General features: G+C 38.7%; 1 protein-coding gene across 1 annotated transcript; it reads left to right on the top strand.

Annotated features, from left to right (window-relative positions):
• Positions 1–28,219: 28,219 nt before the first annotated feature.
• On the top strand, positions 28,220–55,474 carry LOC133081468 (teneurin-3-like). The gene is made up of 2 exons (XM_061177595.1): positions 28,220–28,451; positions 55,134–55,474. Exons 1-2 carry the CDS (start codon positions 28,220–28,222, stop codon positions 55,472–55,474), a joined length of 573 nt encoding a protein of 190 aa, XP_061033578.1.
• Positions 55,475–72,089: the final 16,615 nt, after the last annotated feature.

Raw genomic sequence — 72,089 nt, 5'->3', positions numbered from 1 at the left:
TCCTGTTTCTGAACGCATTCAAAGGTCCCATATTCTTTTTTTTTGATTAATTAACTTATTTATTTATTTATGGCCACATTGGGTCTTTGTTGCTGTCCGCGGGCTTTCTCTAGTTGCGGCGAGCGGGGGCTACTCTTGGCTGCGGTGGGCGGGCTTCTCACTGCGGTGGCTTCTCTTGTTGCGGAGCACGGGCTCTAGGCGCATTGGGCTTCGGTAGTTGCAGCACGTGGGCTCAGTAGTTGTGGCTCGCGGGCTCTAGAGCGCAGGCTCAGTGGTTGTGGCGCACGGGCTTAGTTGCTCCGCGGCATGTGGGATCTTCCCGGACCAGGGCTCGAACCCGTGTCCCCCTCTTTGGCAGGCAGATTCTTAGCCACTGCACCACCAGGGAAGCCCCAAGTTCCCATATTCTTAACATATTGAGGTAGGGTATAGGCAGGGGCTACAGTTTGATATTGTTGACAAAGAATTGGCATTTTCCATTCTATCTTGAGTGATGGATTAAGAGAATTCTTTTATGTGAGTGCCGACTGATTTTGCATGCATTCCTGTAATTTTTTTTTTATAGAGTTTTTGTTTTTTTTTTTAATTTTATTTATTTATTTATGGCTGTGTTGGGTCTTCGCTTCTGTGCGAGGGCCCTCTCCAGCTGCGGCAAGTGGGGGCCAATCTTCATCGCGGCATGCAGGCCTCCCACTATCGCGGCCTCTCTTGTTGCGGAGCACAGGCTCCAGACGCGCAGGCTCAGCAATTGTGGCTCATGGGCCCAGCTGCTCCGCGGCATGTGGGATCTTCCCAGACCAGGGCCCGAACCCGTGTCCCCTGCATTGGCAGGCAGATTCTCAACCACTGCGCCACCAGGGAAGCCCCTGTAATATTTAAATCAACTGAATTTCTTGGAATGATAAGAAAAAGTGTTGTATATTATTGATGATATAAAAAATAGTGTTGCATTCACTCAGGAATGCATATGGAAACAGTGGGGATGTCCTTTCCTGGCTCTTATATTTTAAGATTATAACTCTTGCAGTAAAAACAGCACTACTAATACAGTAAGGCTTCAAAAAGCAGAGCTTACATGCAAAAGCAAAACAAATAATACAATGGGAAGCAGTAAAAATTGTGATTAAACCTTTCATCTGATTATTTTTCATTTCGTATGCTATTTGAGTTTTTATCTTTATGTTTTGCTTCACGGAAGGAATAAGTATGACATCTGGACAAGGCATTCACAAGGGAGGACAGAACTGTTTTCTGTGGATATTTTAGCTGTCAGGGCCCGAAAATTAAAGTGGGAGAACTGACCAGCTGGAAAAAACAAAATAGGGTTATACGTCTTAAGTGATTTGGGTTCATGCTTACATACGTTGTTTAAATTATTATGAAATTATCGCTAGCCTATTATATTTTATTTCACCCCCAAATATTTGTTTACTGTTAAATACATCATGGCTCTTTTAAATTTTTATTTTTGTATTGAAGTATAGTTGGTTTACAATGTTGTGTTAGTTTCTGGTATACAGCAAAGTGATTCAGTTATACATATACATATTCTTTTTCAGATTATTTTCTGTTATAGGTTATTACAGGATATTGAATACAGTTCCCTGTGCTGTACCATAGGTCCTACGTATTTTTCTGTTTTCTGTATAGTGATGTGTATCTGTTAACCCCAAACTCCTAATTTATCCCTCCCCCTCCCTTTCCCCTTTGGTAACCATAAGTCTGTTCTCTCTGTCTGTGAGTCTGTTTCAATTTTGTAGATGAGTTCACTTGTGTCATATTTTAGATTCTACGTATAAGTGGTAGCATATGATATTTGTCCTTCTCTGTCTGACTTACTTCACTCAGTATGATAATCTCTAAGTCCATCCACGTTGCTGCAAATGGCATTATTTCATTCTTTTTTATGGCTGAGTAGTATTCCACTGTATATTATAGCACATCCTCTTTATCCATTCCCCTGTCGATGGACATTTAGGTTGCCTCCATGCATGACAGCTCTTTTAGAGTGTGTGATCAAACTTGAGTTTTCCTGATAAATATGCAAATAAATCATTAAAGATTTTTTTTTCAGTTGTACTTAAAGCCTAGAGGTTATTTTGGTTTATCTGCAAGCTATACATCACGAAAGGAGGTTCTGAGCCAGAGTGTTTATAATCAGAGCAATCCTTGATCTATCAGAAGATTTACTGAATGCTGATTGTCTGTAACTAGTGGTGTTCTTCAGATGAGGAGACAGAGGGTTTCTAGATTACATAACATACAGTTCACATCTACACCTCCTGTTCTGGATCACTTTGATGTGCTCGGCACTGCTGTGCGCGCAAGGAGTCTACGTATGTAAATTGCTGCCTTGGATTATGATGTGTTACTCACTCTACTGAAAACAGTTCTTAAAAATATTATGGGATTAAGACAAAAGATCCCATTTTTTTAGAAACACATTGCTTATGCTAATTTGATCTTAATTTCCTGTGTGATATTTCTTTGTTTTGTTCTGATTTTGATAGAATAGCCTCCAGAGAAGTAAAAACGTCCTTTTCTTTGGAAGGGAAAGAAGATAAAGGTGAGAGAAAGAAACCAGGGATATAGATAAGGGAGGGAGGCTGGTTCACATATGATTCTCATTTTACACGATATTTTGTAGTTAATCTCTTTGGGTCTTCATTTCCTTGGCTGTGGAATGCCAGGAATAGTGTTTAACCTCATTATGAGGCATAAATAAGGTAGCGTATGGAGAGCACCTACCTTTGGGCATGGCACGTGGTGGCAGTCAATACGCCCTAGATTCCTTTTTATTCTCCTCTCTGCTGGTGAAGAACTCAAATTCAGAGAATCTACTTTGCGTTAAAACCGAAAACCACATCACGTTTATCAGAGATGAGCTATTAGATTGCTTGCACAGCTATTTGTCAAACTATGTAACATTACCATTGTTATAGATCAATAACAATAGAATATTGGCGGTTTCCTGTGGTTTGACCCAACGCTGAAATACAGAATTAACACAACTATTCAGGTCCTACAGATCATACGGATAAATTCTTTTTCTGAACCATCTTGATCTTTGACGTAAAGGTGCTACTTTTACATGAATGGATTGTTTTACTTCTGTACTTCCTTTCCACAATACAAGATAAAAATAGTAGTTCAACATCCTATGGTTTCTGATTCTTCTTCATTACCTCTTCCGTAAAAAGACCAAAAGTATCCCTTGGTCGTCAGTCTCCCAGCCCCACCAAGCTTCTTTGGTTTCAGGCTACATCTACATGAATTCCCAAGACCGTGTATGAACCATCTACCGATAATAGCTCCTTGTAGCGTTGAAGTTCTCTTATTTGTATCATGTACGTTCTTTTAGGCGGCAAATCCAGATAGGGTCAGGTTGCCTCATTAATTGTGATTTTCTGTGTGATGCCAGGGAGTATAGAAAACTGGCCTCAGGGCAGCCAGGCCTCAGAGGAAGCTGGAAGGTCATCTGTGCGTTTCCCGGATTCCAGTATGGCGCTAGGTACCCCGTCCCGGGCCCGGGACTCAGCGCCGGTTTAAGTGACTCGGTTTCTCCACCTGCACATCTGCGACTGCTGCCCCTTCCTCCTCCCGATGAAGGACTCTCTCTGGCCTTCCCTCTGCTCTGTGGCCCATGCCGCTCACACACGGGGCCCGTGTCATGGCTTCTACCCGGGCCCCTTGATCACTCAGCCGTCTTCAGGGGTGCATCTCATCTTGCGCATCTCAGATTAAACATCACCTCCCTCGGAGGGCATGACCCCCTCCACCACACATAGGAACCTGATGTTTTCATAGCACCTATTATCATCCGTAATTATTTATTTGCTTGTTTATTTGTTTGTCTGTGTCCCCCATAGACAAGGGCAAGGTATCTGTGCTCTACCATTCTAGCCCTCGTACCTAGCGCAGTGCCTGGCACATAATAGGTCCTTGAAAAATAATTGTTGAATGAGTAAATGTATGAACCAGCAAGAAACTCTTCTGAAGGGCCTGTGACACCACGGCAGACTCCCCAAGGCTTCTCAGGGAGAGGACTGTCCAGTACATTCTCTCTTCTAATGCAGACATTTGAACCACTGTTAGTTTGGATACCTCACCGAAAGGGAGGCACATTTTGCCAAAGCACATGTCTTTCTGTTGAGGCACTTCTGTCCATTAAGCTAGGATGTGTGTTTTCACACGTTAGCTTTTGTTCTGCTATTAGAAGGAAGTGGGTAGTACACAGAAACGAAACTTTCAGTAAAACAGTAAATAAAAGCGGACCTCAGATAGAGAGATTTAAAGGTTGTTCGGGAAAGTGTTGTCTTGGAATTAAATCGTAAGAGAGAAAAGCATACGTGGGAGCCAAAGAATTGAAAGGAAGAAATATCAAAGTGAAGAGTGGAAAAAATGAAGCCCCAGTGACTGAAGCACATCAAAGAAACAGATGATGGAGTGGCCGGCCGCAGGGTAGAGTTTTGGCGTTTGAGAAGTGAAGCTGGGAGCTAAGAGTGGTGGGAAAACACTGGCTGGGGATTATTCAGGACTGAAAGAGTAACAAGGCATTAAAAATCCCGGATTACGTAATAATCTGTGGCAGATTTTCAACTGAAGTAGTTTCTCCTAGTTATTAACAGCCACTTGGTTGAAAAGGGAAAAGATTCAAGCAAGGGCATTTGTACGTCTCTTCGTAAAACTAGGTTTGAAATTCAAAGCGTCTTCTTTATTGACCCCTGAAATGCTACCGGGCAGCTCTACCTCTTCCAACTTCATGGAATCACCGTGGAACAGAGCAGGGGAAGGGAGAGGAAGGCTGTGTCACTCTGATTGGAGAAGAGCTCAGGTGTGTAATTATTTTAGCGTGTGAGATAAGGAAACAATAAAAAAAATTTTTCAGGGAAAATGGATGATGACACATAATGCTGCTTCTCTTTGCTCGCGTTACGCAGGAAGGTTGACATTTTACTGTGTCTCAAGGTCGTGGACATTGAGAACGACCCCTCTGTCTTTTAGAAATCTCTGAATTATAGATCTTCGAGTTAGCAGGAACCTCAGGATAATTTCAACCAACCCTTTACTTCCAGAAAGGCAAGATGTTATTATCCCCTGTTTTAGAGAAGCGACAAGTAAATTAAGTTACGTGCTGTGGTCACGTGACTGAGAAATACTGATGAGTGAGGGTGCAAAGGGAGTGGGGTGGCAGGGCGGGCTGTGGAAAGGCTGACTCCAGTGCGCTGTTGGGGCCTGCCTTCCATCAGACCACAGGCAGGGTGATTCTCTCTCATGTCGTTATGGACCCAGGGGAAGACTTGCTGTATTTAAGTGGGCCGTTGTTTACCAAAACAGTTTCTTTCCTTTCTGAAAGAAGGGAGGAAGGAAGGAAAGAAAAAGGGAGGGAAGGAGGGAGAGAGAAGGATGGAGGGAAGGAGGGAGGGAGGGAGGAAGGAAGAGAGGAAGGAGAAACCTCTACTGAAAGAAAGTGTCAGTTGATTCTAGGTCCATATGGTTGAAAAAGGGAGAGAAATTACCTTGACTTGATCTTTTCTGTATTTTGAATTATGGTATCTGATGACCCACATTTGAACAAATAAAGACATTAAAATGTTGGGTCCTTATTACCAGGTCACAGATCTGACAGTAGAATTGCACTCTTTGAGAATTTTAATACTGACACTGATGTGGACACACAATGATGGCTGATGTCTACCTGTGGTCTCAGAGATGGGAGGTGAGGACCAGCGCTCCTCCGTAAGTTGAAATAGATTCTCTCCCGTCTTGCATTTGCTCTATGTATATAGGTAAATAATATTATTAACTTCATAGCTCTTTAATCAGGTGAGGGGCCATGTGTGCACATACCAAAAGGGAATTCTTATATTTCACTTTATATCATCTTTACATAGAATTCTCTAGCTGATTTGTTGTATTTGCCATGCTTGATTTCTGGAGCTTCCATTCTGGAAAGCTGAGGCTTCTCTGTGATCCACAGCCTCTTCCTAGATGTCTACAAAACATTGAAATTTTTAAAAAGGATAGAAATGTGATGACAGGCTCTCCATTTCTAAAGCAATTCAATTGAATGATGGATCCCAAAATAATTGACTTCAGTTTGTGCTGAAATGACCTTTGATCTCTCTTAGCCTGGCATTTCCAGCCTAGCTTTGTTTTACAGAAAAAAGAAGTATTCCTTTTATTTATTAGTTCTCTGTTGCTTTTGAATTATAAAGCTATCCCTTATAAAGAAAAACAGACATTTGAAAGAAAAGTGAAGAGGACAGCATCTTGTGCATATTAAACCACAATAGTGAGGATGATTAATAAGCCACATACATGTTTCCTGTTACCATTTCCCATATTTCCTTTGATTCTTAACTTTGGCAGGAACTCTTCAATCAGGTAGAGTCTGTCATGTGCAACTAAGGCATACACCATTCCATCACCTCTCTATGGGTGCCCCAAATTTCTCTCTTCCTTTACTTAAAATTGCAACCAAACTTGGGATTTGTCTGGGCTTTGTCTATATGAAATAGTTTGTATTTTTAAAATAATATCTATTAAAAGAGGATATTTTGAATCGATTTTTCCTGATATCTTTAGCTTTCCTTTCCCCCGATTCAGCATCAGGTACCATTTTGACACGTAGCATGACTGAGGAGAGGCTGAAGTTAATTGAGGTTAGCAAGAAAAATATTACTGTCAATTTGAGATTTTTTTCTTTAATTATTTTTAACTCATGAATAATCAACTAAATGGAAAAGAAACGTACATTTAAGAGCATCTTGAAAATTCCCACTTTTGGAAGCATCAGAGGAGAGGTGTCCCTTGTGACACTCTCTACAATAGGACATGCCACTGGCTTTTGGCAGATGACATAGTTGTTTTTTTATTTTTTTTAAAGGATGCTTCTTTTGAAGTGACGGAATGAATACACTGGGAAGAGGAAGTTGAGCATATACAGCCATAAAATGCAATTTGTGTTTTCAGTGACAACATGGCTACACTGGAGCATCGGGAGTGAGAGTAGCAAACAGCTATAAAGACAGGGTGGTGTTGGGTCTATACTGAGAAAGGTAAACAGCCAGTAGGTAGAGCTCTGCATCACTGTGTAAGCTTCAAGTCACCGTGCTTCTGTAGAGCACAATACTGGACCTTTTGGGCTTGCAATAGACAGGGAAAGAGGGGGCCTAACAAAACTCACTTGAATGACACATTTTCTTTTAAAGGCCAGGAAGTTGTTTTATCAACCCTGCGATCCAAGTATCTAAGGCTGTCTGGACTATTGAATTTCTTTTACTGGAAAAAAATGTATTATTTTGCCCAAAATTTAGCAAAGAAGAAAATCCATTTAAAAGATTATTCCACAGCCTGTTGCCCTTGGACTTTTCCCATGTTCATGCCTCACCCCCATCCTTTCTTGGCGTGTGTGATTTGAATACTCTCTCCTTTGTAAAATGAGAGGCAGCATTTTAGTTTCATGTTGATGCCTGTAGAAGGTGGACGTCATGTTAAAAACACTTCTGTGATCTGGACATGAAAGTGGACGTTCCCGGTGCCCCATTCTTTGTGGGTTCGGGTCACTCCGTCACGTGTTTATTCAACAAACGTTTATGGAGCAGCTGTCACTATTCGGGAGGCCGCTCTGCTTTGCTGAGAGTTCACAATGGAACTGTTTTTAAAAGTAAGATACATAGGATGGGATGCTTGGTCATCCGTGACCACTAGTTTTCCTTTTATCTGTGCACTATTCTCCCTTTAACAAGGCTGAATGCCTTTTCCTTAAAAAGTTAAATGGGAAAGTCATTAATCATGTTTGGTCCAAAGCAATGGTAAAAGAAGATCTAAAACTTGAAGCCAAGAAACTGGTGTTGAAAACGATATATAAAGAGTGTGTGAGGAACTTCCCTGGTGGCACAGTGGTTACTAATCCACCAGCCAATGCAGGGGACACGGGTTCGAGCCCTGGTCCGGGAAGATCCCACATGCCGCGGAGCAACTAAGCCCGTGCACCACAACTACTGAGCCTGCGCTCTAGAGCCCAAGTGCCACAACTACTGAGCCCACATGCTGCAACTACTGAACCCATGCACCACAACTACTGAGCCTGTGCTCTGGAGCCCGCGAGCCACAACTACTGAGCCTGTGCACCACAACTACTGAGCCTGTGCTCTAGAGCCCGAGTTCCGCAACTACTGAGCCCACATGCTGCAACTACTGAGCCCATGTGCCACAACTACTGAGCCTGCGCTCTGGAGCCTGCGAGCCGCAACTGCTGAGCCCACGTGCTGCAGCTACTTAGCCCACACGCCACAACTACCAAAGCCCACACACCTAGAGCCTGTGCTCCGCAACAAGAGAAGCCACCCCGATGAGAAGCCCGCGCACCGCAATGAAGAGAAGCCCCACTCGCCACAACTAGCGAAAGCCCGCGCACAGCAATGAAGATCCAACGCAGCCAAAAAAGAAATAAATTAATTTAAAAAAAAAAAAAAGAGTGTGTGATAAATGTGCACTTTATCTAATTCTAAAATGGAAGGATAGACATGGCTTTCTTAGGATTCAGATGGAGAGGTGTTCATCTGACGAGTCATTTTTCCTTGAGAGTGCTGCGTTTGGAAGCATTCTTTCTAATTTCTGTGTGAGAAGACAGGCTTCGGTCATTAAGACCTGAGCTTCCAGGGATGAGGACCTGAAATATCCACGTATGGAGAGTCATCACTTTGACTAATGGAGGATTCTGAACACTTGTCACCCTAAGCACCTCTTCACAGTGTGTCATTTTTCCAGCTCAGTTGATTTTTGATATATCTGCCTTTATCAGTCATTGAGGTGGAAATTTCATCACTCTTACATGCTTTTTGAGTTTTTCTTAGTGTTTGTTTGTAATAGGTTTTATGGGTGATTAGTTATGTGAATTGCGGCATTCTCGTTGATGGGAACCTATCTTAATTTCACCTGTGAAACCTGCTTCTCTCATCAACTCTGCCATAAACACAGGTAGGGTTTGTTTTTCATTTAAACATACCTTGTGGAAATTAGTGTATGTACTTTTCATCGTTACTTAGTGTGAAAATTAATAGCTGAATTATTATTGGCACTAATGTTTGAGCACTGGCCTTTCCGATTCTGTGATTTCACACGTCGGTTACTATGCTGGGACACACCAGTGACTAATCGGTCAGTCTTTGCTCTACCAGGCACTATCAGATGTCGGGATTTTACCAAAGCCCCACTGAACAATATTATGACATGAGAGTAATATTTCTGTTTCTGCTGCAGATGATCATTTCTGCCTTAAAAGCTTTCACAGTGAAACACGAGAATTGGTGTTATCAATTCTTAAACAGAATAAGAATAAGTCACATTATTTTATTTTATTTTACCTAATGTGACTGCATGTATCTGCCCTAATGGTCAACACCAGTCGTGGTTCAGTGCACCAGTTTTATGTCACACAGATCTGGGTTGGAGCCCTAGCTCTGCTACTTAGCAACTGTGTGACCTTGAGTGAGTTACTTAATTTCTCTGAGTCTAGGTTTCCTTCTTGGTAAAAGAAGGTTTAATAAAAGTTTCCACCTCATATGTGTGTTATAGAAATTAAATGAGATAAATAAATGTTAGCTGTGTATGTAAAACTTCTTTCAGTCACTATTAGGCAACTTTTTTAGGCACGCCAGGGCTGTATATTTTAAATTTTATATTGTCATTTCTAATGGTTTAATTTTTAGTTTGGAGGTCTTTCCTTTTGTTTTAATATTGCATGATTATAATGAGAATATTCTACAGAAACATTATTTTTCTAGATATAAATTTTAGGATGGTAAGACTCATGAAGACATTTGAATGTTATAGCATGATTTTGTTATAATAGCTTCCTTGCTAGATGATCACGTTCCTATTATTCAAGAGGAAGATTTTAAATAGAGTATGAAGACTCTATAGGGGATAGTGAAAAAATTACACAAAAGCAAATGAACTAAATCTAGTCGTGGCAAGCGAGAGATGCCCTGAAGACAATATTCTATTATCTTTTCTCTTTTGAGATAATTCATTTTTCTGTTACAGCCAGCTCCATTGTCTCATTTGGGTTTTTTGGGACACCACGTTCACATAAATCAGGAAGCTATTGATTACTGAAGACTTACTATGTGTGAAACACAAAAGTGGATAACATCAGAGAGGGTCTTTTGGATGGGGTGATTCTGAATTTTCTTTTTTTTTTTTAAGTTGTGCATTGCATAAAGACATTTGCCCTGAGAAAATGGCACTGTCTTCTTTCTTTTTTTTAATTTTTATTTTATATTGGAGTATAGTTGATTTACAATGCCGTGTTAGTTTCTGGTGTATAGGTTATTACAGAGTATTGAGTAGAGTTCCCTGTGCTATACAGTAGGTCCTTGTTGATTATCTATTTTATGTATAGTAGTGTGTATATGTTAATCCCAACCTCCCAATTTATCCCCCTCACCACCTTTCCCCTTTGGTAACTGTAAGTTTGTTTTCTAACTCTGTGTATCTGTTTCTGTTGTGTTAATAAGTTCATTGGTATCATATTTTAGATTCCACACATGTGTTATATGATATTTGTCTTTCTCTGTCTGACTTACTTCACTTAGTATGATAATCTCTAGGTCCATTGATGTTGCTGCAAAAGGCCTTATTTTGTTCTTTTTAGGGCTGAGTAATATTCCATTGTATATATGTACCATATCTTCTTTATCCATTCCTCTGTTGATGGACACTTAGGGATGACTGTGAATTTTGAGGTTGAGAAACATGTGGAGTAATAGAAAATGACGGTACAAACTTCACTGACAGCCCGTGCCCTTCCCCTTCTCAACGGTTGTAGCCAAAATAGTTCAGTCTGCAACAGGAATGACACAGCTCAAAACTGGTTTGCATGGACACAAACCAGAGAACTTGTTGATTGTACAGATCTTTTATCGTCCTGCAGTTTTCAACCACTCTCCCTTGGCTTATTCGTGTGCTGCTGATGAATAAGGGGTGCCGACAACTGGAGATCAACTTGTCAAGATATTTTTGGGGGGGGTGCACCGAGAAGACACAGGTGGACTGGATCTAGCTTCCAGAAAGCTGAGCTGCACTGGTTTGTGAGAATGGCACGCTTGACCAGCGCTGAGCGTCACATTGTCAGGCCAGCTCCAGAAATTATTACACTTTTCCTGAAATGTGAGCATTCTGCCCTGAAAGTATGGAAGAGGATGTGATCAGGGCAATAAACAGCTCTACGCAAAAAGCAACAGGTTATTAGCAAAGAACAAGTCCCGAAGGGCCAACGAGTGAAGAGTGCGATTAACCAGAATGCTTGATTCCTTGACTGAGGTTGTAAGGCACTGACTTACTGGGGAAATAATTGCATTATGATTGTGGATGACTTTCCAGTGTTGTTTTGAGTCTTTTATTCCTTTCAACGTGCCACCAAAACAGCTAATATTTCAAAGGATGCCATGAATAGTGTTGTGGAGAATTTGCTGAACTAGAAAATTAGGTGTGATCAGACTAAAATGTTCTTTCAATGAGCCATCGACAGGAATGTGGAAGAGTATTATTATTCAAAATCCATATTTTGATGGTGTTCTGCTTATAGACATTTTAGCCATAATTTATCCTCTTTTACTACAATTTCTTAACTAGGTAAGAAACGTTGCTATTTACTCCCCAAGTTCTGCAGATCCAACTGAAGGGGGTGTGATCCAGCCACTTGGGGGATCTAATGCAAAACCAATAACAACTTTGGACACATCTCTTGCCCTCTCTGTGAAGGATTCTGCATTGTCTTGCTCAGATCCATCCTGAGAAGAAGCATTAGACTCAGTCTAGTCAGGCAGTGGGGAATCTGGCCCACCTTCTTCCCTGCAGCAGCAAGAAGTTACACAGACCTGTACTTCACGTCCCCAAGAAGAGGAAACAGGGTCCCCTGGTGCGCTCCCTTGTACGACAGTAAGCCATACTTATATTTGAGATACATTTTCTCTTTTTAGTGGCTCATACTTGAGGAACCAGGTTTTCAGAGCCAACTTAACTATCAGAGCATATATGAACATGTTTATCAATTGTAATACATTTTCTAAGTATCCTGGTATCCTGAGTTAATCTTCTAGGTATTTGCCACTTGAATCTTTCTTGCACTGAGTTATCTGGATGCATTTCCTGTGGGGAGTTTATAACGAAATATTTAAATGGAAATTAAATTCTAATAATTTGGGCATTTTCTACATATTTCTATTTATTATCATTGGACCAATATTTCGATACTCATGGTTTTCTGAACCCCATGTGAGTGAAGTCCTTCTTACCTGAGAACTTTTGCCAATAGCACGATGGTAAATTGCCTCAATTATGTAGCTCTTCATCTGCCTCATGTTTCATGGTTTTTGAGTTGTACATACTGGAGAGGTTCTGTAGATAAAGTATGAGCCGAAAAAAGCATTATGTACATTAGTTGAAATTGGCATCATGTTGCCAAACTGTAATAAGCCTTAGGGGAGCTCAGTGTTGAAACCGCTCAATTGAATGCTGCGATTTCCCATAACAATTTAAAAGGCCTGCAGGCGTGCTAAAGTCCTAGCTGGATCTTTCAGTTAGCACTCTGTAACATGACCCCAAAGTCTCATTTACATCACAGCAATTAAAATATATTCCACATTACATGTTTACTACTGTAGACTGTAGAAAGAATCCAATGAAACGTGTCTATTTTCCAGAAATAATCATGGAAATCTTTATGTTCATGATTTCTTCTTTTCTAGGTGGTCTCACCATTTCATATGCTCAGAGGGGAATGGTGATTGTGAAGTGGGAAAAGGTCGGGGGCGGGGGAGGAGTGCAAATCTAGACTAATGATAACTAGTAGTCATCGCTACTTGTTTACCCACGTGAAATCCGGTTAGTAGGCTGAGTCGGGTTCATAGGTGACAGGTGTCCATTATGCAAAATAATTAATGTTATCAGTGCTAACTGGCCCCCCTACTGGTAGTTAGAAGTAGAGGGACCACAAATTAAATGAGTGTTAAAATAATACACCTCCTGGTTGCAGAAATGCTGCCCCTGCACTAGGACGGAAACGCCAGCGCCCAGCTGGGAAGGTGACAGGTTGACTCACCTGGGGAAGGTGTTTCCTTAAGTTAGAGCCCTTTCCTTAATTCTCCATCCAAATGAATTTTAAACTCCTCCCGGCATATGGATTAGAACTATAAATATTAACTGATATCATAACTATTTTGTAATGAGATGAATAGCAAGCTCAATTATTTTAAAGCAAAGCCACCGTAGCCAAGATTAGATCATATTTTCTCAACAGTGACTCTTGCATTTTAGTCATGCCTTTCTTTCAAGAAGCACAGACCAAATGGACTTACTCCAAATGGCTGTGGTGGTTTAATACTTATTGAGTAGCCACAATTTACTAGCTTACCTTGAAAGTGTGGTTTTTCACAGCTGTCTAGAATGCATCATCAAGGTATGAACTGCAGTGGCAAAAGCCCAGCTTCTCACCTTGGCAGGCAGTCAACGGGAAGCCAAGGACACGGGATTTCTCTCTCCGTGCGCTCTTGCTTGCACTGGCCTTTCATGGTCAGCAAGAGCCTTGAAAGACTCCTACTTCAGCAGACGTCTGAGAAAGCAACAATGCCATCTGCTGCGTAGGTCCACTTTCATCCCGTGTCTCGGCTTACAACTACCGCTAGTAACAGCAGGAAAAAAATATTTTTTTGCTTGGGCTGCTTCCTCCCGAGCCTTTATGCTAATCATTGAAGGGGTCCCCCGGAAGCAGACGCGGCCCCTCGGCGGGGCGCTGGGCTGGATGGCGGCCCACACCTCCACCCCTCAGCACGTGCCCCTGACAAGGCAGGCCTGGGTCAGGCCACATGTCCCCGACTCACACAATTTTTTATAAATATTATAAATTATGCACATATTTGTCTTTATGATAGAAAACATCCAGGAAATCTGGAACAGTTGACTAATTGGATATCCTTTTCCTATTTTTACTTGACTATTTGGCTGTGCCTATACAAAGTCATAATATTTGAGTATATTATATGTATGCACTTAAAGGCGTGTGATTAAACTTGAGATTTCGAAACAGTCTATTTCTACGTGAGCCTATACCAAGGCAAGCGTCTTTAAGTATCCTGATAGAGTTGTGTTAAAATTCACTAAAAAACATACAACAGACACCAAAGAAGAGAAAGAGTAAGGAGAACGGAATCCTCCTGACGAAGTGCACAGATTGCTTGCCAGACTGGTGATAAGGATGTCGGTCCTTTTCCCCACACCCACGGAGACTGAGTCTACCGCCAGCTAAGAGGGTTTCCATAGTTCTTTGGGCAAATCAAACACTAGGGCTGAACCAAAGGCATTTTGAAACCCTAAAGCGACTCTGGAATTGCTCTGTCCCCCTAAGCTTCACTGCTTCAGGGAAAAGTGGGGTTTGGGAATCTCTGTGTCCGCATCTCTGCAGGGAGATGCTGTGTTGAGCGAGACCCTCCCCTGCAGCGCTGAACCAGCATTTCTTGCTCTCCAGGGGTCTGTGAAGAAGATGCCATTTGGCTGGTTTGGTGCTTTTCAGACTGAGATGAAAACTATCTGGTGGGCAGTAGACAGAGGGTATGTTTATTATAGTAATTTTGCCTGTGGGTTAGAGAGGCATGAATAACTGCAGTTATCTCTATTCTCCAAATACATGTGGGTACTTATCAGGTCTCCACCCAGTTGTTACTAAAATAAACCTCACATAGTTCTTTCAATCTGGAGACTCTTAATCAGTTTCATTGCTTCTCCTGAAAGTCCTTCCTGTTGTTTGCTGACTTTGCTTTTTACTACCAAGATGTAAATATTTGGATGTCAGTAGAGATGCAATCATTTTGAAATTATCGGTGTGGGAACTTTTTTTTTTTCTCATTTTGATAACACAGTATTTCTGAATAAGCTCGCAAAAATTCAAACCCCAAGTTCCATTCAAACATTTTAGCAAAACGTTTTGCTACAGATGTATAATCTCTTGCTCTCCACCTTGTAGAACTGAGCTTTCATACATTTTTTCCCCATCTCAGCTTCCACAGATAAGCCTAATGATGCTGGAAGTTATTCTTGGACATGGAACAGTGCTTTTGAATTTAATTATAATAACTGGTCCTTATCAAGTAGACATTATGTTATATGCCAATCACTGGGCTAAATGCTTTTAAAACTGTATCTCATTTAATCTTCATAATACCTCCATAAGAAAGATATTGTCATATGCATTTTAAAGAATAAAAGGTAGGAAACCAAATCTCAGGGAGTTTAAATAACTTGTCCGAGGTCATAAGTCACATAAATTGTAAATAGTGGAGCTAGACTTTTGGCATCATCTGTCTGATCAAAAACCCACCCTGTATTCCACCCCAGTTGTATTAGTATAGATTTTTTTTTAATTTGAAAAGTCAGGGTAAGAGCTTGTTGGCTCTCTCTCTCTGAGGTCTCTTTTCTTCTATGTAGACTTCAGTGGCAGGAAGGCTCTCTCCACACGGTGGCAAAAATGTAAACAAGCTCCATGTCTTCATCTTCCCATATTAGCAGCTCTACATTGGCTGGTTTTGAGTAGGCACATTCCCAATAGTTTTGTCATGTGTCCTGGAGCTGACCTTTCTGGCCTGAGTTAGGTCACATGTCCATTCCTGAACTAGTCACTGGGATTCTGTGCAGGCAGTTCCTTGACTCCAGGACTGGGGTCTCTTCCACACGAACCCTTTAGAAACCGACGTGGGAGAGGAGCATTTATTCAGAGAAATACGGGGCATACAAAAAAACCCACACCTGACCACAATGGCCGTGATGTAGCGGAGCCTTTCTCCTCTAGTAAATAAACTACGTGGGATGGGAGACAAGCAAAGGGAATTGTGACATGGTTCTCCTCTGAAACACAGAACATCACAGTGAGGTATCAGTTATTTCCTCCTAAATTGTCTTTTCCTCAAAGAAGAAGCTTGAAAATATTCCCAATATATTTGATCTTTTTAACTGGGTCTTGAATTTTCCACCTTTCTTACTCCTCAGTTGAATAAATTAAATAATAATAACTTAATTATTGTGGTATTTTCAATATGACAGCCTTCTCTGACTTTGTTTGTACTGGATCTGTTGACATCCTGACACAGTTTGTCAAACTCTTTTCTGTCATTTCTCCCTCTCCCCAACCTTTTAGAAAACTTTTTTCCTTGGCTTTTGGTTTTTTTGTTTGTTTGTTTATGGCTTAAACCCCCTCTTTGTTCTAAGGTTTGGAAGGAGAGGCTAGTATTAAGAGGACAGACTTGCAATTAACCGAAATGTGTTCCAATTCCACTTGGCTACTTCCTGACTCTGTGTCCTTGGAGGAATCAATTCATCTCTCTGGGCTTTAGTTCTCTCACGTGAAAGTGGAATTTATAATTCTTACCTCCCAAGGTTGCTGTGAGGGTTAAGTGAGGTCATATATGTAAAGCACCTGGCGTATTTTAAGCACTCAATAAATAATCAAGATTGAAATTAATAATTCATCAAGGAGTTTTATGTCCACTCTTCAAGAGGGGAATATGCGCAGCACTTAGGGAAATAATCCTAGTTCTTCACTTAAGAAGCTCCTCCAATGGCATGCAGGTCCCCAGCTGTCACCAGGTCAGTAATACCCACAGGTCAGTTTTAAGATACAGAAGCTGTAGTTGTTTTTAAGCCATCCAAAAGGCTTGCTTATTTTTCTCGCATTATGGCTAAAGGTTTGAGTTTGGAGTCGAAGCTCCACAGGCCTTATAGTTTGGCAACGGTTCAGAGACGTAAATGGAAGGACACTGTGTGGGTGTGTGAGTCCCAGCCTGGCCACTCCCCGGGTGTCTGACTTGAATTTTTTTATGAATTTCTCATATTTCCTCACCTGTAAAGCTGGCAAATACCAGAAACTTGACGGGCTGTTGTTAGAAACCGCAGTGCAGTGTGCAGCCTCGCGTGTAAAACTGTTTAATAAGTGGAGGCTATCGTGATGATTGTGTGTTTGACTGTGGCTGGCGTGTCCACTGGGGTGAACACGTACGTTTGCAGGTGGCATGACAGTCCGCGACCCAGTTCAATCAGAACAATACACCGAGTGATACCAAAGTTGTCTATTTGGTTGCTTTTTACCTAGTGTGTATTTGAGGCCATTTGGATAACACAGTCTCATGACACGTAACTGTTTCTTTGATTTTCCCTCTGAACCCGACAGCATTACTGGCAAATTTTTCAAAGGCCTGGCTCATTTTGAAGCACTGGTGAATAAAGTGGTGGCCTCCAGATTCAGAGTTCCGGCTTAAACCATCATAAAAATACTTAAATATATGTGATGGATATTGGTTGATCCAGGCAGGCAGACAAATTGAGAGATATTATTTACACTTTACCCTAAAGGTCTGGAAGGTAAGAAAGCTTCATTTGGTTCAGCCGCGTTGGATTCTAGAGGACCTTTTCCAAAATTATTCAAAGTATGGAGATTATGACTTTCCTTGCAGTTTTTTAGTCCTTTGCGGCGGTAGCCCACGTAGCTGTATTAATATATTTTACTACGACATTACTATTGTCCATTGTTTTAATTAGGGAAAATAGAATCACTTTTAATTTCAAATTATGCAAGTGAATTGCTTTATTTGTTTTTACGTCATAGAATATATTCCCACTTTACATTACTGGGTGAATTAACCTCATTATCCACATTTTTTTCTTTTTTGATCATTTCCAGTTTCTGTTTCCTTCTACATATAAATAATTTTGAAAGGATTTTTAATGATTTGATCAGACTCAAGCCACTTTTCTTATAGCCTCAGGCACTGTTCTATATATTTTCCAATTAAAAATTTTCCAGTATTCATACTTATTCAGTAGCTATTTTAGTATATTTCTCCTATTTGTTTCATTTTCTAAGTTTTTGTATTTGCTATCTATGATAAAGCCTGAAGAATAATTTTCAGTTTTAAAACAATCAGCTTCCTATTTATCATTTTTAAAATAAAGACGTAAATATATCTTTACTCCCATAAACTGTTCTTAATATGTCAAGTAGAAATGGGTTACAAGATCATTTACATTAAATTATAAATTATATATGACATACATACATTCACACACACATGCATACAAAGGGCCTGAAAAGGTGAACACTAAAATGTTAAGTGAGCAATAATTTTAAGGATTTGTTTTGCTCTTATCTGTATTTTCTAGTTTCCACAAAGAGCAAAGATTACTGCCTAATAATATGTTTTAAATGAAAGAAAAGCGAGAATTGGGAGTGTGCGCTAAATAGTTTTGAGGGGTGGCCTCCTGTTCCCTCTGTCTCAGTAGACATCCCCCTTTTCCCGTCTGCTCCAGCCAGCAGCCTGGTGGTCACCCCCAACTCTTTCCTTTTCCTCACCCTCATTTCAGCCCATCGCAGGTCTTACTGATGCCAAGTCTATCTCTCCCATCCACCCACCGCCCTAAATGCCCACTGCCATTTCAGGTCCCCTAGTCCAAGCTCTCTTTCTCTTGCCTGGACTTCTGCAAAAATCTGCCAACAAGTTTTCCCGTTTCCTCCCCAGGCCTCCGTCTTCCCTGTTCTCTGCACTTCAGCCAGAGGGATCTTTCCGGAGTGGAAACCTGATTGATCATGTCAAGCGTGCCGTTTAAAGCTCTCCAGTGGTCACCCGTTAATGGTGGCGTAGGGGTGACACTGCTCTCCCTGTCCTGTGAAGCTCTGCCTCTGGGCTTCGGGTTCCCTCCGGACTCGTCTCGCGCCTCTCCTCTCTCTCACGCTGCTCCAGCCCCGCTGCGTTTGTCCGTCAAGCGCCTCCCTGTCTCCCTGTGTTGTTGGAACACATCCTTTCAGCCTGGTCTCTTCTGCTGTCAGCCTCTTTTCTGTGACACATGCTTGTGACCAGGTTAAATCCTATTTAACCAATGGCTCTCAGCCTAAATGTCATTTAAGATCAGTCTTTTTTTCGGCTCTCAGTCTCAATCAGACCCCACCTTCTATTCTCTCTCTTAGCAACTTGCCATTTTTTGCAGCATTTGTTACATTTTTAGTTGTATATGTATTTGTGTGACTCATTATTTAAACTCCAACTCCCCTTTCAGAATGAAAGCGAGTAGAGACTATGTCGTGTTCATCTCTCCATTCCCAGAACCTCTCACCATGCCTGACACGTACGATGGATGAACAGAGAAGTTAGAGCGCACGCTGCCTTGTGCGCAATTCCGTGTCAGTGCGTGTAGATCCGTCGCATTCTTTCGAATTGCTGCTCAGTGTTCCTCCAGCTGGTCTTATCTTTCTCTTTCATTCAGTCTATCTCTGCCTTTTAATTGTCGTGATCATTTATGTTTATGTTTAATGCAATTTTGATATGGTTAGGTTTCCCTTTTCCATCCATTTACTTTTAACTTATTTGTGTCTTTGTATTTAAGTATGTTTCTTGGAAGCGGCATATAATTGGGTCTTGTTTTTTATTTTTATTTTTTAATCCAATCTGAAAACCTCTGCATTTTGTGGAGTATTTAGACTATTTACATCTAATGTGATTATTGGCTTAGTTAAGTTCAAGTCTTTCATCTTGCTGTTTGCTTTCCATTTGCCCCGTATGTTCCTTGTTCCTCTTCTCCTTCTTTCTTTGGCTTAGTTGATGTTTTATGCTTCCATTTCGTATAATTCCATTATTTCTTTTAACTTACTGGCTGTAACTCTCAGTTTTATTTTAGTGGGTGCACTAGGGTTTAAAGTATACATCGTTAGTATAGCAGACTGCCTTGAGGCAGTACGATGCTACTTCACATATAGTATAAAACACTTGCGGGAGTAGACTTCCGTTTCTCCACTCCTTCCTTTGTGCTACTGTTGCAATAAATTTTACTTACACATATGTTATAAAATCCACAATACGTTGTTATGATATCATTTTGTTTAAACAGTCATCTGTTTTTAAAAGAGATTTAATAAGAAAATAGCTTGTGTATTTAACCAAACAGCTACCATTTCCAAGGGCTATTTATTCCTTTTGTAGATCTGGATTTCCATCTGATGTCATTTTTTTTCTGCCTAGAGGACTTCCATTGCATTTCTTGTAATGAGGGTCGACTGGTGATTAACTTTTGTATGTCTGAAAAAGGTAGTTATTCCACCTTCCTTTTTAAGAGATAGTTTCATTACTTATAGGATTCTATGGTGACAGATTTCTTTTTCTTTCAGTACTTCAAGGGTGTCTCTTTACTGTCTACTTGCTTTCATTATTTACAGCAAGAAACTCTGTGTTTAATGTGCCTTTTACCTGTGTCTGCTTTCAGACTTATTCCTTATTATTGATTTTGAGCAATTTTTTTAAAAATTAAGGTTTTTTTATTATTTATTTATTTATTTTTGACTGCACTGGGTCTTCGTTGATGCGCGCGGGTTTTCTCTAGTTGCAGCGAGCGGGGGCTACTCTTCATTGCAGTGCATGGGCTTCTCACTGCGGTGGCTTCTGTTGTTGTGGAGCACGGGCTCTAGGTGTGCGGGCTTCAGTAGTTGTGGTGTGCGGGCTCAGTAGTTGTGACTCACGGGCTCTAGAGCGCAGGCTCAGTAGTTGTGGCTCACGGGCTCTGGAGCGCAGGCTCAGTAGTTGTGGCGCACGGGCTTAGTTGCTTCATGGCATGTGGGATCTTCCCAGACCAGGGCTCGAACCCATGTCCCCTGCATTGGCAGGCGGATTCTTAACCACTGGACAACCAGGGAAGTCCCTGATTTTGAACAATTTTAATCACAATTAAAGGCCTTGGTATAATTTTCTTTATATTTCTTGTGCTTGGGGTTTGTTGAGTTTCTGGGATCTGTGGGTTTTTGTAGCATTTATCAAATTTGATTATTTTTCGGTTGTTATTTCATCAGCATTTTTTCTGTTCTCTCCTCTCTGTCTTCTCCTTCAGAGATTCCAGTTACATCTATATTGACCTTTTGAAGTAGTCCCACATCTCACTGTTGATGTATTCATTTATTTATTTTTTCTTTCTCTGTGCTTCATTTCATACAGTTTCTATTACTGTATCTTTAAGTTCATTAATCTTTTCTTCTGCGATGTCTAATCTGCCATCCATCTCATCCAGTGTATTTTCCATCTCAGACACGGTACTTCCATCTCTACAAGTTTGATTTGGTTCTTTTTTTTTTTTAATATCTTTCGTGTCTCCATTTAATTTTTCGAACGTATGGAATACAGTTATAATAACTGTTTTCATGTCCTTGTCTCTTCATTCTAACACCTGTGTCAGTTCTGGGTCAGTTTCAATTGCTTGATTTTTCTCCTCATTATTTTCCTGCTTCTTTGCATGCCAGGTACTCTTTGATCAGATGACAGACATTGTGAGTTTTACTGTGTTGAGTGCTGGTTATTTTTCTATTCCTATAATATTCTTAAGCTTTGTTATGGGACAGGTTAGCTACTTGGAAACACTTTGATCCTTTCTGGTCTTGCTTTTAAGATTTTTTATTGAGACCAGAGAGATGTTTAGTCTAGTGCTAATTATTCCCCACAAGTGAGGCAAGACCTTCATGAATACATTGCCTAATAAATTATGAGGTTTTTCTAGGCTGGCTGGAAAAACTATACACTATTCTTGGCCCTGTTTGAGCTTTGAAAACTGTTCCCTGTAATTCAGCGGTCCTTTACAGGGACAGTTTTACCCAAGCGAGACATTTGGTAATGTCTGAGGATATTTTATCATTATCATGACTAGGCGTGCTACTGGTATCCAGTAGGTTGAGACTAGGAATGCTGCTAAACATCCTACTGTAGGATGTCCCCCAACAAAAAGAAAATTTTCCATCTAATGTATCAGTAATGCCAAGGTTGAGAAACTCTGCTATAATCCTTTCCAGTCATTCCTTCTCTGGCCTCCAACAGCCCCCTCACACACATGTGCTGGTCACTACGCCGCTGAATTCTCGAGAAGGACCCTCTGCAGACCTGCAGAGTTCTTTCCCCATGCAGCTCTCTTTCCTCCAACACTTTGTCCTGCAGATTCTTACCACCTGTTCTACCAGACGTTCAGCTCTGTCTCTTTAGCTTAGGAACTTGGCTGAGCTCTTCCTGGTTTCCTCCTCCCTGTGCCACAGCCTGGAAATCCTTTCAAGGCAGTGAGCAAGGGTACTCAAGGGCTCACCTTGTTTGTTCCCCTCTCTCAAGGTTCACTATCCTTCATTTCTTCATGTCAGTATCTTGAAAACTTTGTTTCATGTATTTTGTCTATTTTATTGTTGTTGCTATTTTAGACAAGTGGGTAAATCCACATCCCATTACCCCATCTTGGCTGGAAACATAAGTTGACTTCTTACTTATTATTGCTATCGAATGTTCTCTTTATTTGCTGTCTTGTTTAAAGAAAGCAACCTTCCTTGCTTTTAATCTTCTCAATCACGAATTATTCACTATATTTATTTTTCTCTGTACCTGTATCTTCTCAACAAGCATCACTTTTGTTACTCATGGTACACTCTCCTTTCCCTTTGTTTCTTTACACAGTTTTGTTTGTGTTTTAATTTTGTGTCTCAAACATGATTCGCTTGCATTCTTCTATTTGAAACTGTAAGCTCAAATTTTAGTTATGCTTGAATTTAGCATTATTAAAAAAAATCACCATAACATGATTTTATTTTTGTTCTTAATTATTTCAGTTCTTTGATTTATAAATTTGTCTCAGGAAACAAAATTACCTCTGAAATGAACAATAGCAATTGATTTCATCTCGTGTTCAGTTGACAGTAATCTAACTATTCAATGAAGGAAACATTTTGAAGTGCTTGTGGTGTGCAAAGTTGTATTTACTGTTGGATTAACATAACTGGTAATAAATCATAAATACTAACTTATTAGGGAAAATATGAATTGTGAATAACAAAAGGCAAAATTTTCTTGGTATTGTGTACAAATAGCTTAATTTAGATCGTTAGTCTAAAATATGCTGTGGTAAATTGTGTTTCTCTGAAATCTGCTTACCCTTTTGGGTGAGCTTTTCCAAACCATTATAAAGTGAGGAGACAGTCTATGCAGAAGATATTCAAGATAACATTCAGGAATTTGTAATCCTTACAGAAAATAAATAACAATGGAAACATGAGTGAATTTGATGAAAACGTTACTTAATCCTTTGGGTTTGGATATTTGTTTTTATTTCCGTTGCTAGATCGACATATAAGCTCACAGAATTTTAGAAGTACAGATGATTTTAGGGATGTTTGTCATGGGCCTGAGAGATTGTAATCATTGGCAGCAAGGGTTTTAAAAATATACAAAGTCCAATTAAAATCAGATTACTTCCTAAAGGTACAATTTTCAAATGTTTCTTTGGCGTTAAGAACAGGTTATGAAACAATGTGATAATGTCGTTAAGTTCTGTGGCCAAGTTTCAAAGCATGTTGAAATAATATACAGTATCTGAAATAGAGGATATGATCCCTAGTGTCCCTAAGTCAGGACTGCCTGCGCATTCATTCAAACAATCAAACATTTTGCAAGATATTGAGAAAAAACAAATAGCCAAATAATGGAATTTACTTTAAGACCAGCTGTGTTTTCCAGAGCAGTGCTATGGGCAGTAACTGAGTGGTTTTTCAAGGAGCTAATGAAAATTAACCAAATCAGTCTGATATTGTCATATACTTGCTGTATCCAGTTCAACTAAAAGTTTTCGGTCCCCTTTCTCTCTACTAGTTTTCTTCCCTTTTCAAAGGCCCCGCCCCCTGATGCAGCAAGGGTCCCGTTCATTAACTGCTTTCTGCTGAATATGCTCCCGGCGACCCTCTTCCTCTGGTAGGACTATGCAATCACCATCAAAGTGCTTCAACAATTTAACACCACTTAAGCAGCTGCACTTTTTTAACCTTCTCGTCTTCAGCTTTGAGTGCAGGAGATAATGCAAAAAACTGCCTTTTTTTTTTTAATTAAAAAAAAAATTTTTTTACACTTTTTTTATTGAAGTACAGTTGATTTACAATGTTGTGCTAATTTCTGCTGTACAGCAAAGTGACTCAGTTTATACACATATATACATTCTTTTTTTATATTCTTTTCCATGATGGTTTATCCCAGGAGATGGATATAGTCCCCTGTGCTCTACAGTAGGAGCTTGTGGTTTACCCATTCTACATGTAGTGGTTTGCATCTACTAACCCCAAACTCCCAGTGTCTTAATTAATATCATAATTTTAATATCAAATAAAAAATTATCACTCTGGCCTCACACAACAAATTTTCCCAATATCCTTTATGGATGAGATTCTTAAAACTATGTAAATCACAAGATTAATAGTAAATGTAAACAGAAGAAATAATAGATATAGACAAAATGTTTGAATATTCTAATCAACATCATCATTTCCATGGGATATTAATCTAAGAAAACTGCCTTTTGAAGTCATATTGAACTCACTGACTTCCATCAGAAGCGTATCAGTAGTTGCAAACCTTACAGTGTAAATTAAATCCTTGAAGAGTTTGAACCATGTGCAAAACTGGAAAGACAAATGCAAAGGATTTTTTATTGTTTGGAAGCTCTAAGCTCAAAATGTCTTTTTCTTTGATGGTGTATTTGAATACTCTATCTTGATTTTTCATGGCACTTTAGAATTGCTTCACAAATAAAGAAAAGTCAGATATTTTGTGCTAGAGATGTTCTATAAAGCTCAAGAATACATAAAATTATCTTTTGATTACTAATTTATTAACATTTAATTGGAATTGATTTTTAAACATTGGTAACATTATTGCAAGGATGCATCTTTGCTACTGATGATGTATGTTCATATTATTACTTTAAAGAAGTTATTGACTTATCTGATTTGCAAGACTGAAAAACTGTATCATGGACTATATAGTAAAGAAAATACTTTTTACATTCAAAGATCCAAAGGGACAAAGAAAAAGACAGAATGGAAATATGTGTGGTCTAACTTAGACATGGGCAATTTTTTTTCTGTAAAGGGCCAGATAGCAAATCGTTTAGAATTTGTGGGGCCATCAGATATCTGTATTAGTTTCCTAGGGCTGCAGTAACAAAATATCACAAATTTGGTGGCTTGAATCAACAGAAATTTATCCTTTCAGTTCTGGAGGCAAGAAGCATGGAAGCGAGGTGCCGGCAGGGCCATGCTGCCTCTGAGGTCCTAGGGAAACATCTATTCCCTGCGTCTCTGCCGGCTTCTGGTGGCTGCTGGCAACACTTGGCACCCTTGGCTCGTAGCTGCATTCCTCCATCTCTGCCTTCATCGTCACATGGCCCATTTTCTTGTTTGTGTGTACGTCTCTGTATCCAAATCCCCCTCTTCTGTCTCATAAAGAGACCAGTCATTGGATTTGAAGCCCACCCCAACTTAGTATGACCTCATCCTAACTCGATTACAACTACAAAGACCATATTTCCAGATAAGGTCACCTTCACAGATACCAGGGGTTAAGACTTCAGCATATCTTTCTGGGAGCCACAGTTCAATTCACTACAGTCTCTGTTGCAACCGCTCAACTCTGTCTTTGCAACATGAGCACAGCCAAGAAGAATATGTAAACAAATACATGTGCTTCGTTCCAGTAAAACTGTATTTACAAAAGCAGGTCATGGGTCAGATTGGTTCAGGGGACTAGAGTTTACCAATGCCTGGCCTAACTAATTGAAACAAAACTGCAGCAGAGAAGAAAAAAAAACCAATTTTCCCTGGCATTAGTCAGTTCACTTTTTAAAAAATATTTATTTGGCTGCGCCGGGTCTTAGTTGAGGCACGCGGGATCTTCACTGTGGCGTGTGGGATCTAGTTCCCTGACCAGGGATCAAACCCGGGCCCCCTGCGCTGGGAGCACAGAGTCTTAACCACTGCGCCACCAGGGAAGTCCCAGTCGGTCCATTTTTAAAGTGTAAAAATGCCTACATATTTGTATATATAGCAACACTTATTTTTTGAAAGATGTCAACTTAGGGCAAGAAATGGAACCTTTATAATGATTTCAAATCCCAAAACTCTATTACTAAAAATGCTTGAATTACAATATTTTTCTGGTCAGTGAAAAGCTTTTTGAGGATCATTTAGTTATGAGAGTCTATATAAACCTTTCCTCCAAAGAGATCAAGACTATTTTGGAAACAAGATTTTCCTTTAACTCGGACATATTTATTCACTCCATTAGAAGGAATGCACCTGTTTCCCTCACTAAGCATATGTTCCCTGAGGGCAGGGACATTGTTTGATTCAGTGGTGTGTTCTCAGCATATTAGTCATTCAATAAATATTCATCTAAAGTGACTTCTGTTTGTTGGAATAACAAGAGTGAATTCGTGTGTTGTTGTTTTAATTCTGTTGTACTAAAACAGTCCCTGTCACCGTACCTTGAAATTATTTATTGTCTTAAACAGAAAGGAAAGCTACATTAAGGGAAATCCAATTTCTATTAAAAGCTATTGGAAGAACTTTTAAAGAGAAAAATGGAGTAATGAATCAGAGGGGGTCAGTGAAAAATGTTAGTTTTTAAAATAGGATTCATCAAAAAGAAGAAAAAGGTAGGGAAGTCAAGATACAGTTCAACAACCAAGCTAAAATATTAGCAACTACTTTTAACAGCGCAGCTCAGTTCAGTAGCAGAGACACGTGGAACCCCATGTGGGTACCCTCAATACGGGGTGGGGGGTAGGATTCAGTTTGGTTGAAGAGGCGGCAGGAGGAGCATCCAACTTTTCCAAGCATAGGTTCTGGGATTCTGGGGTCACTCCAGCTCAGAGTTTCCCCACGCTCCTTCTCGCTGGAAGGAAGGCAGAAGTTAGAAAGTGAAAGGTATTAGGAGTCGTAATTTTGCTCAGAAAGAATCAAGACTTGTTGACAGCGTAGATGTAACCTGAGTCGATGTGGGCGAATCAAGAGTCAGCGAAGAGACTCCGAGTTGGAAGCACATCAGAGAGAGCAGTGTGATGTGTATCATGACGGCCAAGGATGAAGAGAGGGGGAGAGAGACTCTTCCGGTGAAGGACCCTATGCAGGAGAAAATAGCTAAATACAAGTCCCAGCCTTAAGGACGTGGAACCCAAGAGAAGACCTGGGGCCACCAGGAATCATTTGTTTCAAGTTGATTATGGAATCACTCAAATAAAGAGTGAGTTTAGGAAGGGAGTGGGGCGGGGAAAACACTGAATGCTGAAGACAAGGCCTTCAGGGACCTTCAGATTAAAAGGAAAGACAGAAGGAGAAAGAATAAAGACAAGGAGGACCACGTAGAACGTGGATGAACCCTGGACCGTGTAAAATGTGGATACGGCCCTCCCCCTTCTGGGCCCTGTATCTTCAGCAGCAGAGCCTTTTCTCCCCACCCTAACCCCTGTCCTTTTAGCAAATTCAGGAAAAAGAGAGTTGCTAGGCAGAGAAACACAATTCGCCCTGCTCCTTCTAACGTATTCCTGCTACCGGCCCTTGCAAGAAACTATCCCATCAGTTTAGCTACTTGAATTGCCTTAAAAATCAAGATAGTGCTGATTAAATTCATTTTCTAGAAAGGACAATGCTTTTGAAGGAGAGGAGTAGGAGAGAAGGATCCGCTTTTTTCCACCTGTCAAGACATTTAGGTCATTAACACATGATAATTGTGCCCTCTGAAGGAAACGTCTTTGTGAAAAATAATCGAATGTTCAATGCACTTGACAAAGTTTTACTTCTGTGAAGCTCCCAATTTGCTCCTGCTGTTTAAAAAAAATAAAAATTAAAAGAAATAAAAGTAGTATACGTTTTTGTAAGAAAAAGAAAGGGAATTTTTTATGAATGGAGAAAATGCAGCAAGAGAAGACTTTTCCATTGTGGAAAATTTAGGAAACATCGAGACCAATTTTTAGCTCGCTTCTGTATCAAAATTTGTGGTTGAGCTTAATTTTTTTTGTATTAATGTGAAAAATCAGATCTAGTAGCTTAAACGCCTGTAACTCTCATTACCAGAACGTGTCCCTCACCTCCTGATAATACAGGACATTTTACACTGATTTCACGAATTGTCTTTTCTTGTGGAAAGCAGGTTTCCTCAATAAGCAATAATACCCTTACTTTCCACCATTCTCCAGATAGAGAAGGATGTAGTCAGTCTGTAGGTGAATGTGATGCTGACATCATGCAAACCTTTTATCTTCACAGACAGGCCACTGAGAATGGAACCCTGAGCATACTTCGTCACAGCCAGGACTGACGCGCACGCAGAAGGAATGAAGCATGGATGTGAAAGAACGTAGGCCTTACTGCTCCCTGACCAAGAACAGACGGGAGAAAGAACGGCGCTACACTAATTCCTCAGCAGACAATGAGGAGTGCCGGGTTCCCACCCAGAAGTCTTACAGTTCCAGTGAAACCCTGAAAGCCTTTGATCACGATTCCTCACGGCTGCTTTATGGAAACAGAGTGAAGGATTTGGTTCACAGAGAAGCAGATGAGTTCACCAGACAAGGTAGGTCATTGTTCTAGTAAAACGAAGCATGCTCAGCTCGTGCTAACGTGCACGTGTCACTTTTTTCCCTTCGAGGTGATATGATTATTTCTTAGATTGATGTCCTATCCTCTGATTTAGACTTTGAGGTATTAGATGATGCCATAGTATTCCAGATTAGAGGTAGAAAGCCACCTATGGACACATGGACCCAGAGGCAGGTATGGACCACGTAGAGAATCATCCCACACCCCGCATTTTATATGTGAGGTTGCGATTCTGCGTGTGGTCAAAGTGTTGGTGCATAAGCTTGAAACCCAGGTCTCCAGGGCTCCCTGCCAGGCTCAGGAAGGTGTGCACAGACACTGCTTTTGTAGTTAGAACTGGTGTGAGGAGTACAGAACTGTTGGTGAGGAACCTCGTCTTTCCCTCCTAAGAAAGTAAGAATTCTTCCTCTAGATCATCTCATGATCCATCTGGCTCAGCTGTTTGTGTCTGTTTATAGAAGAGCCTGAGTCACAAGGGTTCCATTTTCTCTCTCAAAGGCAATCTGGGACATTAAGTTTAGACCTTAAAACATCCTAATTTCCCATAATGTAATCCATTATGGTCTGGTCATGCACATGTGTTTGTTGAACATTTTTACACTGTGTTCTGCCTGCGTGTTCTACCAGTGGAATAGTGGCTTCTGTAACTTGACTTCACAGTCCTAACCCTACTGATTTCCATGCTTTAAAGCAGTAAATTCTTTAAAATTAGGCATACATAGGGACATTTTGTTTCTTCTAACACAGTCTTGAGATGTGGGCAACATTACCACTAATAAAAATAAAATCCTCTTACAATCCTCTAGTTAATTTACCTAGAACTTAGCATTCCTTAGCTAATTTTATCAAGAAACAAGGAAAAAATAAATTAAACTTCAAAAATAAAGAATATATTCATTCTTTTCCAGTCACCTTACAGACAGTGTGACTAGCAGTTTGATACTGAGCAGGAACAAATTTAAGAAAAAGTAACAATGCTATAAATGATTCCAAAGTTTGAAACTTTTCCATGGTTCTTTTCTTCTCTGCGTTGTGGAAAGAGCCATCCTCAATAGAGTGAAATAGCGTTCCCTCACCTAAAGCAGTTTACGTCAAGAAGACTCATTTGATTTGCCAGAGAGAGATTGTTTTCCCCACGAAAGCATGCCTTACTAATTACAGGTATCAAATTATATGAAAGAGGAAAAACTTGCTTAACATTTCAAATCCAGTTTTTAAGGGAAATACAGCACAGATATTTGAGACAGGTACTCTCGCTAAATTAAGGGACTTGAGTTCCTTGTCCCATGTGTGATCATTCTAAACCCGACTTCTTCTTTCATAATCTCTACACAGTGAACAGAGATTATCAGAGTACATTTTTCACCAGTTTCAAAAATAGCAGGTACTGTAGAGATGCAGGCAATCTGAACCCGGTGTGAAGTCTCACCTTTTGTAACAAAAATAACTTTTTCGTGCCCTATTGGCAAAGAAAAACCTACATTGTGGAATACTGTGAGAGGGGGAAAAGCAGCACATGTGGCGTGATGCCCTGAGGAAGCGCATCTCCGCCCCAAGCGAGCGTTTAGTTTAGACGGAGAGGATGATGTTTAACGGGTTAAAAATAGCGAGCTGAAATTTCCACCTCCCAGGCAGCGTATATCCAGTGCAGACTGTGGCTGATGACACGGCGAGACCATCTGTGGAAACCCAGGAGCCAGAGTCTTAGGGGACCAAACATCCCTGTCACCCAGCTCCTTGCCAGCCAAGGCCTAGAGAGTGATCGGGGCAGAGGGAAGAGACGGAGAGCAAGGCAGCCGACAGGGGCCTGTTGTTCGGGGCGGCCATGTGGAGGGGTGAGAAGAGGTTTCAGAGCGGAGGTGAAGGGAGAAGCAAAAGTGCAGCGTGCGGGGGGGCTACCATTCACTTGGCGTGTTCATAAATCAGACCGTATTGAGAACATAAATGGAATGCACTGCTATTGATGGCTGAAGTGTGCTGATTCCTCACCTCGTTCCAATCAGTGTGCCAGGAGTTACGTGCACCGTCACTGAACTCTCACAGCACCTCGGGATGGAGGGCCCAGGGGCATCGTCCTTTCACAGGTTGAGACGGTCAAGGCTTGGAGGCCTGAGATCCCATGGCCAGTGAGGGCCGTGCTGGGACTTGAACCCAGGCCCGTCTGCCCCCAGCGCTCAGGCTTCCAACCTCTGCGCAGTTGCCAAAGCAGAAAACAGGCAATTCAGTGTCAACCTTGCCCTTTGGTTTCTTGGAGTCAGTCTTAGCCAGTTTTGATGGTACCGATCGAGAGAGATGAGGAGACTGGACACATATTTAGGAAATAAAATGGGCGTGATTTTGTGATTGGGTGGATGAGGATGGGGAAGAGGGAAGCATTGCAAATGCTTTTTCTTTCCTCTGGTGTGATGTGGGGAATATTTGTAGCAGGAGCGGTAGATGAGGTGAGACAGGAATAAGGAAAAGTCTGCTATCAGATGATGTGTTTCCCAAGCAAGCAGAGTGAACAATCCTCCCAGTCTTTCATTTTCTCTGAACCTGACAAATGTCAGTTTTTCCTCCCTGACTATTATGCCGTGGTATTAATTATTTAATTGACAAAATGTGCTTCCTGCCACAGCTCCTGACATCATACACATAATAAAAATGAAAGATTAAAAATATTAATAGTAGCCAAAGACCGTTGAAACGCTTCCAGAATCATGCTAATTGAGCTTGTCCGTGGAGTTTCAAAATGCCTTGCCAGTCCAAATCCACTTCTTCTTTGAATGACACAGGAAAATGCAGCTTCAGCTGGAGGAAGGGATACGTAGAGACGCCTGTTAATGCAATTACATGGAGAATTCAAATCTAGAAATACAATGATTTTAGTCAACTATAAAAAAAAGAAGTGTAATAAATATTTTTATTTTTATCAACCAATTTTATGGCCTATTATCAAACTTAATTTTAATCATTTTTTTTGGCTTTACTGACTGGCAGGTGACTATTGTTAATTACGTGTTATATTTAGATACTGTAAAGCTAAGGATGATTTCCTTTTCACAATAATGTGTCATTTGACTGGTTCTCACACAGATCTCTTTCTCTCCTTTTAAATCTCTCCATGTGGTTTACTGGGTGGTGGGAATAGTTGTCCTTTTAGCAGCTGTGGAGCTCTCTGTAGGTGTGATGGAGTTAGGCTAATAGTGGCTTCTTTGGCATTCTTGGATACTATTTTCTTTGATTCATCTTTGAAGGGAATTTATCCTGTCAGATCTGAGACACATTTCTTATGAAACAGCTGCATAAGATCATCCCACAGTTTTTAGAGAAGTGATAAAATAAAAGATCTTTTCTTCTCAGCACTATGTACATTACCTGTAATGTCCTTGACCAAACGAGAAAGCTCATCAACTCCAATGGGGAATGTTGGCCATGAAGGTGAATTTTGAAATGAGGTGATATCTGGAAATGGGAACACTTTTTTTCCACAGAACCCTAACCCTGAAAAAAAAGGAAAAACACCTCTGAGACAGTCTCCACCCAAAGTGTTCACCCGTTAGTCAGTCATCGGTGTTGTGGTTGTGAATTTCAGAATTTTAAAATGAAAAGCCTACCATTTATTCTTCATTTATAGAATGTCAGGGGAGGAAGGTTATCTGTTTTTAAATTTGAAAAGCAGACAGCATTATGTCTGTGTTTGTACACACCTGAAATCAAAATAGATAATAAATTTACAAAGTAGGAAAGGGAAGGAGGAAGGCAGCTGGACAAAGACCCTCACTGATTTCTGAGCGGGGCTCCCTGACCGCTTGCTTCTGGTCCCAGGAACTCTCCTCTTTCCGCACCGCTGCTTTGGGATTTGCCTTCTCTTCCCGCTCGTCGCATCAGGAGTGCTCAGCAACCCCCAGCTCCCGCAGACATGACTTCCCACCTCATGATCTTGCTGGTCCAAGGCCAGTCCAAGTAGAGCTGGTGGGAAAGTAGATCCCACAAGCCCTGAAGCCTCCTGCTGCACCTCCTTGGTGGCCTGTGTCCTGAGTCCCAGACCATCTTTTATACAAGATTCCGGATGCTAGACCTTTCCCTTACCAAATGTAACCCTCTTTTGTGAAACAAAAGGACATTAGAGGCGCGGTCTGAGTTTTTCTGTAAACATGTATCCAGGATTCTTGTATAAGGGTGGCTCGAGTGATGCCTCATTTACCCATCTCCCAGCCAGTCTTTACCTCTCCTGAGCTGAGCAGTGATATGGGTGCAAATGAGGTCTAGACCCCTCTTAGGGTCCTGATGGACAAAGCCGGTGCAGGTGCTTTTTTTCTTGGGCCAGATGAAAGCTCGAAGCGGGGTGAAGCCCTAGCGTGAGGATCGGAGAGAATGCTGTGGTTTCACGGTGCCGGAGAGATGCTCACCGGCCTCTCCCACGCTCCTCCCTGGAGCGACCGTCGTGCTGCGGGGGCAGCTGTCTTCCTTGGTCCCTCAGGAGCTGAGGGAGCCTAAACGGACACCTTTTCTCCACTCCGATAGTGTGAGAGCGCCAGCCCTGGAACCCAGGGAGTAGAAAGGCTTGTCCCTAGCGACTAAGGGGACTTGTCACTGCTTCCAAGGCAGCCCCCAGGAAAGCAGCAACAAGCTTAATGGCGCCCAGCATGTAGGAAGTGAGGTAGGATACAAAACAGACAAATCAGGAAGCTCCGAATGCAAATGAGCCATGGTGAAGAGAAGGAAAACCCAAACCAAAATGAAAGATTATAATAAGAGCACTCTGAGACATCTAAGTACAAAAAAAAAAAAGCACAGCAGCAAAACCAGCGGTAACAGCCAAATGCTAAGGTGGGGAAAGCCACAATTTACAAACCAAAAAAATATAATAGATACGTTGAAGAAGAAAGGGTGGTCATTGTTGAAATCCAAATGACTGGTTTTGAAGACCAAGTAGAAGAAATGACTCAGAAGACAAAGTTCCAGGTAAAATTAAGAAAACACACACACACACACACACACACACCTTAGCACATCCTAGAGAAATTCTTTAACTTTGTGGATTAAAGATATTTTACAAGATTCTAGAGAAAGAAAAACAAGTTACTCTTCTTGTGACTTACAAAAGAAACAAATATAAAACTAATGAATTTCTCATCATCAACAGTGAAAACTAGAAGACAACAGAATAACGTCTACCACAAGGAAAAGACTACAACCCAGGGGTTCTATATGCAGAGAAGAGATCATCCATCTCTCAGAGTAAATGCAAGATATTTAGGGACGTGCAGAGATGCAGAGACTGTATCACCGATGTGCACCATCTGAAGTATTCAAGAAGTGATACCAACCGAATCAGAGCCACTACCTGTGAAACGAAAGGAAAACATGGTGAACCACCCACCGTGCAGTATATATGCGGTCGAATCCCAAGTGATGATAGAGCGAGTGGAAATGTGCAAGAACCACTACAAGGGAAACCCTAAGAAAAGACTAGAAGTAAAACTCCTTCCCTATCAGCAAAATCCAATAGTTGGGAGAAGCTGGTAGGGAAATTAAAAGTGTTCCAAAAATCTCATCCGAAGAAAGAGGGGAGAAACAGTTATAGAATAGAGCTTTAGTGGAGGGGAATAATTGCTATCTTGCATTCACGTAGTAATGAAAAATGTGTATTTGAATATGAATGTCAGGGAAGGGAAGGTAATCATTAGTGAAATGAAGAAAGCACAACAGACCTACCTAATTAGCAGGGGGGAAAAGGAATGAATAGCGATCTGATCAATTTAGCAAAAAACAGCTCCAAGGAAAAAGAGGAAACAGGTAAAATCATGAATAACCATAAAACAAGATGGAAGACGTGAACTCTACTGTGTGACATATTACATGAAATAGAAATGAACTGAATTTTGACACAAACAGAAACTAACCAGCTGATTTATAAACATTATTGGTGTTTATAAGAAACAGACTTAAAATGGTAAAAAGTGGTTGAGAATAAAGAGATGGATATAAAGAGATATCAGGTGAATACAAACAAAAAGAAAGTAGGATTGGCAGTATTAATATTAGGAAAGGTGGAATTTACAATTAAAAACACTAAACAGGGTAAAGAGGACCACTAAGTAAAATGGTAAGAGACAACAGGATGAATACTCTTAAAATGCATACATTAAACAGTATAGTAGCTAAATTTACAAAGCAAAAGCTTTTAGGGAAAAAATGTTGTTAAAACACATTTATTGTGGGATATTATGGTTCACCTCCTTCAGAGACAGATCTAAAAAGACCAACAAAAACGAACATACTATATATATTAAGAAATAAGTAAAATATCAGAAAAAAGAAACCAAAGGAAAATAGGAAGAAGTAGATCATCATGATAAACTTAAATTAAAAACAAACAAAAAGTTGATTCTTTAAAAAGTCTAAGAAACCAGAAAGCCCCTGATGGTCCCGATTAAAGAATAATGAGAACGAACATAAGGAGAGATCCTGAAGACATCATAACAATGAAAAGGAACTGCTCCAAACAACACATTTTTTTAAATCTAGGGAAATTTATTTTTTCATAGTAAAATATGATCAACCCCAAATTATTTCAAAACATGGAGAAAAGTCATCAGAATCAGTTACCGCAAAAGAGATTACAAAGGTGATTAAAAGGGGCACCATTAAAAAGTACCAGATAGGTTCCTAGGTAAATCTTGCATAACCTTCAAAGTACAGATAAGTCCATAGTTCAAAAAGCTATTCAACATCAAAAAAAAAAAAAAAGAAAAGAAAAGAAAAAGATGGAAAGCACTAAAATTCATATTGTGAGGTTGACATAACCTTAACAACAAAACTTGATTAACATAGTACAAAAAAGAAACTATCGAGACCAAAATTTCTTCTCAGTATGTATGTAATAAAAATTCTAGATAACTATTTGTATATAGGAATCTAGCAATGTATAAAAAGGATAACAGTCTGGACCAGATTAATAACCAAGTGGTTACTAATCCTTGGTGATGATGCAAGGATTTTTCAATGTTGGGAAATCTATTAACATAATTAGATTAATAAATCAACGTAGAAAAGCATGATCTTATCACTAGATGATGAAAAGGTGTGGGATGAAATTTTAAACCCATCCCTTATTAAAATAAAACTCACTAAGTAAACAAGAAGGAAAAAAACAAATATGTTAGTCATGTAAGATGATCAATCAAAAAATTAAACAGCATTCTCAAGGGTAAGATTCTAGGACCATTTCAGATAAAATCAGTAACACAAAAAAGGCTCACCTACCCTCACAATTACTATGCAAAATTGTTTAGACATTTTAGCAATTGTAGTAAGAGAAGAAAATGAAACAATTGATATATATTTTGGAAAATGTTAAAATTAGCACTTTTGCTAAATATGTGATTGATTTTGTACATACAAAAAACCATGTGAAATAAAAAACACTAGAAAAATTTTTTTAAAGTCTGAAGCAAATTGGTACTTGGGTAAATGCAAGATAAATATATGGACATCACTGGTAGTATATATAGCATAATAGTTAAGAGTATATCTTCTGGATGCAGATGATATGTGTTTGAGACCCACATCTGCCATTCATTAACCAAGCGGCAAGTTACCCAATTTTGGCCAAGTAACTTGCTTGAACAAATTACTTAATTTCTCTGTGCTTCAGTTTCCTTCTATGTACATTGTGCTTTAGCTTTCAACCTATAGTTTGTTGAGAATGAAATGAGTTAATATATATAAACTGCTTAGAATAATACCTGATGCATGTTATATACCATTAAGTACTTATTAAACAATAATTGGCTAAATTTGGCAGTCAGAAAAAAATATCCTACCACCATGGCAACAAACACTATAAAGTTCTCTGGAATAAATTTTAACAAGAGTGGTATAGGACCTAATATGAAGAGATCTGTAAATATTATTGTGAGACAGAAAACAGATCTGAATAAATGGAAAGACAGTCAATGTTTTCGGATGGGAAGACAGATATAAAAATATCAATTCTATGAAAATAAATGCATAGAAGTCAAGGCTTATGTTTAATTGGAGAAAGTGATCTGAAAATTAATGTGGAAGAATAAATGTCAAAAATATATTCAAAAGTGAGGATAAAATGGCCTTACCATGTATATTTTAAAATACTATAAAGCCATGTAATCACGTCTATAAGATATTGGCGTAAATAAAGACAAGTTGATCAGTGGAGTCGGCTAAAATTTCAGAAATAAATCCTAGCATACAGGGAAATTTAGCATAAAACAAAAAATGGTTTTTCTATTCATTGGGATTTGATAAATGGTGCTGGCACAACTGGTTATCCATCTGGAAGAATATAAAATTGGACCCATATCTTTCAGCATATTCAAAAATAAATTAAGATGGATTAAAGACAAATGTAAAAAATAAAGCAATAAGAATTCTAGAAGTTAATTTGAGACTGAATAAAGTAGCAATGACTTGATCCATGAGTAGCAGAAAGCTCCAAAAACAATGGTTTAAACACCTAACAGAATTATTTTCTTACAAAACAAGAAGTCCAGAGGCAGACCGTCCAGGGTTCAAAGATGCCATCAAGGCCCCAGGTACCTTCTATCTTTTTTGGCTCAGTCATCTGTACCATGTGGCCTTTGTCCCATGGATCCCCAGATGTTTGCTGCATTTTCATATTCCTGTTGAAATAGAACCAAAGCAAAAGTGAGAAGGGTTTCTCTCCATTGGACTGTTTCTTTTTACTCCCCAGAGACGTCTTCTTGCATCTCTTTTTTTCAGAACTGTTATACGTGGCTACGCTTAGCTGCATGTGAAGAGGGAGCATCTACTATTTTTGCTTTCCAGCTTTTGTAGCAGAGGAAGGCAAGGAAAAAGTGGTTGTGAATCTACACAGCCTGCCCCAGGGACTGTATGTACATCCCAAGAATAGAGGAGACCATTCTAATTGAAATAAAAAAACCAGAAGAGAAGCCTTACATGATTATTTTTTACTTAAAATCTTTTATATAAAATATAAATAATAATAAGCATACCATGAGCAAAATTATTTTGTTGGGAAATATGTTTATAATCCATGTGACAGATGAAAGATACACACACACACACACACACACACATATAAAATAAAGTAAGAGTGACTTTTACAAATTGAAAACAGAAAGACAACCCAATGGGAAATAGCTTCAATTCACAGAAGAGCAAATTCAAGTGGTCAGTGAACACATGAAAAGGTCATGAGTTTTCCTAGTAGTCTGAGAAAAGCAGTAGCTCATCCGAGCCCCTGCATCCCCCCTGCACAGCTCGTGTCCTGGCATCCCTCATAGAGCATTTGTGAACCAGGTGACCACCAGTGATTTGCTGAGGAAGTTCCTCCCAGCTTGGTAAGCAGAAAATGAATGGGAGACACAACCATAGTGACAGGTGTTCCTGTTTGGAATTCTGAACACATTTTTTTCAAACAGACAGGCTTATACATTGAAGTCACACACTAGAGTGTTCTTCCATCCAGATGACTTAATACACTTGCGTGTTCCATCTGGCCTTCCTCCATGTTGTTTTCATTGAAAAATATATAGTGATCCATTATCAACTTCTAAACACAATACATTGATTCCTAAAGCAAGGACTTGCTGTACAACTATGAAGTTTTGGCTTAGGAAGAAGCCAAAAAAAAAAAGACCAGCTTGTGAATTGCATCGCACAAAACTTGACTCAAAAACTCTTAAAAGTATTGAAATAAACACAACAAAATCCATTCGCAGAAATACAAAAAAAAGAAAAAAAGAAAGAAAGAGAAAGGAAAGAAAAAACAGTAAAATATTCACAGAGGTTGTATTTGGACAAATCAAAGGTCAAAGGCAAAAATAATCCCTGTCTTGGAACCATAGGAGTGGGAGGAAGAGCACCTTTCCAGACAAGCAGATACCGTTGTTAATGTTCACACTGTCCTGATGGTTGGTTTTCAATTCAGGATGAATTCCAGGCACAGTAGGAGCATGGCACAGGGTTTCTGATTTAGTTTAGGGATGAAATATAAACCAAAAGTTCCTGGTACTAAAGGAAATTTTAACCCTTGTGATCCATACTTTTATCAAGGTCTATTCTCTTCCTTTTCCTCCTCCTTGGACTCATGATACTATTGTTCTCAGCCTTGTTTCATGGTTCATTGTACTACCTTCTTTATGCCTCTGCATAAACTTACGGTTGGGAGATATCTGAGATCCTCTAAGTCCATTTTATAGATGAGGAAAACTGAGACCCAGACTTGTGAAAATGCTCACTCAGTCAACAGCTGGTGAGTTCCAGAGCCAGAAATAAACAGAGCCTGATCCTATTATTTTCCTACTCTTTCACCTTCCTAATTTCCAAGGAAAAACCAAGCCCTTTTAAGAAAACCACAGAAAAAGCTAACCATGTTCTTGAATATGCTTGCAACCTTGAAGTAAGCATAGATAGCTTAGGTCATAAAAAGGGCAAAACATAAAAGAAAAAGAAAGTTGATAAATTGGACTTCATTAAAATTAGAACTTCTACTTATCAGAAAATACCTTTAAGAAAATGAAACGGCAAGCCGCAGTGTAAGAGAAAATTGTATATATATATATATATGTATACATGCACACACACACACATATATATGACAGTATATATATTTGTCACATGCATGCATATATACACATATATACATATATGTCATATATATGACAGAGGACTTGTATCCAGACTATATAAAGAGCTCCTATAAATCAATAATAAAAAGATTAACAATGCAATTTAAAAATGGACAAAATCCTTAGAAACTACACGGAAAATACACAAACGTCTAATGAGTACCTGAAAAAGTGCTCAACATCATTAGCCATCAGGGAACTGAAAATTAAAACTACAGTGAAATATTACCACTCACCCACTGGAATGGCTAAAGTAAAAAGATCCACAGCACCAAATATCTGTGAGGATGTGGAACAACTGAACTCTCATACATTGCTGATGGGAATGTAAAATGTAGAATGGCAAGATTTTCAGAAACTGTTTGGCAATTTCTTATGTAACGTTAAAAAGAATCTTCCTTTTGACCGAGCAATGCATATCCTAAGTATTTACATAAGACAAATGAAGCTTTATCTTCATAGCAGCTTTATTCATAATCAACCCAAACAGGAATCACCAAGTGAATGGATGTAACAAATTGTAGTTCCATTCATGCAATAGAACACAGCTTGGTAATACCAAAGATGAATTACTGATAAAGCAACAATGTGGAAGAACCTCAAAAACATTCCATTAAGTGAAAGGATCCAGAGTAGATACTGTATGACTGTTTATATTCAGTTCAAGAACAGACAAAACTTATCTATAATAAAAGAAGTCAGAACAGTAGTTGCCTATGATGACGGGGATTGACTTCAGGGGATACGAGAACTTTGTGGGCGTGATGGAGATGTGCCATGTTTAGTTTGGCTTCGTGGTGGAAACATATGTTAGAACTCACTGAAGTGTCCACTTAAGATTTGTGTACTTTACTGCATATAGAATTTACCTAAGCAGTAATAATTTTAAAAAACAAACCCCCAAACTAGGCAGGCTCAAATGAGTGTAGCTGAATATGGAAAGTTTGGGGTTTGCTTTCTCTTTTCATCCAGCTTCAGCCAAGATGACATTTCACTTGGTCCTGGGACAGTCACATTGTCTCCACTGAACCACAGACACAGTCCTTTTAGAAACCACGTCTGCTGCCATTGCACTACAGTGTTTTGCTGGATAAAGACATTTTGCCCATTAAGATAATAGCATCCCCCACCTTTCCAGGACAGTGCCGAGGGAGAGAAGGCAGACTTGGTGATGCATAGTTGGGACCATGCCTTTCAAATATTTTCATCCATTTCCAAATAGAAAAAAAGGTCCATTTTTAACTCTTGGATATAGGTTACATTTTTTGGCAGTTTTAATGTTGGAATTCCCTAAAATGATAAATAATTTTTAAATCTTTCCACATACTGTGTGTTTCCAGATAGGTCAAAAGAGTTAAATTAATATTTCTGAGATGTAAATCATGAAAGGTGTACAAATAATTTTAGAATATCACCAATAGCATTTGGCAGATGTAAAAATAATTTTCATAACTCTGTTGATTAAGATACTAATTATGTGTCTCTCTGTACCATTTTATCCTGTTTTGGAAGTGAAATGGAATATATCCATTTTTTTCTTACTCTTATTTTTATTTTGTTTATTTGTATTTTTTGCATTATGAAAATAGATTAAACATTCAGGCGTGTTGGAAACTGTGAAAGAGGAAAATTTGAGCCCCAAGAGCAAAATGCTTTTAATTTTAAAGACTGAGATTTCATTTAGTCTTGGATGCCATTATAGTGAATAATGGGAACTGATCCTAGACTTCAAAAGAAATATGACCCTATGGTCTTACCATTCAGCACTTAATGCTGCTATGAATTTCCAGTTCTACCCCCAACTTTTCATTTCCCCAGTGTTCCTCCTCACCTCTGTCATCTTGCAAAAACGAAAGGAATCTGAAACCCTTTTTCATGTTTTCTGAAATACTTCCTGGTGCTAAGAAAACCTTTTCTTTGGGAGAACAGGGTTTCATAAAGAAAGACAAAAACCTGAAACAGACATCAGATCCCCTAGGCTAATTACTGCAACTCCAAAGTTTATTCCTTTTAAATATGAACTCTTTAAAATGATTCACTTAGAGATCAGAATGATTAATCCTTCTCAGTCCCCGAATGTCAGCAGTGGGATTAAAGGGTTTAGATGTGGCCGTGTTTACTCAGCTTTAAATTGCTGTACTTAAAGACACCAGTTAAAGAGCTGCAGTTTACCATCGTTTCATGTGAATGTTTTCCTCTTAGTTCCCTCCTTTAGCTCCCCTTCCTAACTGATTGTTAACTAATTTTGGCTGTTAAGCAGGTAAGTGCCTCTTTCAGACTTGGCAGCCAACCTGCTTTGTAGATTACCTGCCAGAAGGTGTGAGTAGATAGATGTAGCTTATAGCTCTCCTCTGGACACAGTAGGGGTAATCCTTGCCCCCTGCCTCGGCCTTGATGGGTCTGATGTCCTGCGCACCGGCTTGCTGCTAAACTTGTATCTGGTTCCTTGCCACATTGCCAATTTTGGACCCACATTGTGAATCACTGTGGTGCCGCTTCAGTCACAATTATTAAACACCTGCTGCTTCACGCCAAACCACACGCGTATTTATACCAATACCTACTGCAGTTTGATTATCAGATAGCAGCAGATACGTTGTAGGGTTGTAGGCGTATTAGCATCCATCGCTGGGTCTTGGGTTGTTCTAAAGAAATAATGACTGGGTAAAAAATAAAAAGCAAATTCATTTTCAGAATGCTTTTGAGAAAAACCAAGTTTAAAGTTATTACTCTCCTTACAAATGGTTACAAAAGGTTGCTAATGTCAGAATTGCACTGTTCTGTGGTTGGGTGTCTAAATCCTTCATGGTACATGCTTAAGGAGAGGCTTTTTCTTTATAAGTCAGCAGACTCACAACCTAATTTTTCTTGTTTGAGCCACCAAGCCTTCTCTTCAGTATCCATGTTTGTCCTCCCCTGGGGGCTTCACAAATCTTATCTTGAAGAAAATGCATATTCTCTGGGGCTGTTCATTCTAATCCTGCTTTCCCTGCTTGCAAATGCACTTGGGGTTTTCCCTTCTCAGGCTTCTCGTCAAGTTCACCGTCAAGTCTCAACCACACACTTCCAGTGACAGGTACATACAGTTCACAGCAGAGTTCAGGATGAATGCGGAGGGTGTAACCTTCAATGGCTTCCATTAGACCCGTATTTTGAGTAATAAATTGGATTGTAAATACGGTGTACAGTGGTCATTTCCTTTGTCCTCTAGAAATATTAGATATTAATTTATTATGAATAGGTACATCGAGAAGGCTGTTGAATACTGTTGACGATATTTACGTTTTATAGAGAGAGTAAAATGGGGTAGGGAAAGTTAAGGTATTTAGTGGGATTTTAAGTTAATTTTTTAAATGTAGTTTTGTGTGGGATCCTGTAAGTCAAGATTTATACCCTCACTGGAGCTTCTACTGCATGTTCAAGGGTGGGTATTCTGTTCAAAGAGTGACAAATTGAACGTAAGGAAGTTTGGAGTATCCCAGAAAATATGCATTAGGACTCAAAGGGAAAAAAAATTCCATACGCTTGTCTTACTCTGTGATCTTCTTGTCGTTTTACAAACACAGCAAAAAAGGGACCTCCAGCTAAGCTGGCGGTGACGCTAATTCCGCCGGTATCCAATAAGAAATGTTTGTCCAATTTGTAGTTTGGGCTATGCTCTGCCCTTGGAGGATGGTGCCTCCGCGTCTGAAAATATATAATTCCATCCAAGCTGACAACAACCAAGGAAAACACTTAAAGACAGTTACAGATTATTTTCTTTCTGTGTATTACATTTATATTGATCCTTCTCTCCTTTTCCTATGCTCAGTTATGGGGCTTGTTACTATAGAAGAAATAGACGCTTATTCTCCTTTAAAAAAGTCCATATATGATGAAGGGAAAGGGAAGAATGACAAGAAAAACGTTGCTCCTGTATTTCTTACACAACTTCATTTCTTTACAGTAAATGAGGAAGGAGTTTTAAAACCCAGCTTCTCCAAGGGAGGGTAGTAAACTAAATTTCTAATTATTGAATGGGAGCTATTAAACAGCAAATCAAGAAAATATATTTGTTTTCTTAAAAGAAGATAGACTTTCATCTTTCTTTCTTATGTTTTAAAATTAATGGAAATTATCATGCAAAGTAAAAGTTCAGAACTCTAAAAGAGAAAATTACTGATTTCCTTCACTTACATCTCCTTCTGTATGGTCCATCTTGACAGTTGTATGGCCCTCCTCACCTTTATTCATGCTCAAAACCATAGGCATTTATATAATCTGTTGGGTCTCTTTCTTAGTTTCCAAAAATGGGATCATACTCTACACACTACTTTGCAACTTGTATTTTTTTTTACTTAAAATATATATAGTAGGCTTCCCTCCAGAACAGAAAACATAGGTCCAAACCCACTCTTTCTGCTAGCCACATAGTCTTCCATGCAAGGAATATATCACGTATGTAACAGTTCCCTTTCTGGTAAACATTCCAGTTATTTTAATTTTTACAACCATGCCATAATAAACATTATTTGTACATGTCTGTTTAAGTCCAGGTGATTTTATTTCTCTCGGATATAGTCTCAGAGGTAGACTTTCAGCACTAAAGAATATTTTAACTTTAACAGAAAAAATATTTTCAAAGACTAAAGCAGCATAATAGAAGGCAAAGAAAAAAATGATAAAGGAATAATGAAATTGTGTAGCAGACCCACAGAATCAATTGCTTTTTAAGAGAACAATTCTTGGTTTCTGTACCAATGACTTTTAGTCCAACTCCTCATTGCAAATTTACAATATGGTATACACACTTGCAGTGTGGTATAAAAGAGAACCGACAGATAACAAGTGTTGTGAGGATGTACAGAAACTGGCACTCTCATACACTTGTGGTCGGAAAGTAAAGTGGTGCAGCCACTGTGGAAAACAGTCTGGCAGTTCCTCAAAAGGTTAAACATAGAGCTAATACAATATGACCCAGCAATGCCTCTCATAGGTATATACACAAGAGAAATAAAAACATATGGTGTTCCATAGCAGCATTTTCATAATAGCCAAAAAGTGGAAACAACTCAAATGTCCATTAACTGATAAACAGATAAATAGAAGATGATGTGTCTATACAATGGAATATTATTTGGCCATAAAAAGAAATGACTACTGGCACATGCTACAATATGGATGAATCTTGAAAACACTATGTTAAGTGAAAAAAAGCCAGTCGCAAAAGTCTACGTATTGTAGGACTCCTTTTCTTTGAAATAGAATAGACAGAATAGACAAATCTATAGTGAGAGAAAGTAGATTAGTGCTTGCCTAGGGCTAGAGGGGGTGGTGGGGTAAGAGGGGAAATGGGAGGTGACTGATAATTGACACAAGGGTGATAAAAATGTTCTAAAATTGATTGTGGAGATAGTTGCACACCACAATGTGTATGCTAAAAACCATTGACTTGTACACTTTAAGTAGGTTCATTGTATGGTTTGTGAGTTAATATCTCAATAAAGTAGTTTTGGAAAAGAGAAGAAACAAGTGAAATAGAGAGAGAGAAAGGGCACAATCTGAGCATTAGAGAATCTAGACATAAGAGGGGAGAGAATACCATGAGTTCTCATGTTGGACCACCCTCCTCTGGGTTCTGTAGTCACCCTGTGTCACTCCAAGGCTAGTCCCTCACGTAGAGGCTTTTCCTTTTCAACTCACCCAGACATAGCAGATGTCTTGCCTATTGGTGAACATCACTCTGCATTGCAGCTTTGAAAAATCCCTTCTTGTTCGGACTAGGTTATAGACACCACGTGAGAAAAAGGCCATTTTTTTCCATCCCCCTTCTTTTATTAAAGAGGTAGCTATGCTCAGTGCTGGTGGAAAGTGGTCCTTTCCATTTTGTCACATACCCTCACTCATTTTTCAAAATGTGAACCTTTTTTCAATGATGCAACCTGCCTGGGCTGTTTATTCAGTCTTTCTTTTATAGATTTTTTCAAATTTATGAGTGTCATGAAACAAAAATGCCTAATCTAGTCCAAGCTAACCTTGCCTTTTAATCACAAGAAATTTCATCCTCAGGTACACTTTGTTCTTCCTGCAATTTATTATTTTGGGACTGTTTCAAATTGTAATGGGAAACTCTGTGGCTGGCCTTGCTGATCAAGGTTATCAAAATTCATTGTGCAGGAGATAAATACTGATTTCACCAGTCTCAGCCAACAGAATTAATACAAAGACTCTACAGGGTGAAGAAAGAAATTAAGGTAATGGTGTTAGAAGCATTGCAAAGAACACAATCTGAAGAAACCATGGAAAATAAGAATAAATGTATCCTCATCTCTTTCATGTTGCTTGAAGCCAAAGATGAGTTTAAACAAGATGGTCATGTCTTTAGTCTGGTTCCAGAGCATCTTTGCTGCCTCTTTCTGCCAGCCTCTTCCCATTTCTCCACATTGACCTAAAGTCCAGCGCCAAGAAGCACATCCCAACCCCAAATTCCCAGCTCCATGGTACCTCCGCCAACTGCCTCTTCTCCCAATCAGGAACCCTTCTTTTCACCATCTTCCTTCTGTTTGTCAAAACTGCCTGAGCTTTCCATAAGTATAGCCCATCTTGCTAAACATTGCTGAATTGTAGGAAATAATCTAATAGACTAATTCATTCAAATGTAATAGCTAGATCTCCCCAGGGGTGTTTGCATTAAAACGAGGGATCCTACAAGCAAGAATCCTTAACCTAAGAGAATCAGCCACAGTGGAATTTGAAGCACTGGGTAGAGAGAGTTTTGAATGAAGGAAAAGTCAACTTTGGTGGTGATATGGCTCTTCTAAAGTTATTTGAAAACAATCTTGTTCCCACCCTCAAATTATACATTTCTCTATGATTATTACATTTGTCCAGGTGTTTATTTTTTGTCATTTTTCATTTTGCTTCCCTTTATGCTGACCTCATTTACATAAAGCATCTCTTTTTTTAATTTAAAAAATTTTTTTAACTGAATGAAAGATTCTTTAAATTCTATAGTGCTTTACAATTTTCAAAAGATTCATACATACGATTTCATATAAGTCCATAGTATCCCTTTTTTTCTCCCCTCCCCCTATATTGTCCTCCCCACTTCCCTCTCCCCATTGGTAACCGCTAGTTTGTTCTCTGTATCTGTTAGTCTGCTTCTTGTTTGTTTTATTCATCAGTTTGTTGTATTTTTCAGATTCTACATATAAGTGATATCATACAGTATTTGTCTTTCTCTGTTTGATTTATTTCACTTAGCATAATGCCCTCCAAGTCCATCCATGTTGCTGCAAATGGCAAATGGCAAAATTTTATTCTTTTTGTGGCTGAGTGTATATATATATATATATATATATATATATATATATATACACTCAGTACTATACATATAATGGAATACTACTCAGCCATATATATGTGTGTGTGTGTATATATATGTATATATACTCAGTATTATATATATAATGGAATACTACTCAGCCATATATATATGTGTGTGTGTGTGTGTGTATATATATATATATATACTCTGTATTCTATATATAATGGAATATATATATATATATATACACACACACAGCTTCTTTATCCATTGATCTGTTGATGGACACTTAGGTTGCTTCATACTTTGGCAATTGTAAATAACGTTGCTATGAACATTGAGATGCATGTATCTTTTTGAATTAGTGTTTTTGTTTTTGTTTTGGATACATACCCAGGAGTGGTATCGCTGGGTCATATGGTAGTTCTATTTGTAGAACTATTTTGTGAGAAATCCCCACACAGTTCTCCATAGTGGCTGTATCAATTTACATTCCCACCAGCAGTGTAGGAGGGTTCCCTTTTCTCCACATCGTCGCTAACATTTACTTGTGTTCTTTTTGATGATAGCCGTTCTGACAAGTGAGGTGGTATCTCACTGTGGTTTTGAGTTGCATTTCCCTGACGATTAGCAGTGTTGAGCATCTTTGGCCATCTGCATTTCCTCTTTGGAAAAATGACTATTCAGTTCTTCTGCCCATTTTTTAATCAGGTTGGTTGTTTTTTTGATGTTGTGTGAGCTGTTTATATATGTTGGAAATTAATCCCTTATCTGTCTTATCATTTGCAAATATCTTCTCCCATTCAGCAGGCTGTCTTTTTTTTTTTTTTTTTAACATCTTTATTGGAGTATAATTGCTTTACAGTGGTGTGTTAGTTTCTGCTTTATAACAAAGTGAATCAGTTATACATATACATATGTTCCCATATCTCTTCCCTCTTGCATCTCCCTCCCTCCCACCCTCCCTATCCCACCCCTCTAGGTGGTCACAAAGCACCGAGCTGATCTCCCTGTGCTATGTGGCTGCTTCCCACTAGCTAGCTATTTTACATTTGGTAGTGTATGTATGTCCATGCCACTCTCTCACCCTGTCACATCTCACCCCTCCCCCTCCCCATATCCTCAAGTCCATTCTCTAGTAGGTCTGTGTCTTTATTCCCGTCTTGCCACTAGGTTCTTCATGACCTTTTTTTTTTTCCTTAGATTCCATACATATGTGTTAGCATACTGTATTTGTTTTTCTCTTTCTGACTTACTTCACTCTGTATGACAGCTGTCTTTTTCTTTTGTCGATGGTTTCCTTTGCTTTGCCAAAGCGTAAAGCATCTCTTAAACCAAGTCATCACAGCCCTGAAAAGTGAAAAAATAGAGTGGTGAAGTGACTTGAATGAGGCCAGTAAGTGGCTTTAACTTAGGTCCATTGGAAATCAAGTTTAATGTTCTTTCCCAAGAGAGCAAAAGCAAACTTTAATTTAGTAAGGAAATCTAACAGCTTGCTTTCTAGCTTGCATTTCAGAAACAGCCCTTAAGAGTTTGAATCATTGCGAGACATTGATTTCAGAGGGTCAGATGTTTGTTTGTTTGTTTGTTTTTAACATCTTTATTGGAGTTTAATTGCTTTACAATGGTGTGTTAGTTTCTGCTTTATAACAAAGTGAATCAGCTATATGTATACATATATCCGCATATCTCCTCCCTCTTGCGTCTCCCTCCCACCCTCCCTATCCCACCCCTCTAGGTGGTAACAAAGCACCGAGCTGATCTCCCTGTGCTATGCGGCTGCTTCCCACTAGCTATCTATTTTACATTTGGTGTCTCTATTTTACATTTAGTGTATATATGTCCATGCCACTCTCTCACTTCGTCCCAGCTTACCCTTCCCCCTCCCCATGTCCTCAAGACCATTCTCTATGTCTGCGTCTTTATTCCTGTCTTGCCCCTAGGTTCTTCAGAACCTTTTTTTTTTTTTTTTTTAGATTCCATATATATGTGTTAGCATATGGTATTTGTTTTTCTCTTTCTGACTTACTTCACTCTGTATGACAGACTCTAGGTCCATCCACCTCACTACAAATAACTCAATTTCATTTCTTTTTATGGCTGAGTAATATTCCATTGTATATATGTGCCACATCTTCTTTATCCATTCATCAGTTGATGGGCACTTAGGTTGCTTCCATGTCCTGGCTATTGTAAACAGAGCTGCAGTGAACACTGTGGTACATGACTCTTTTTGAATGATGGTTTTCTCAGGGTGTATGCCCAGTAGTGGGATTGCTGGGTCGTATGGTAGTTCTATTTTTACTTTTTTAAGGAAGCTCCATACTGTTCTCCACAGTGGTTGTATCAATTTACATTCCCACCAACAGTGCAAGAGGGTTCCCTTTTCTCCACACCCTCTCCAGCATTTATTGTTTGTAGATTTTTTGATAATGGCCATTCTGACCAGTGTGAGGTGATACCTCATTGTAGTTTTGATTTGCATTTCTCTAATGATTAGTGATGTTGAGCATCCTTTCATGTGTTTGTTGACAATCTGTATATCTTCTTTGGAGAAATGTCTCTTTAGGTCTTCTGCCCATTTTTGTAGTAATCTCTTATGATCGTTTGTATTTCTGCAGTGTCAGTGGTTACTTCTCCTTTTTCATTTCTAATTCTATTAATTTGAGTCTTCTCCTTTTTTCTCTTGATGAGTCTGGCTAATGGTTTATCAATTTTGTTTATCTTCTCAAAGAACCAGCTTTTAGTTTCATTGATTTTTGCTATTGTTTCCTTCATTTCTTTTTCATTTATTTCTGATCTGATCTTTATGATTTCTTTCCTTCTGCTAGCTTTGGGGTTTTTTTGTTCTTCTTTCTCTAATTGCTTTAGGTGCAAGGTTAGGTTGTTTATTCGAGATGTTTCCTGTTTCTTGAGGTAGGCTTGTATTGCTATAAACTTCCCTCTTAGAACTGCTTTTGCTGCATCCCATAGGTTTTGGATCGTCGTGTCTCCATTGTCATTTGTTTCTAGGTATTTTTTGATTTCCCCTTTGATTTCTTCAGTGATCACTTCGTTATTAAGTAGTGTATTGTGTAGCCTCCATGTGTTTGTATTTTTTACAGATCTTTTCCTGTAATTGATATCTAGTCTCATAGCGTTGTGGTCGGAAAAGATACTTGATACGATTTCAATTTTTTTAAATTTACCAAGGCTTGATTTGTGACCCAAGATATGATCTATCCTGGAGAATGTTCCATGAGCACTTGAGAAAAATGTGTATTCTGTTGTTTTTGGGTGGAATGTCCTATAAATATCAATTAAGTCCATCTTGTTTAATGTATCATTTAAAGCTTGTGTTTCCTTATTTATTTTCATTTTGGATGATCTGTCCATTGGTGAAAGTGGGGTGTTAAAGTCCCCTACTATGATTGTGTTACTGTCGATTTCCCCTTTTATGGCTGTTAGTATTTGCCTTATGTATTGAGGTGCTCCTATGTTGGGTGCATAAATATTTACAATTGTTATACCTTCCTCTTGGATCGATCCCTTGATCATTATATAGTGTCCATCTTTGTCTCTTGTAATTGTCTTTATTTTAAAGTCTATTTTGTCTGATATGAGAATTGCTACTCCAGCTTTCTTTTGATTTCCATTTGCATGGAATATCTTTTTCCATCCCCTCACTTTCAGTCTGTATGTGTCTCTAGGTCTGAAGTGGGTCTCTTGTAGACAGCATATATATGGGTCTTGTTTTTGTATCCATTCAGCCAGTCTGTGTCTTTTGGTGGGAGCATTTAATCCATTTACATTTAAGGTAATTATCGATATGTATGTTCCTATTCCCATTTTCTTAAATGTTTTGGGTTTGTTATTGTAGGTGTTTTCCTTCTCTTGTGTTTCTTGCCTAGAGAAGTTCCTTTAGCATTTGTTGTAAAGCTGGTTTGGTGGTGCTGAACTCTCTCAGCTTTTGCTTGTCTGTAAAGGTTTTAATTTCTCCATCAAATCTGAATGAGATCCTTGCTGGGTAGAGTAATCTTGGTTGTAGGTTTTTCTCCTTCATCACTTTAAGTATATCCTGCCACTCCCTTCTGGCTTGCAGCGTTTCTGCTGAAAGATCAGCTGTTAACCTTATGGGGATGCCCTTGTGTGTTATCTGTTGTTTTTCCCTTGCTGCTTTTAATATGTTTTCTTTATATTTAATTTTTGATAGTTTGATTAATATGTGTCTTGGTGTGTTTCTCCTTGGATTTATCCTGTATGGGACTCTCTGTGCTTCCAGGACTTGATTAACTATTTCCTTTCCCATATTAGGGAAGTTTTCAACTATAATCTCTTCAAATATTTTCTCAGTCCCTTTCTTTTTCTCTTCTTCTTCTGGGACCCCTATAATTCGAATGTTGGTGCGTTTAATGTTGTCCCAGAGGTCTCTGAGACTGTCCTCAGTTCTTTTCATTCTTTTTTCTTTACTCTGGTCTGCAGTAGTTATTTCCACCATTTTATCTTCCAGGTCACTTATCCGTTCTTCTGCCTCAGTTATTCTGCTATTGATCCCATCTAGAGTATTTTTAATTTCATTTATTGTGCTTGTCATCGTTTCTTGGTTCCTCTTTAGTTCTTCTACGTCCTTGTTAAATGTTTCTTGCATTTTGTCTATTCTATTTCCAAGACTTTGGATCATCCTTACTATCCTTATTCTGAATTCTTTTTCAGGTAGACTACCTATTTCCTCTTCATTTGTTAGGTCTGGTGTGTTTTGACCCTGCTCCTTCATCTGCTGTGTGTTTTTCTGTCTTCTCATTTTGCTTATCTTACTGTGTTTGGGGTCTCCTTTTCACAGGCTGCAGGTTCGTAGTTCCCGTTGTTTTTGGTATCTGTCCCCAGTGGCTAAGGTTGGTTCAGTGGGTTGTGTAGGTTTCCTGGTGGAGGGAACTAGTGCCTGTGTTCTGGTGGATGAGGCTGGATGTTGTCTTTCTGGTGGGTTCGTCCACGTCTGGTGGTGTGTTTTGGGGTGTCTGTGGCCTTATTATGATTTTAGGCAGCCTCTCTGTTAATGGATGGGGCTGTGTTCCTCTCTTGCTAGTTGTTTGGCATAGGGTGTCCAGCACTGTAGCTTGCTGGTCGTTGAGTGAAGCTGGGTCTTGATGTTGAGATGGAGATCTGTGAGAGATTTTCGCCGTTTGGTATTACGTGGAGCTGGGAGGTCTCTTGTGGACCAGTGTCCTGAAGTTGGCTCTCCCACCTCAGAGGCACAGCCCTGATGCCTGGCTGGAGCACCAAGAGCCTTTCATCCACACGGCCAAGTACGTGGGGATTTTCTTGCCTTTTGGGAGGTCTGACGTCTTCTGCCCGCGTTCAGTGGGTGTTCTGTAGGAGCAGTTCCACGTGTAGATGTATTTCTCATGTATCTGTGGGGAGGAAGGTGATCTCCGCGTCTCACTCTTCCGCCATCTTGCCCCTCCCTCCGAGGCAATTCTTTTTATCCTTTGTGCTCAGTCTAGTTGCACTTGCTCACAGGGGGTCGCGTGTAGAGGCCTCACACCCGGCTCTTCAGAACTCCTCAGCTTGCTCTGCCCATTTTTTAATTGGGTTGGGATTTGTTTTTTTGATATTGAGCTGCATGAGCTGCTTGTATATTTTGGAGATTAATCCTTTATCAGTTGCTTCATTTGCAAATATTTTCTCCCATTCTGAGGGTTGTCTTTTCGTCTTATGGTTTCCTTTGCTGGGTAAAAGCTTTTAAGTTTCATTAAGTCCCATTTGTTCATTTTTGTTTTTATTTCCATTTCTCTAGGAGGTGGGTCAAAAAGATCTTGCTGTGATTTATGTCATAGAGTGTTCTGCCTATGTTTTCCTCTAAGAGTTTTTTAGTGTGTGGCCTTACATTTAGGTCTTTAATCCATTTTGAGTTTATTTTTGTGTATGGTGTTAGGGAGGGTTCTAATTTCATTCTTTTACATGTAGCTGTCCAGTTTTCCCAGCACCACTTATTGAAGAGGCTGTCTTTTCTCCATTGTATATTCTTGCCTCCTTTATCAAAGATAAGGTGACCATATGTGCGTGGGTTTATCTCTGGGTGGTGGGTCAGATGTTTAAGGAGTTTGGGATGCACATTCCAATTCATCGGGATGATGTCTTGGATATTCATTTGCAAAATGAACTGTGTTTACATACCCAGGTAACAAATAATAAAGATTGCCGTTTTCTGCTTTCCTTCACCCCATAGATTTTTGCATCAAGATGGCAACAGTGTGAAAAGTCAATAACATGGAAAATGTTTCAAGTTACATTTCAGAGATTAGAAAGGGAGTTCTTACTGTCTTTTAATGCGTCTCTTATTTTTATTCTCCAATGTGGGAACCTCCCCAAATAGAGGAAAGATGCACAGGATCTTATCATTCATTTTCACCCTTTAAAAATTGTTTTGGAAAAATCAACATGTTTGATGGTGATGTTTAACTGTTTTACACCCTTTTCCCCCCCTCCCCATTTTAGATATGATATATAAATAGGAATGGATAAGCTCTTTCACATTAACTGTCCATTACATTCCATTAACTGTCCCTTACATTGACCATTTTTGGGTTTACTTTCATAAGTACAGTCCACACTAGTTCTTTTAAAAATATTGCCAGTACTGTGTCTTACCTCATTAAGCTTGCCCACTTTCTCACTGTTCAATGAGTTCTTATTCCCTCTTCTTTATTTTTGCTACTTCCTTTATTTTTTATTTTTATTTTTTTATAGAAAATCTAGGTTGAATATTTGCACTTGGAATGAGAAGACCCTTTTTTTAAATTAATTTATTTTTTTGTTTATTTATTTTTGGCTGCATTGGGTCTTCGCTGCTGCGCGTGGGCTTTCTCTAGTTGCAGCGAGCAGGGGCTACTCTCCATTGCAGTGCACAGGCTTCTCATCGTGGTGGCTTCTCTTGTTGCGGAGCACAGGCTCTAGGTGCGTGGGCCTCAGTAGTTGTGGCACATGGGCTCAGTAGTTGTGGCTCGCGGGCTCTAGAGTGCAGGCTTAGTAGTTGTGGCACACGGGCCCAGCTGCTCTGCGGCACGTGGGATCTTCCCGGACCAGGGCTCGAACCTGTGTCCCCTGCATTGGCAGGCGGATTCTTAACCACTGCGCCACCAGGGAAGTCCCAACTACTTCCTTTATTTTTGACATACTTTTTGGTTCAGATACTTATTCACATCTCTCTGAGATGATTTGTAGCTAATTTGTAGCAACAGATTTTCATTATTTATGAGTGTCATTGTCAGAATCCATTTGGAAGTCTGACCGAGATAAAGCGGATTCCCACTTCTGATCTGACCACAGCAATAAAGCAATTAACCACACTGGTTAAAATGGGCTGAATCCTTGAGGGTGCTAATATTTTTACAACCAAATATTTACTGTCTTGTGCATTATGTCTGATTCATTTCCTAGGAGATTCAAGATGTTGTGATTACAAATAATTTATAACACCCTCTTTTAAAAAATGTAATGTATGTTATTTCTCATACTAGCCAATTAACTTTAAAATGTTTGTGGATATAAGAGAGGGAAGTACGAAAATGAAAACTATGAGTAATATAAATGCTTAATATTCTTAAAAGTTTGGTATTATATGGTAGCATTTAAATCAGTCTTGGTATACTATTAGTCTTTTCCTGTATTTTGATTCTAGTTGGTACCTAAATCTTAGACTCTACCATGCCAATGAGACAGGAAATGGAAGGCCCATGTGTATGCATCCTCTAAGCAAACATTTTTCTCTCTCTTCTCACCGCTAGTATCATAAAACATAGGTGAAATTTTCAAGAATAAATACAGGATTAGAAAAGCCATTAATAACGGCAGTCATTTTAAAGTGTCACCTAATTTAAACACTTTTGCTTTAAGTTATTGCAGTGTCATGAGTTTTATTATGCTCAATTTATTAGTAAAAGCCTTCAGAGTTCACAACCATTTATTTTGCAGGGAACTTGATTTTATCATTAATTTTTAAATACATAATACTCCCGCTTTATTTTCTAGAGTGCACTTTATTTGCACGAATTGGTTTACTCTGATCAACACAGATGTTTCCTGGTGTTTATTAAAGCAAAAAATCTGGGAAGTCAGATGTCTGCACATTTTCATGACATTACACTCCAAAAGTTAGTGTATGTTTGTACACACGTGATACATGTTTATATTGGTTGTTAAGTTTTAGGTGGGAAAATATAATAAAGACTGCCCAGGCTCCGGTTTCTAATTTTTTCTGATTATTGGGTAACTTATTCTAGAGGGCAATCTTTTCTCTTCCAAAGGAGTGACCTCTGGGCGGGAAAATCCTAATGTTTGGGATGAGAGCCAGGACCCAGGAAATAATTCTGACAATTTCTCTGGCTTCACAAGTCTGCGAAACACAGTTCTATCAAGGATAACTAAGCCTTGCTCTGGGTTGGGTTTTCATGGTCTGGCCTGTTTTACCTGCGCAGCTCTCTGGAGGTGTTTATGGGCTGAAATAGTTGACAAAGGAGCTCTGAGCTGGGGTGGGTGGAAAGTCAGAGGTGGAGCTCCCCGCCCCTCAACTGGACCCACGCGACCACAGGTCATGTGGAGCTAATGCAAACACCTGGTGCTGAGAGCTGACACAACTGGATGCTTAAGTGTTTATTTTAGGGAGATTTTGTTTAAAAAAAAACTGAAACGAGACATATACTCACTAGTTGTTATCTTTTCTCCCCCTGATCAGGACAGAATTTCACCCTAAGGCAGTTAGGCGTTTGTGACCCGGAACCTCGAAGAGGACTGGCGTTTTGTGCGGAAATGGGGCTCCCTCACAGAGGTTACTCTATCAGTGCAGGGTCAGACGCTGACACTGAGAACGAAGCAGTGATGTCCCCAGAGCATGCCATGAGACTGTGGGGCAGGGGGGTCAAGTCAGGCCGCAGTTCCTGCCTGTCAAGCCGGTCCAACTCAGCCCTCACCCTGACAGATACAGAGCACGAAAACAAGTCAGACAGTGAAAATGGTAAGTTCTTTTTTTTTGGCTTCGTAATGTTGGCGTTCAGTGCTTCTGTCTGTTTCCGTTGACTCTGGAGGCGTGGCTTTCTTCCTTCCTCCCATCTCTCCTTCTCTTTCTTTCTGCTTCCTTTCTTTGTATTGCAACGCTACTAGTAGCGCTCAAGAAATGTCCTTCGTTATTGCATTTTTTTCCCCTGGGAAAAAATCAATATTTGACGACATCAGATTGTAAAATTATGCAAGCTTTCTCTGTTGTGTTCGCTATAGTTTTGAAAAACAGTTTAATCATGGTAAGAAAAAAAACCCACAAAGATTGGCTTTGACTTATCTTGGATCATGTCACCCGTTTTCCTCGATGGAGTAGCAAAGCAAGTGGTGGTAAAGTTTACCCCAGAGCCAGCTTGTAATCAAAGATGTCTTTGTAGATTCCTCTTGAAAATATCTCAAAGAAGTTCCAGAATCTTAGAATGGATGAGTGAGCACACAGAATCGTTTATTAACAGGGCTCAATGATTGAAGAACAAATTTGATCATGCTTTAAACTTACTTGTTGATGAGAGCAATTGAAATCTTGGTAAAGAGAAGGGAGTGTGGCCTTTGAAGTGCTTTGGGGACTGGATTACTCTGCAATTAAATCGATGCACGAAAATTGGATTTTAGGGTATCCAAATAGCACACTGTAAGAAAAATAAATATATCGGGACTCTTTTCCTATCGGCAATGCAGAATAATAAAGAAACAGTTAATTTCTCTGCAATAATAGATTTAAAAGAAAACTTAATTTTTAGTCAGTGCAGCTTCTAGGAAGAATTGTAGCATCAGCACCAATGCACCAGGCAACAAAATGACATTCCTCTTTCAGCATTTAATGTTAACAGTGTACTTGCTACTTTAATCTAGTTATTAATGCTGTGTATATGATGTATCAAAAAAGCAGAGAGAAAATTTAAATGGAAGAACTGCATGACATGTGAAAAGAAAGATGGTGTTTTACCAATGGTTTCATTTTTATTACTTATTGAGCAAGTTTGTCAGCTTTGCTTTGTGATAGGAAAGCAGGTCCATTGTCAGCTTTTAGTCTCAGCTCAGTCACCAAACGAAGGGGTAGCTAGTGCTTCGTACTGCCTATTACTTGTTTTCTTGCTATTCGGGGAAAAAAAGGTCTACTTTAAACCAACTAAAACAATATCTTGTGGAGAATACTTTAATGCATTAAACCAAAGTCAAAATCAATTAATAATAGGCACTTAATATATTCATTTTGGAAGTGTCAGTTCTTGGTGGAGACTGGATTTATCCCAGCCCAAAACAGGAAACAAGGGCAGTTCTGTCTAACAAAATGAGTCTTAGAATCTGACTGCAGCATTTTCCTGAGCTAATCCATTCACCTCAGTAAAACCTGTGTTTATATAAATTTTCACTGTGGATTCAGAAGTTTCTAACCTTAAGTACATAAGATTTGGCATAAATTTTGCTTCGTGTCCCTCTATATGTTTATGTAACACTCTGCAAGCAATTGTAGGCACAGTGGTTATATTCAGATGTGTTATTTGACGTTTGATTTTCCTAAAATACATGAAAAAATTTATGATGGTTTCAGAAAACAGAGGAGAATGCAGCAGGACAATGCATTCAGTTCTGATTTTCTGCATCATGGAACTTCCATATCCATATCCATTAAATATTGTCCCACATTGGGTCAACTTGCCCTTTCTATATACAACCTTTGTAGCATCTCTCTTTCTCGCTCTCTCTCATAACGAGTGTAGCTTGTTATTGTGTCTGTATTGGTAAAATATAAATTGATTTTATTATTTTTTAACTTGTATATCTGCTAAAACTATCTCACAGTGAATTTCCAAACACATGCCATTTTATTCTTTTCAGAAAACTTAGAAACTTTGCCACCTGTAGTTAACAGTATCTAACATCCCAATGACTGGGGGCGGGGTGACAAGCCCGGCGACTTTCTCACACTGCTGGCCCTCTCCATTTGCACGGATTATTATGAACGAGAGGAGGGACTTGTTGCCCCAGGAATCTCCTAGTCTCTGTTCTTAGAATGATGTAAAGACAAGGAAAGTTACACTCGTCCATTTCTCCAAGTGGTGTTCTGAAGCAGAATGAAGAGACACAGGAAGAGGGTGTCAGGGGCCTTGCCTTGAAATTCAGAACCTTTGGTAGCATTTGTTGAGAGTAAACAGGTCAACCAAGTTAAGAGTATAAAGTGTCAAAAACAATGTTTGTTGAGCTGGACAAGTGATGACTTAAACTTGTGTTTACTCTTTCCCCAAGGTTTGGCTGTGGTTGTTTTTTGAAACAACATTTTGATGGTCTAAGAACTCCCAATGAGGTCAGCTTAGGGAAGAAAACAAAAGAGAAAAAAAAATAGAGATGACCTCTTACTGAACACTGGCTATTTCATAGATTATATATGTGTATCCATAGGAACACTGCAGATTCATTTATTTGTTCTGAATTTTCAGTGATTAGTCAGACAGAGCAAGATTCCATTTAAAGTAATAAATTACATTAAGATCTAGGGAAGCCTAATTTTCTGATATTTAGCAGACCTTATCATTTTGAGTTGTGGAATTAAACAAGAGTATTGAGGGTTTTTTTCTGATATAAAAAACTTTTTTTCTTAAGCTGAGCTATAGTAAAAACTAAAATTTGTAATCATACACAGGGTCTTCTAACATCTTTATAAACAATATCCTCAAATCTATTACCTATTTTTACTATTATTACTACTTCTAGTCAAATATTTCTAATATAAGATTTCTAAAATAATTCAATTCGGGTATTCTTAAATGCTCTCACTCTGAAAGGTTATTGATTTTTCCAGCTATATTTTCCTTTGACTTTCGATTATTTAAATTGTCAAATTTTATTCATTTTCATGTTAGCTTGCCGTGTGTCCTTAGAAGTTCTATTATATCACTATAAGTTGAAACAAGAAGGATGTGCATAAAATAACTCACCAAAGTGAAACTAATTGAGAAACCAGACACTGACTTGTTTTTTCCCCCCAGTTTAGCAGGGGACTTTGGGTTGACTGTTTTTGTCATTTGAAATAATGTGAATAAGGCTGTTTTCCTCAGAAGAAAATAAAATGTTATTCAACATTTGTGAAATTATGCAAGCTGAGTGACTGATATTCTAGTTATAACTTCAAAGAAGAGTTTAGTCACTACAAGGGATTAGATTTCATTTATTTATTGATAAAGAGGCCAACAGTTCAAGTTAAGAAGGTGCTAGAACTGCTGTGAGGCTTATGAAATTTTGATGGCCTGAGCATCCCATGAGAGTAAAGGAACATTCGGACCATGTCACACGTCTCCGTGTTAGCAGAGATTCTAAACCAGTGATAAAATATATTCTTTTGCAAAACTAACTCTTCACCAACCATGGGGAGTTGACGTTAAAAAGCATTTTGAGGAAAAAAATTTATTACAGTTTATTGAGTTTCATATCAAATTTCACATGTTAATCTTGTTCCGAATGAAGGATGTGGGAGAAGGCCTTTCTTGACACGTATTGACAACTTTCTAAGTCAACTGCCATGCTCCAGGGCAAATACTGGAGCGTCAGTGGTTTGTGACCACCTATTAGCAGCGGTCCTAGTAAGCTGTTAAGAGACTACAAAATAAATGTGATGGGATGCCGTAATCAAAGGGAAAATTACCAGTAAGCTCTGGCTCGTTTGAGGCATCTTTCCTGCCTCTGATGGATTGTTAACAGACCCCTGACTGAATGCCCACTCTCCAGCTTTGCAAGTCATCTGATCTGAATTCCAAATATCTATGTAAATGTCAGGAACAAAGGACTTTTTTTTCAAAACATCAAGCTTTAAGCTTTAAAAAATGTTTATTTGTGCATCTTTTCCCAGAAGAAGCCTAGCATGTATTATTATCCTTTGTCAGCCAGCAGTGTGGTGTCGTGAGAAGTGCCTGGGTTCAGAATCACGGCGCTCAGGATGTAAACGCTTTCATTCGACCCCTAAGACTGTTTGCTCCTGAGTCACCCAGAGCTCAAGGTCCCAACTTTCCCATCTCTGCCTGGCTACTCGGCCAGTTGTACTGCCGGCCCCAGAGATGTGGAGGTCTTCGTCTTGCTTCTTCTGCCGGTCTCCACGACCTCTTCTGCCCCTTGGGAACCGATGACCTTTGATACTAGACAGACCAGGAGGAGGCGGCTCTCCTCTCCTCTTCTACCTCGTCGTAACTGGGGACCTCGAGAGCCTCCTCTGAGGGCGACAGCTGAGAACGTGTTGACAGGGGCAGACCACCTGGGTTTGTATTGGCTCCACCACCTCCCAGCTGTGTGGCCTTGGGCAAGTGACTTTACCTTCCTGTGCTACCGTTTCCATGAGGGTAAAATGCAGAAGATCACAAATGACGTGCAGTCCTTATAGGGTTGTTGTGAGGATTAAATGAGCTCAGATATATAATATGCTTAGAACAGCGGTGCCTGGCGTCTAGTGAGTTCCAAACAAGGGTGTCCTCTTATTATTATTTGTAAATGGTGGAAAATTATATCTCCTTCTTAAGTGTTTGTGAAGATTAAGTGAGGTGAACGGTATCAAGTACCTACATAGTCTTGGCCCACAGTGTGTCCCCTGCCCCCCTTCCATATTCCCCCTCTGTCTGCATTAGTCAAGTATTTGTACATTTGGCAAATGAGGGAGAGCGAGTGGTCTCCTCCAGAAGACGCACTGCTAGTTTGCATAGCCTGGAATTTCTGTCACCATTTACTGACTCTTTTATTTTTCTCTAAAACCCCACATACTTTTTAATTCACTGTAATTAAATGAACGTACATTAAGTGGTGCTGATAATTAGTCTGATGGCTGTAGACTTCAAAGGGTTTAGCAGGCTCCTTCCCCTCCTGGCCAAAGGAAATTTCAAAAGTGGTGTTTCCCTCAAAGGCATGTTACTTAGACAGCCAGTCAGTGAAAAGGCAATTTAACTCATGCTCATCAGTTCACACAATAGAATAAATCATTCCTGGAAGACTTTATTTCTCACCTGGGGTCTTAGCGATATACCTGTGGTAGGACCTCACTAATGCCACACTAACTGTGCAGATACTGAAGTATTCCAGGGCTAATTTGGCTAATAAGAAGCATAGAGCATTAATGTGCAATATTGTTAAGTGTAATAGATACTTGCTTTGCCAGACTAAAACACTTCAAAAAACCAATTTACTTGTCCTTTGAAATAGTTTTAAAGTCTACTTTCTGTATGGATAGATAAAATCTAAAAGTTGAGCTACTGTACTTAAAAAAAGATATACCCCTTAAACCAAGTTGATAAACTGTTGTAGTGATGTTTACATCACTGTCACAGTAGAGAACTTTATTTTGCGATCCAAATTACCACACTGGGCAAAATATGTTCTCTGAAAAAGTGGGCAGGGCAATTGTTTCTCTCTCTGAGCAACTGCATATAGGTGAGAAAGAAGAAATGGAAGGATTTGTAACTATTCTATCACCAATTAAGTTCTAGAATAGTGTGGGAGAAACTGCCAGTGGTGTTGGAATACCTGTTACGTCACGTACTTGTGATGCTTCTAGCCCTGACACAGACGTCATTCCTCTCCTGGCTCTTTTTCTACAAGAGGCTAATAGTTGAGTTTTCCACAAATAATTTGAAGAGAGGTGTATTTTTTTGCCTAGCCTGATTCCGTTCCTTCAACTTGACCTTTCTCAACTTTCAGCCTACTTTGGAAATTGATTGTGAGAATTAAGGAGGAATTCCATTGCTGCAAGAAATAAATGGTATTTCAGTGTTATTCTAATTTGATGAGATTTTACTGCACATACTAAACCGTAACTTGAATATAAATTCCATTATGGGCTCTCTTCTGGCATGTAATGGTCAATTCCGGCATGTCCTACTGTTGTAAATTATATTTTATGTTTTAGGTGCTCTGGGATGTCAAAATAGCAAAAGTAATATGTTGCATGCTTCCTAAATCAAGGTCAGAATTAAAGTGCTGCTTTGCAAAATACAGTCAAATAGCTTCCAATATATAAAAATAATTACATCACCTTGATGGGTATGTGTTTATAGTTTAAACAGCAACTTGTCATTCTTTAACCAAAAGCTTCCATACTTCATTTTGGATGAAATAGATTCACTTCATGGATATGTTACAAGTTACTTGAGCACAAGTAAGTGATGATTTAAATAAAATTTTTTAAAAATTTAGTATTATGAAACTAGAATTAAGAATGCCATAAAGTCCACCACCATGGTTGTTATCACTTAAGTATTTATATACATTTATATTTTCCATTCTAAGAGGATTTTCGGCACTGCTTGACAGTTTGCTACTCGTCACACGGATATTGCCATTTCTACAAAACAACTTGTATTCTATGTGGTTTTGTTCAAAGTCTATAGAATATATACGGTATCTGTTTAAAATCCAGATGTTCTTTTAATTGTGGAGTTGAAATCAAAGTAAAGCTTACTAACACAAATCAAAACTGATGATGCATGCTATTTTGATTTCTGAATGTGGTTTGATATCCTTGAAAAATCACAGTAGTAGCGGTAAAATTGTTTTAATTAATGAATTGAACAGCAGCAAATGCTGAGTCAGGTTCATTGATGTAATTATCACTGAAATAGAAAAAATAAGTGTTAGAGCCATAGAACCGTAGTTTATTTGCCATTCCAAGGGTGTTCAAGTGTTTGAAAAGCAACTAACTGATTTGGGGGGGGGTGTTATTTATAGAATATTCTTCTCAGGTCATAATAATTCTGTTAATTAACATTTACCTACACACAAGTTTAAATGTGAAAAATCTTCTACGTTATTTACTGAGTAGTTTGAACGAGGGTTTCACTCTATTGGAATTTTCTTCTCTTTATCAGTTGACTTGAGATAGTTTGCCATAATGAATAGACTGTAAACTAAGTGTAAAAGCTTTCTGAATGCGTATTAAAATGGATACAAATGAGTATACACTTGAGAAAGGGACAATTAAAAATGTCTTATGAGTAGTGCCTTGACTTTAAATATCAAGTCACACAGAAACTGAAAACTGAATAAAGTTGAGATGTGACTTTTGGAATTGATTTCTCATTGAGTATGTCGACTACATTCTCATTCAATGAATGGTAAATGCTAGGTATTGTACCAGGGGCTACAAAAACAAAAAAATGAGTACGATATAGTCTCTGACTCTAGAAATTCATAGGCTGGTTGGGAAAACAGGCAAGTAGATATTACATTGTAATTGTACTTTAATGTACTAAGTAATATTACAACACAGTATGCGAAGTCAGTGTCAGCACAGAGCAGATTCTTGCCACAGAAATTGTGGGCAGGAGAGGAAAAAAGGTTTTATAAAGGAGGAAGGAGGTGGCATTGGTACACAGGCTCAAAGGATATGTAAAAATGCAAGGTGTAGGCAAAGCAGTGAAGGAGAGAGTGTGAAATCCCTGGGGACTGTTCCAAGAGCCAGAGGCTCTTTGGTGCCTGTAACACAGGGTGTTGTGTGGATGAGTTATGAGAGTTTAGGCTGTACAGGTAGCCCCAGACCATGTTGCAAAGGGACTTCATGGCCATGCTAAGGAATTTGTACTTTTTCCTGTAGGTAATGGGAGTCTTGGAAGAATTTTCGTACAGAGGAATATTCCAGTCATATTTACATTTTTGCAAAGTACTCAGAAAGCAGTGTAGAGTGTTAACTGTCTTTCCCACAAAGGGAGTAAGCTCCGTAGGGCCGTGGCCCTGTTCACCCTTGTGTCTCTGTATTCACCTCACCCAGTGCCTGAATTTGGAACTGAAACTGTAGCTGTGCGAATACATAATTGGAGGTCAAACTTAAAAGCAAATTGGCCAGTCAGGTAGTATTATAATTATCAAAGTGAAAAAATACAAACATTTGAACAAAGAACTGGAAAGGAAAGGGAGACAGATTCAAATAGATTTGACTTGATGATTAATTCATTGCGTTGGTATTAGAGAAGAGGAAGACATTTAAAAAGACCCTCTAACGTGGAAGTGATGCTATAATCCAAGTTGGAGGTTAAAGCATATTGTTTGTGCTAAAGTCAGTAATTCCGAGAAGGACAGGTTGTATTTGAGATGTCTGTGGGACATCAAAATCCAGAATATATTAAGCAATTATATATATATACATATATTATATATATTACAAAATTTATATATTATATATAATAAAATGTAATAATATATATAATCATATATATTATAAAATTTATATATAATATATAATAAAATGTAATTATATATATATGTATATATAAAACTCAAGTTAAATTTTATTTAGAAACATTTAGTTTATGATCTCTATGATTGCAGTTAAAGCCATAGGGCAAATTAAACCTCTCCCCAAAAGCAAATAAAATGAGAAAAGAAGAGAAATGAAGATAAAATACTGAGTTCACCAATATTTAACATAAAGGTACAGAAGAAGCACCAGTGAAAGAAACAAAGAGGGACGTTCCATAGAGACAAAAAGAAAACCAAACAAGATCAGTTCACAGAAGACAAAAGAGACAGGACATGATTAACAGAGTCAGAAATTTCCAGAAGTGTAGTAAGTTAAGTGCCAAATATATCCTTTGGATTGCACAGAGGATCTTAATTTCTGTGTAGTGGGTGTGGTCGTCAAGTTGTAGTGGGTGGGGAGATGAACGGAAACTATGGCACCAGTAAATGTAGATTATTCTTTCCAAATCTTAACTAAGAAAGGAGAGAGTTAGGTGTAACTCCTGGGGAACACAAGGGCAGGGGTATTTTTATATTGGAGGACATTTCAGCCTCTTTCTAAGGAAAGGGAAGGAGTAATGAGAAGATGAAAGTGGAGGAGATTAAGGGGGAAATGAAGTTTGGCCTCCGAAGGATCGGGAGCAGGGAGATCTTTGGAATATAAACTTAGATAACTGTGAATTCCTCAGTACTTTTTATCTTGTAAGGGACTTTTCATCTTACAGCTTTGTGATAGCATTAATTTAGTTGTTTGCTGTAGGAGAGGTGTACTTTAAAAAGGTACATTTCTATCTACACTGATTAAAATCATAGCATAGGGCTTCCCTGGTGGCGCAGTGGTTGAGAATCTGCCTGCCAATGCAGGGGACACGGGTTCGAGCCCTGGTCTAGGAAGATCCCACATGCCGCGGAGCAACTAGGCCCGTGAGCCACAACTACTGAGCCTGCGCGTCTGGAGCCTGTGCTCCGCAACAACAGAGGCCGCGATAGTGAGGGGCCCGCGCACCGCGATGAAGAGTGGCCCCCACTTGCCACAACTAGAGAAAGCCCTCGCACAGAAACGAAGACCCAACACAGCAAAAATTAATTAATTAATTAATTTTAAAAAAATCATAGCATAGCATAGTCAATGTAGTATAAATTGATGACATTTGATGGACTTGACAATTCATGTCATTAAAAGGTTTGGGGGAAAATACATTCTTATTCAAAATTGAGATTTTATTTAAAACAGTACTATAAAGCTGTTAAAAAAAAAAGAAAGAAAGAAAAGCACATCCAGAGTTTAATAGAAAACAGGTAATTATCAATTCTGGAGCCTGAAATAAGAGGATTGTTCTCAGTACTACTCCAGATACAGATACGTAGGTAACTTCTATTTCGTTTCCTTGATCACTGATGTGTGTGTGTGTGTACAATCTATATATAAACATATAGATATATAATAAAATAGTTGTATAATATATTCATATATAATAAATAGATATGACAAAATAAGAATAGATACAAATATATAATTATATATAAATCATACACACACCTATATACATGTATACATATATAAGTGTGTGTTTATGACCTTTGCCTTAAGGATTAAATTAATAGCTTAAATATAAGTCTTTCCACCTTAGTAACTGCCACATGGTTTTGCACTAGCTATACTGTCTATTTTGCTTAAAAACAAAATGCATGTCTACAAACATAAAATTATACAAGCAGATTTAATTATTAGCAAACACTCTTGAGGAATTACCAAACATTCATTTTTAAAAAATACTCAAAAGGGAGCCAAAAAAAATAGAACACAAGTGATATGTCTGAGAGAAATAAAAATAGGCTATAAAAAGCCAGAGTGTTAGTTATTATTTGCATATTGAAATTTGGAAAACTGACTTTGTGAAATGATTATTCAGACTAAACTGAATAATTGATTTGTCTTTAATTGGTTAATATCAAAGTAATCAGTAGGAAGTAGGCTTGCTCTTCCAACTCATTTTTATAGGGGTGTTAAAGTTCACAAAGAGAGATCTTAAAATTTTGACATACATCAGCTGGAGATTCCTGGGGGATTTGAAAGTGCTTGAATGAAATGTCAGTTGCTGCAGAAAGCAAGTATAAAACATTCCCTTATAATGGACTGTGTCTCATTTACTGTGAGGGGAACACCATTGTATAGATTGTAAGGTACAAAATGTGCTTATAGGTGAACTAAATTATTTGAATTAACCTATCTAAAGAGTTTAAGGCTTCAGGTAATCGTTAGAATTTTTTAAGCATTTAATCATTATTTGCATTGTACTGTGTCAATAACCCAAGTAAAATGATAGGTGATGACAGACATAATAAAAACGGAACTTTAGGCCAAGCAATTTTAAGTATAAAATGTTATGAATGTTTAAATCTATGCCCTTAATTTATCTATTTTATTTACTTAGCATTACATGTCATTTGAAGACACAGAGAAGCATATGGATAATATTCACTACTTTCTATTTTGGTATTTACACTTTCATTCTTTATCTGTGTATATATTTTTAAATTAGACTTGCAATTTCTGTGTTGACCTAAGTTTCTCCACATTATTAGATATTCTTCTTCAACATAATAGTTTTCCATGCGGTGATTTATCATAATTTGTTTAACGTATCCACTACTTCTGAACATCTAGGTTGTTTGAATTTTCACTTTTGTAAATCGTGTTGTAATAACAATTCTAGTGGCTAAATCTTTGCCCCTAATTCTGTATCCCCTAATACCTTAGGATGAATTCTTGAAAGTGGAATATCAGAGCCAAAGTTATGTACAGTTTAAAGCATTTGATATACCCTGTCAAAATGCCCTGCAAAAAAACCCTGTATCAATTTACCCTCCTACCAGAAGTGTAAAAAAGTGTCTTTTTCCACATGCCATTGACAAGGAATGTTGCCATGCTTTAAAATTTTAGCAACTTGATGGAAACATGGTATCTTACTGTTTCATCACACAATTTGCTTTTGTAAATGTCGTTTAATTTAATTAGGGGATGCTTCATAATGTCTAATAAATATATACTAATCTGCTTAAATTTTGGCAAGGAGACGTCAATAAAAATTAGTGCTGTTAAATCTTTGCAAAGAAGTAGGGTAAAATTTGTGAGATATCTTATATAAATAGTAGTTTTTAGATACTAAGTTCAGGTTTGGTAGTTGCTGAGAGATCTAGAATTCTAACTAAAAATAAACGTTTTCAGGAATGCTCAGTTAACCCCTAGCAGTATAATGCGTAGCCTGTAGACATTGCAAAAAAATGTGGTAGAAAAACAGACTTAAATAGGTTTCTGGAAGTTACATATAATATCAGAAGCAGTTATTGAGATCTGTATTTCATTAAAAAATAAAGCATGAAACCTGCAAAAAGTCAGGATGCATTATGCACATATTCTGTGAACATCCTTATATGAAATACTCTGAGAGATATTTTTAAGGAATAAAATGGACGCTTTGCTCTCAAGCTTATGGACTTGGAGATACAGGGCTTTACAAAGAGAAAACAATTGGAAGACAAAGCAACTGGATGAAATGCATGGCTAAATTGCACATTGAAAAGAGAAAAGTGATAAAGGTTTAAAAAAGGAAAGATTTTGCAGAATTAGTAGTATTCCAGCAGGATTTTGAAGGTGATAAAATATGTTTAAATATGGCAGAAAAGTAGTGCCTGCTTACAGTTGGAAAAACTTGCAGAAATGCTTGGAAGCAACAAGTGAAACAATGGTAGCCTTATAAGGAGGCCACCCATAGATTCTAGAAGAGTCCTCTTGGGGAGCGCTGGAAGTTAAAGTTGACAGTTAAGTGGAATCCACTTGCGAAGAACTGTAAATGTCTCGCTGATAGGTCTGAGATTGTCCCTGTGGGTTCTGTCTGTCCTGTCCACATCCTGAAGCAGTGTTGAATGGACTGTATGAAGGGCAACTTGGAATTGATGAGCCATGGTTCAACATATACTAGGAAGACGTTATGTTGAATAGAGAGGCAGCAACAAGTTGTAGCAGGGTTGGCAGGACTTTGTCATGTGAGAAAGAAAGATAAAGAGTCAAAGATGAGTGCGCAACCTGGAAAAATGTTGCTGTAGTAGGAAAATAAAAAAAGAAAGGCCATAGGAAGATAGTTGAACAGACTGTCATCTGCACAATTACATAAAGCCGTCATGCAGAAGAGTGCATATTGCAGTTTGTGAAACAGTAAACAGTGTGAAAAAGATGTTATCGAAAACTAAAAATAGATGTGGATTTAAGGGAATATGCAGTGGTTTTGTTAGAAAACAAAATGGACACTGAATAATAGCAGATCTAGTATAGACTCAAAAGAGACAGTGATTTCTCCATTTTTCCTGAATCGTCCCTTAGAACAAGACATTCCGTTACCACACAGTGTCCAGCAAGAATCCTATTTTATGCTATTCCAGTGCACTAATTTACTACTAGAGTAAGAGCCTTAGCGACTGAAGAACAGAGTCTGAAAATATTTCACCCCCATACATTTTAGTTGCTTCCTGCCAAATCTCAAAACAATCACGACATAAAATAGATTTCCTGTACTTCTTGACTTTGTATTTATCTTCGCCATGGCTATAATGAGGGTTTTGCAACTGATGTATTCCCCACGGGAACCGCTGGAGAACACCATGATGGTACAAGGAAGGAGGCTGCAAAATTATTAGTAGTAAACCTTATTCCCCTTCCACCAATGGGTCTCAGTCCTGATTAAGATTTTATGTCAGGACAGTTGAGTTCTGTAGATGGCTTGATAAAGGCACAGCGGTGCCCTAACACTGGGCCAGTGGGCCCCTCAATGCTGTAAAGGTAAAGGACTTAAATTTCAGTAGCTCTTACTGTCCACATTTGCATCTGTAAGGGTCTAGATGTGAACTTCATGGTTGCACCATTAGCACATTGAATGTACTTATTGTTTTATCTCAAAATCTTATGAGATTAGTGCAGAGGGTCAGAAGAGGAGCAATGTTTCTTTAAAGTATTCTCATAATTTTACCTATCTATTCCAAGAGTGATTGCAAAAGGGATAAAAATGGATGAAAAGGAATTTATTTGGAGGTGAAAAGTTTGTACTTTAAGGGATAAGAATATTGCCATATATATATCCATGAGTCCTGGTTACTTCCGCCATATTTCAAGTAGTTTGTACTAAATGTATCGCTCAGTGATAGTTGACAGCTGTCAGGCAAGATTTCATCTCCTGAAGAAATATCAGAAAGAGTCAGCGCTTAGGTTGACGCTTTCCATGAAATACGTTTCTTATCCTTTTTTAATTAGAAGTTTTCACCCACAAAAATCCTCTTACTCCAACCAATTCTGATTTTGCTACGATGACATTCCGTCATTCCTGGAACAGTTTGTATTCTCCAAAATACTTTGACATCCCATGGGAAGTGTCACTACTCTATAGAAGCATTTTGGAAATAGTCATTTTGTAACAATGATAATCGGTAAGGATTTTGGATGTGAATGTTGTGATTATTGTTCTTTAGAAAAGTCATTCTATGAAAATCCAAATGGCAGAGCAGAACAGAGATAGAGGCGGAGACAGAGACAGATATTTGGATTTTATTGAGCACCTACTGTAGTCCACCTGGCACCTTTTGAGGTTAGTATTATCCCTGTTTAACCAAGGAAAGAAAACTAAGGCTTAGAGACTTCAAATACCTTGTTAAGGTCCCACGGATACTAAATGACAAAGCCAGGGTTGAAATCCACCATCTAATTCCAAAACCACTATAATACACAACCTATTCTTGTGTGGAATCTACTGGAATCTAGACAATAGTACAGTGAAGGTCCCCTCAGATCACCTACTTTTCAAAGAGAAGGAAAAAGTCTTGTAAATTTAAATGTCTTCCATGTCACCTTGAGCTTCTGTGTAGTTGAATTTGTTTCACATTTCTTAGTCTAAGATATAATCCTCCTATTTTAAGAAAAGAGTTTCATAGGCACAGTGCTAAGAACACTTGATTAGAAGTGGAAAGATCTGGGTTCTTATTCTGATTCTATCGTTAACTCATTTTTTTTATCTTGGATCATTCACCCAGTGTCTTTGTGTCTGAGTTCCTTCAAACTGTGCCTTCTTGTTAAACAATTTTTTAAAAATATGCATTATTATATTCTTGGTTAACCTTACAAAGCTAATGTTGCAAAGTTTTTTTCTTGAGGATTTACCTCAAGGGAGGAAAGTCATGTTGGGTTAAGATAAGTCCATTGAAGCGAAGATATGAAGCATGAGAATCTAATAAACTACCTAAAGTAGCAAGAAAAATTAGATTCATTATTTGCATCAATCAAATATAATCCAAGTTTCCTTTGCTTCTGTGTATGTCTAAGTATTACATCTGCAAAGAGTGGGACTACGACCCTTAAACTAATACATTGTTGCCTACAAAGTTTTGTTATCTTTTGTTTTCACAGTCATTTCAGATTCCTAAAATAAATTTGTTTCAGTGCTAAGAGTTTTATCTAAGTAACATAAAGTATTGTATGGTGTTTCATTATATAAGCTTAGGAAATCTGCTTAGTAGTGATATTAAGGAAGAAAGTTTTTGGTGAATATTTTGCCATACCTGGCAAGCAGGTCCTAAATGTTTAATAGATAAATACAAAAATAACTTTCTTTGTCTGACTTGTTTCACTTAGCAAAATACACTCTAGGTCCACCCATGTTGTCACAAATGGCAAGATTTCAGTCTTTTTTACGACTGAGTGATATTCCTCTGTGTGTGTGTGTGTGTGTAAAACATCTTTCTCCGTTCATCTGTCAATGGACACTTAGTTTGCTTCCATATCTTGGCTATTATAAATAATGCTTCAGTGAACATAGGGGTGCATATGTCTTTTCATATGTCTTTTCATAGTGGTTTTATTTTCTTCAGATAAATACCCAGGAGTGGGATTGCTGGATCATATGGTAGTTCTATTTTCAGTTTTTTGAGGAACTTCCATACTGTTTTCCACAGTGACTGTACCAGTTTACATCCCTACCAACAGTGCATGAGGGTTCTCTTTTCTCTGTATCCTCGCAAATACTGTATGTTTTCACTTTTGTGTGGAATCTAAAAAACAAAACAAACGAACAAAAAGAACAAAACCAAGACAGACTCACAGATACAGAGAACAAACTAGTGGTTGCCAGAGGGGAGGGGGGAGGGGGAAGGGTGAAATAGGTGAAAGGGATTAAAAGGTACAAGCTACCGGTTATAAAATAAGTGTCACAGGAATGCAATGTACAGCACCAGGAATGTAGTCAATGATATTTTAATAACTTTGTATGGTGCCTAACCTATAAAAATATCGAATCACTATGTTATACATGTGAAACTAATACAAGTGAACTATACTTCAAAAAACAAAAACAAAAATGACATTACTTAAATATTTCAATCTTTTAAAAAAGATAATCAAGCCAGTTTTAACAAACGAAAAACAGTCAATAACCTTGTCTCTTCCTCTTTCATGCACTTTTCAAAGAAAGATTTGGTGTGGAACATACTTTTTTGTTTTGACCATGGTCATACTTGATTTCCATACATGAATCATTTCTACCCCAAACTTCCCCATGTATTATTATCTGTGTCTTTCTTGAGATACTACAGGCTCAAAACACAATCTGGTTCAGGTTATTATTTCACTGAAAGAATATTCATGTGATTATCAGCTTGTTTCTAGGGGAAATGATCTCTAATAATCAATTCTGTTTTGTATGGCTAAAGAATCTGCCAGATGATTGAATATCATAACCTGCAAGTCTGACAGAGACCTTGTGAGATACCAGCTTCACTCTCTGTCAGGAAGTCTGGAGAGATACAACTGAACTAGATATTGCGATTCTTCTGAATTTACCTGTATCTGTGTTTAATTAGAATTTCTTTCATGACTTTTATCCTAAGTTCTTGGCATGAAATGGAGCGATTTTGGTCCTCATCTTCATGTCATAATTCTTCTTATACTTGAGTAGCAAGACTGTTATCCTTCTTTTCTCAAAACTAATTAGTCCCAATAGTCATTCTTTGATGAATTGATCCTACTTCCTAGACCTAATCATTTTCATTATTCACTGAGCGTCTTCCCAATTCATTATGTCTCCTTGGTTTCTGGGGACCTTAAAACACACACACACACACACACACGCGCACACACACACACACACACACACTCTCTCTCTCTCTCTCTCTCTCTCTCTCGCCATTTTAATGATAGTAACATCACATTTCTGCTCAGTTATCTTTAGTGCCTAGGACGTGTATCAACAGTATGTTAAAAAGCCTGGCGTCTGTCCTCAAAATATGTTTTCAATGGTTAAATTCCCTTTTATGGCCCTTTAATTCAATTCTGATCTGTCTTACTGTGATGTTACTAGAATCATTCAAAAGAGCCATTACTTGTTACTTTACC

The sequence above is a fragment of the Eubalaena glacialis genome, chromosome 20 (assembly GCF_028564815.1).
Source record: "Eubalaena glacialis isolate mEubGla1 chromosome 20, mEubGla1.1.hap2.+ XY, whole genome shotgun sequence".
NCBI classification, from domain to species: Eukaryota; Metazoa; Chordata; class Mammalia; order Artiodactyla; family Balaenidae; genus Eubalaena; species Eubalaena glacialis.
The sequence above is the reverse complement of the archived record's forward strand: the minus strand, read 5'-3'. Positions and strand labels throughout refer to the sequence as shown.

Bases quoted from the DNA above. Each gene is read 5' to 3' on its own strand.
- LOC133081468 (XM_061177595.1), top strand. From the start codon at position 28,220: ATGGATGTGAAAGAACGTAGGCCTTACTGCTCCCTGACCAAGAACAGA. The intron at 28,452-55,133 runs GTAGGTCATTGT...CCCCCTGATCAG, and splicing joins AGATGAGTTCACCAGACAAG to GACAGAATTTCACCCTAAGG.